We start from the raw sequence: 72089 nt of genomic DNA, 5'->3' as shown, positions 1-72089 counted from the left end.
CGTAAATGGTCAGTAAGGTGTGATGTTCTTAAGTGGCGCTCAGTCTTTCTCCGCCTGTGCAATGTAAACAAGAAATAATTAAATTAAGGGGTGCATTAAGTAAAAATAAGAGCGTAATCCAAAGATATTGTTGCAAACAGCTGTGGCTTGGAGAATAACTTTGTGTTCGTTTACATTTTTATGCAAGAAAATGTTTTTAATCAAACGTCACTCCTAGCGATAGAAAATCAATTCCGAGGAGAAATTAAAGAGTCTAACGTGACTGCGAGCCAGGCCTAAAGGCACGGCAAATATTCAAAAACAATATTAAACTGCGATAAATAAAATATGAAGCTTCGTTGGCAATATAGGGCCCGGGCGTCAGGGGACGCTGGCACTTAATGCGAGTTAATGAAACACAAGAATCGTGTTTAAAAAGGCACCGGCAATCACCGAGCATTTGTCGAAAAAGGTGATGATCGCGACGCTGAGCCCTCTGGCGGAAGTTGCGGGCTGACAAGAGATCAAGTTGAACACTGACGGGGATTATAAGTATATTAGCTGGGGATGTTCATAAAAATGATGTTAAGAAAAGACATTCATGTTTGCCCCCGCCCTCCTCCTTCCTCACTCCCTATTTCCCTGATTGACTGACTGACTGACCTCTATTGTCAGAGCTCCACTGCTGACAGTGATCTCCACACATACATCACTTGGTATGTTCTCGGCTGAATAGCGGCGACGAGCGTGAACTCTGCATGAGGCAGGTGCCCCCGGGTCTGTGTATCACAGATAACCTTTACAAGGAGGTGCAGTTCACGCCTCCCGGCCCCTGCACCTCGCCGCTATCACATCAAAGGATCTGGATGCGGTTAAATTCAGACACTGGAGAGACAGTCGGGGCTTGGCATGCATGATTGATGTCGAGTTTGTAACATTAGGTATCATAAGGTGTAATATAGGAGATAGCTTGAAGTGTAAGATTGTATTCTCGTTTGTTTGGAAGGAAATAGGAAACTGTTTGACATCTTGTGGTGTTTTATGGTTTTCTGCTGGTCCTTTTTCTTTTCTGAATATCTGAATCTTAAAACATAGAGATGCTATTAATTTGTGTTATGCAATATCTGCCTTACTGTGGTTTATCTTCCCTGCCTTAAAAGCAAACCCTCACAAAAACAGAGATTCCCTCACATTCTTTCATGTTTCAATTAAGCCTTGATTGAGTTATGAAATATACTTGCAACCATGACAAATCGACACACATTTTGCTTGTTTGTGACATGACTCTCTTCAGATTTCCACGTCTCCTACATGACATCCTATTAATTTTGTTTGTATCGAGGCAGGTGGTTGTCAGTAAGTCATTTCGTCAATCAATTTTTTTTTCCTCGGACTGACTATTTTTCGAATGAAAAAATAAGTTGCTAATTTTGTCAGTGCTCTTTCTAGACACTGCAGGTTTAATTGCTAATTGTTAACTGGGAATGAATGCATTTGCATATTAATTAGTTAGCCCATTTGCATTTTTAATTTGCTGCCTTCAAAGGGGGTGAGATAAAAGGTCGCACAATTCTGAATAATTTAAATAATTTATGCTCCATTGGTGAAAAGAAGCTGAACAGAAGTGTTCTGCGGATATTAACCCCTGAGAGCTTTTACCGAATAAAGCACTCCAAAAATTGTTTTAACAAATCTAATTAAACGGAAAAAGGTCTGAACACACAACCACCCAGAGCAATAGGAGCTAGAGTGTGTCCTCGGGAACAAAAAAACGCTGGGGAGAGAGTGATGGAGGGTGCACGGTTATGGAGGACGAGACTTCCAGCCCTCCATCCGGATATGAAGGCCTCTCGTAGACTTTCATCATTCAGATTGATCAAATACCCCTACAGGAATGCTGATGGAGTCAGTGCTCGGTAATAGTAATTCTCTCTGAAGTTAAGCTGCTCTTTGCAATGTGTCGCACTCCATAAGCAATCAAAGAGATACATGTACTGTGCTGCATCCTTGAAAGTTAGCAGAGACTAATTTCGACTGCGCGTCCAAGTTGTCTTTCTAATACCACTGGCAGGAGTAAATTCATCAGCTCATCACAACAAATAGACTTGTAGCCATGTGTTTCTCACTCTAACTGTCCTAGCCTCTTCTCTAGTGTCCATTTTAAGGAAGAAAGACTTCCATTTTTGGGTTGCAAGGAGCTGATATTTCCTCTCTCTCTTCTTCAACCAGGTCCCGACTGCATTGTGAGACTGTCTCCCCGCCTTTGTCCTAGTGATCTTAATTACAGGCCCTGGGCCCTGAGCAGAGAAGCCCATTTAAATCAGAACACATCCAGCTTCCATTATGGGCTTGGCATTTGGTCTTTGTGCCCATGCTCTTAAATTACATGCTGCCAATCCTAGTGGGCACGGGCAAGATGAGGAGCGGAGGATGGGTGAGAGATGAGGTGAAAGGGGGGATGAGGGAAAGGAGAGAGGAGGCTGAGAGAAGCAGCAGAGGGGGGGCCATACTGCTGTCGACAGGCCCCCCCCCCCCCAACCCTTTCTCTCTATCTTCTTCTGCCCTCTTTATCAGTAGATAACTTATGTAAAGTAGCAGATGAAACCCATTCCCATTCACGTCGGCCTGATTGTCAGAATAAGCTTGCATTCCTTTGAAAAGTGATTGACCGCCTGAAAGGGTACAAATTAGGGGCCTGTTCGTCTTTTCTTCTCCGGTCGCGAGGTTTATTTGCGGCAGATTCACCCAGGCCCAAAATTAAGTGAACTCAGGCAGGGATGAATGGGAGAGCTCTGATTGAATAATTGATTTCCTTTGTGCGGCCTGTGTTTAAGAGGGATAACTAGACATCCTTTGGAGTGTAATGATTGTAATTACTGCGATGACTGGTCATGTCAAATATGACACAGGAAAGGACTGTTATTAACCTTTATTCTCCACATAGGGAAAAAATAATACTAACCAAATATCCTCTTGTCTCTCCCGTCTGCATTGGGGCTTCACCTCTGGTGGAGGCATGCTGGTGTAGGTTGAATGCATGGATGAACTCATTCCCTGTCTTCTACTCCTTGCCCATGAAAGGTAGATGGGTAATTGACTGTGCAGTTGGAGTCACTGGTGTGTCAATGACTCAGACGACTAGTGAGCCCTGGGGTAACTCTCAAAGTACAACGCATTACAGCGGCAGAATTTAAGTGTAAAAGATAGGAGTTATGGCCGTGTTCATGATATCTGTCAGATTCCCACATGCTTTGACCTCTCAAGCAGTGCGGCCTGAATTGGGGTTTTATGCACTTGATGCATTTGAGGGTTTCAGTGAAACAGACATTCATCATGTAGTGATCAGACACAGTCTGCTGGAGGTACTGGACCTGCTGTCCATGTGAATCTCACCACCACTGATCTACTGAGTCATACCCTACCCAGACAATGGGGTGAGTCTTAAGCCCCATGTTTAAAGGGACGGTTTGGATTGTTTGAAGAGTGGTTGTATGAGATACTCATCCATAGCCAGTGTATTACCTACAGTAGACAGCGGTCTTGGAGAAGCAGGCAAGAGTATGGGCATGGAAGCACTGTATTGCCGTAGAACGGGGCACCAGAAAAGCTTTTTCTTTTAGCCACCTTTTAAAAGAAATCAATATAATTTAAAGTGTAGGATATATATATATATATATATAAAGTATTTTAGCTTTATGGTTTCTTCAAAGTCCCCAGACCCCATTGACAAACACATTTTAACTTTCACATTACTGGCATAATGCTGACTCCATTGGTTTGTTTGTATTGTTGCTGTCCACTATAATTATTACAATATAATTTTGGTCAATCTGAACATACCAAAGTCACACATCAATTTGCATGTTATGCAAGGTTAAACAGCTAATTTGTCATTGGAGTCTGGAAGCATTTGAAAAAGCATAGAGAATGGCTTTTGTTCGCTGTCAGAAATCAAGGTAAAGTGTCGAAATGTGCTTTCTTTAAGTTGGCTAAAACATATTTTGTTGCCTACCCTGTCCAGACCAGCACATTGCTTAGCTTTTGTGCCATAACTTTTGTTTTTAATAACATGAAGCATTTCACTGGTTCACTGGTCAGGATTACGTCATTTAAGTCTCAATGATTTCTCAAGATGAACAGCAAAGAGTCAAGACAATGGTTAAAATGTCAAACAAAAACTGATCCTGGAGATGCCTCATGGGTGCTGAATAATTAAACAATGGCCAACGGAGTGCCCCGGTGGAGGTTTCACTGGGTTATGTAGACATTTTATGATTCACAGCTGAAAAGGCCTACAGACAAATACAACTCATTTGGATGTTAAATCTCAAATACACTACGAGTCCATGGAGTCAGTCGCTAATTCAGCATTGGCGACCACACGTGAAAATGATCCATTCAAGACTTGATACTGGGATTTTCATTTTAGACAAGCAGACTGTCAAAAAATACTTGGACAGTAAACATCAAATACTGGGTGCAGGGTCCATGGGAAAACTGACAGTAGCTGTTGATGGCTGAACATTTATTCGTGTAAGTGCCACATTTTAACAGCGTTTCCAGAGACTAGAACTGGCAAATGTAACCTCTTCTAATCTCCAAATCTTATCAAACACCACACCAAAATGTATTTTATCCTTTTCTTCCTCCATTCCCAGCACCAATCTACATCTTTGTGTCCCATCCAGCACCAGGCAAAACTTACATTCGAGTTCCCAACTTGCCAACACAAACCCCAGGCCTCATTGCCCTTCAGTTGAACCTCCAGAGTCAGCGTTGCCAGCTGTGGAGACAAGTGAACAACTTCATTTGCAACTTCATCTGAAGCCTTTAATTAGGTATCATAAGCAGTTGTACAGGGATAGTGTGACCAGTGAGAAACCAGACAGATGGCACCAGGGAAACAGTAATACATGTTCCACATATCCCAATTTAGGCAGGTCCTATTGATATCTAGCTTGAATTTTTTATTAAATCAAAGATGTAATTTATAGCATAGCATCATTCTTTAGCCATGCTATCAGCAATGACTCTAAGGTTCAGCTTGCAGTCAAATGCTTTATTCCAAAGTAGTTTTTCACAGTGAGTTGAACAGGAGGGCTGAGTTTTCTTGATGTAAACATTTGGCAATTTAATTGTGAAATCTTATAGTAAATTATTTTTGTGTTGCAAAATAATTGTAAAGATTTTTTTACAAAAAGAAGTTTTTATCTCATTCTCTGAGTCAAAGAAATCCACCACTCCACTATCAAGTTACAACCCTTTCTACAGTTTATTCTAGAGGTTTGTATCACAGCATTTTCTTTTTTAAAACATGACACAAATGATGGCTGTTGACAGAATTCTATCTGTAAAAAGAAAATAGATTCTTGTTTCTCAAAAAATGAAACAGGAATTTTTAACTTGCCTTTATCAAATTCTGCCATCTTCATACTTAAAACTTTCAATAAATATCTAATGATGTTTCATTGCGGTATCGTTTAAATGCCAGTTGACAGTATTTTATAAAAGTAATACAAAAAGATTTCCAAAGTCCCTTCTGTAAAAACCTTTATCTCTAATATATCCCAAAAAGAAACAAGAATTATGAAGTTGGCCTAATCAAATCAACAGCTTTCTGTTCTGGAAATGCATGCAAAAGCCCATATTTAGAGATAACAAGAATACCAAGGTAATATCTCGTTTGCATATTCAAACATCTATTTTTTTCAAGATAAAAACTACTGTAATTAACCGAGGATGTTTCATGGTTATATCTATTTGTAAAAAAGTTCTCCTAGTGCATGCACCCAGGCTGACATTTCAATGAACAAACACAACTTAGAATTTTGATTGTAATTTTTTTAGATAACTATTTACATTGAAGACATTAATATTAAAGAGAAGAATACTGAAAGAGAATCAGAATTTTAAATGTAAATATCAGCAGTAATGAACAACAAAGAAGTATATTTTTTCACCCCGAGTCTATAAATGAAGACGCGCATTTAGTCTGGAGGTGGTTGCGACTGTGCCATCCTGCTATTTGTGTTCCTTAATGACTTTCTAATTCCTCATCAGTGGGTAGCTAGCCTCCACAGCAGGCAGACAGGGAGCAGTGGCAGGGTGCCATGCAGGAACAGGTGGTCTTCCATGTTGTGCTTATGGTGTCCGTAGGCCTCACTTACATCCTTTTTAGGTTGCTTTTAAATTGGGAGCATTTCAGTGGGTTCAGTGCGTTGCCAAGAGTTTAACATTTTCTCCTTACACACTTGAACAACTCACTCCAGATGCTTAAAGGGGCCCTATCATACTTTTTGGGGTATTCCCTTTCCTCAAGTGTGGTAAATACGTTTTTGTGCATGTAAATGGTCTGTAAAGGCTAAAATCCCAAATCCTGAGTCCAAAAAGAAGGGGTTGGAGTTATAATTATACTCTTTAATACTGTAGCACAAGGATTGTTTCTGCATTATTTTTGTGCTACAACATCTCTCCACACACTTGGACGTGACTAGTCGCTGTTTATTTACGAACGATACACACATTAGGTGTTAATCTCAGTGACGATGATTTACACCTGTCAATCAAAACTCTATTTGAAGCCTTATAAGGTTCTTACAAAACATTTACATCTTAAATTAGGTCAAAACATCATGTTAGAAGGAGAATATGACAGATGTTTATGTTGTATTCATGTCATCTTTCATCAAATCACAGTTGAATTGTCAGAATCACTAAGGTTTTGCTTCATACTAATTCACTTCTGTTAAGTTACTCTCCAGTGGTGTCGTTTGACCCCATTTTCATTTTTTTTAAGGCTTCACTTTATTACATTGGTCAAGATTGGTGATTAACATCCAGATCGACCATATTGTTTTTACATCACGCTGAACACTTTGCAAGCTCTGCAAATCACTATGTAGTGATCACCTTTCTGCCAGGCAGTAGAATACAAGGTGTACTTATTCTAGGAAACCGAGACTCAAATAGTCGAGGGGACACTGTGATCAGAACCCATAGACGCATTATAAGACAGCAGGCCCCTGGGCACAGACATGTAAGAGGCCCCCCACCCTATCAGCATGAAAAAACAAAGAATCTTTTTGCATCCCTTTGTAGTAATTTTGCATCACTGTGATTGTTTTGCATCCATTTTTAATAATTTGTGCATCTCTTTGTAGTAATGCTGGGGCTCTTTGTTGTAATTTTGCCTCTATTTTTAGTCTTTTTGCACCTCCTTGTGATCATTTTGTTGTTATTTTGCATTATCCTGTATTGCTTTGCATGTTTTTATGATGGGTTTGCATTTGTTTTTAGCTATTTTGTGTGTCTCAGTTATTGTTTTGCATTTAGTTTGAGGTTTAATTTGTACTCAGACCAACTACAATTAATATTTGTTGCAAAGAAACTCATTATTTGCAGTTATTCACATTTACAGTTCCAGTTAATAAAATGCCAAATCAACTCAATTCTTGGTTTACGGGCCAATAAAGGAATAGATATAAACCATAGAAAAGATAAAGAAATAAATGTTGCTCAGGAAGCTTTTCTTCTTGGTCAGGTGCTGTATTGCTGTGATGAAAGAAGAGAAAGATTAGTACCAAACTCTTGTCTTTTTTTGCATGAACATAAATAAGTAAAACTAAAAACAAACAATTGTATATCATATACCACATCTCTTTTATTGGTATTGATAAAAGCAAACAATAACTTGGATAAGGATTCAAAATGATTGGTATCTTTCTAGTTTCATGAAAATTGTGTAAGTAGGTTTCCCATCAATGCATTATTTGTTAAAGCCAGCTTGGAAAATAACCAAAGTTACCATTTCCGGCATTTAAAATAATTAACATCACCTTAATATAGTATAATAGGCAAAGTCAAATGCAGAAAATAAACGTGACTGACAGTTGGAAGCCTTCTCCGAGTGCAGTGTATCAAATTCCTTCAAGGAAAAACTGACATGGACACACATCCAGTAAATCTGTCTTGTCCGTGGTGACACTTCTCCTCCACCACGCTGGTCAGATCACTCAGAGCAACAAAACAGTACACATCTACCGGGCCTCCTCTGATCTCTCCGGGAAGGAGACAACACTTTCAAATCAATACGCTGTCATCTCACGATGTGGCATCTTCCTCCTTTGAAGGCACAGTAGCATTGTTGCAGTTTCTCAGATGTGAAACTCAAGCTTTTATCATCCTGTTTTGGGCAAGGAGGAAAGGAGTGGGAGATGAAGGAAGCAATTTCTTTTTAACTTGGACCCACCAAAGTGGAAAGAAACAGCATGTTGACAGGTGTGTGAAAGGAATGCTGCTGGGTCAACTGGGGAGCTTCAGAGACCAGTTTAGAGGGCTTCATACAGTCTCTGGAAAGAGGAGGAGGAGTGATAGGGCATACTGGCAGAAGAGCAAGTAGCAATACACCGAATCAAAAGTCAGTGTTAAAGGCTAGTTTCTATGGATTCCTACACCAATGCAGGAATCCTTAGAAATATATTGTCAGTATCAACAAATATGGATGCCTTTCAGTGCCCATCAGTGATACTGATTCCCCGAATACCTCTTTACTGTCTCTATGACGCACCAGGCTTTGAAATAACTCCAATGTAAACGACTCAGTTAGGGTTGAGCCACTGATAAAATGTTTCAAACGGGTTGACTTTAAGCCAAACCCCAGACCAGACCGTCATACAGAATTTGACCAGTAAATGTCCCACTTTTTCCCTGCACTGATTACACATTCGGCGTCTTTTTTTAAGACGATTATCTAAAATGGTTGCGCTAAAAGACACAGCCGACCAGCGCCTATTGTTTCTTTCAGAATAACTCTGCCATGTCTCTTCAATGCAAAATGTTAACCTTGTTATGTAACTTAGGTACCTTGTTTTTAACTTGAACTCACAATATTTTCCTTAGCCTTACCAAGTACTTTGTTGCCTTAACCTAACCAATTAATTACTGTCACATAAAAACTTAACTTAAGCTATTTTCAATGCTTGCTTAAAAAAAGACCGTATGCATGATCAAATGAAGACAGCACAATTCCTTTGAACACTGACATTCTAATGTAATGTACCAAGCAGAAAATAATAGCCTCATTGTTTGAAGCTTAGGTGCACTGACCCAGCTGCTGTATTTGAAGAGTTTAGAGTGGGAATGTGATGCCGGCATAAGCTTTTACCATAGATTATTGTTCTTCCTCTCAGATCTTGCCACATAATGAAAGGCTTGCTAACGTGCCACCAAAGAGTCTTAAGACGGAAGCCAGAGAGATTTGCTCCTTGTCCTGAATTACCAGCCAGCTGTAAACTACAAGTCCCATTCCACAGCAGGAGGATCACTCCTCCCATTAGCCTTGGCATAGTGCCGACTGCAAATGTGAGATCCGTGGTCGTCAGGAGGCCCAGTTGGGACAAGACCCTCTGTCACTCACGACGACACATGTCATAAACTCATTGTCTTGCCATCAATCCAGGGACCTAACCACCTCCACAGCAGATGGAGGCCCAGCAGGAAGACAGGGGGCCATGCCCTGAGTCTCTGCCCCACACAGAGTGCAGGCGACAGGAGTTAGAGGGGCCATAACTATAGGGGAGCCCCGGACCCCCGACCGGACCTCCTGTGGATACACCTCTGGATGAAGTCCTAATGTTGTCCATGATTAATTAGTTATAAATGTAAGTACGCCATCACTGCTGTGTAAGAGAATAGGCTGCCTTTTTATTTGGATAACTATTTAAAAGTTTGTCCTAGCTTTCCTGCAATTACTCTGCATCTACCAATAAATACAAAAAGCTCTAAACCAACAGTGAGCCGCATCCTTTCCAAATGTATACATTATAGCAATAAACATGGTCTGCAAAGGATAAAAATGTCTTGCCTTGCCCTTAATGGAGAAATGTAATGATATTCATAAGGAGCCCACCTACTGGGGACACAGGAAAAAAGGTTTCTAAGCAACAACATACACGCTTTTACAAGCTACATCTTGGGAAATTTTGACCGGATTGGGATGCGAACAACAGAAAACCCTTAACTAGGCCATGTTATGAGTCTGCTCCCTATGGGTGAGTATGTAAGTCTGGCACAAATCCACCATAACTAATGATACAAACAACAAAGAATAAATACAATAGAAGGGAGCCAGTGGTATGTAACTGACCTGCATCTTAACCACTCTAAATTAACTCTTTTTATTTTATTGTAGGTTGTGCAATACTTCAAAGGTCAAGAGATGGTCAACCCAACGATCTCATTTCTGTTTCACCACTAGCACTCAAAAACCATTTCACATTATCAGTTGATGAGAAAGCTGATGGCTCAGGTGCATTAAAGAAGTCCTACACTCCATTGAATTAAATTAATTACTGAGTCCTGGCTACTAAATTGCTTTGTGGGATCACCAGATGTCAGATGTTGGTTAAGAGAAAAAGGCCAAAAAAACCCTAACCCTAATAAGGTAATTAAGCGCAGCTTTTTTTTCTGATGTTATTTACATAGAGGATGGAGGACTCTATGCTGTATAACTAAGCATTAGACACTTTAATGTACCATCTCCATCTCTGCGATGAAGCGTGTGTATTTATCGGCGTTAGATTGATTGTACTTAAGAATCCTAAATCTTAAGTATACTTGCTATTAGCCTCTTCATCCAAGAAAAATGCCTAAAAACAATTACCATTCAATAATGAGTTATGTTTGTTTCTCGCTGTCATTAATTAACAGTTAATCAAAGACAGCAGATGACTAAAAAGCGACACTCTGCAAAGAGCTCCCAGAGGTCAACTGACAAAACATTATCCTCTGGGCACAGCACTTCCAGGAAATGATCAAACAACAGAACTAAAAAGAGAAAAATATGTTTTTTTTAAAGGACAGCGCGATAGATCATACTCACAAAACAACCTGAAATTATTAATCAGCACCTCACAACTATTATCTGCTCTACAAATCAACACATTAAGGTGAAAAATGCAATCCTTATTTTCTTTTCCGTGAAGACTCCATGCCATTTATAAAAAGATTACGGAAGGTAGAGATGCCGCCTTAACTCTAATATGCATCAGCTTCTGCTGTCACCAAGTGATGAGTCTTTGAACAGTGTGTCTGTGTACCTACAGTTACGGTTGAGGAAGAGGCCAGCTGAAAGGCTTCATTGCCCTCTTGTGGTGAAAACATGAGACATTCATCCAGCTCCATCGGCCTACACTACAAAATGATTCCATGTACTCTGTATGTGAGGATGTCTGTCATATGGGGCACGTGACAATGTAGGAAGAATGTGCAGCTAGTTAAAAAGTAACAAGTTAAGTGTATATTCTTCTGTAGGGTACCTGATCATTTGATGCCCCACAATCTTTTTTTTGGTGACACATTAAACCTCATTTAACATATTTATTGTACATACATTCATATTATAATGTTTAACATTTGGATTATCTATGTTGCAAATGTATTATCCTTTCATTATTCAAACATTCGACATCTATTGCACGTCAGTCCATCCTGGAAGAGGGACCTGTCCTATGTTGCGCTCCCCAAGTTTGCTTCCATTCTTTCCAAACTATTTGTTGGAAGTTTTTACCTGTATGATGTGAGGGTCTAAAGACAGAGAGTGTCATGTGCTATACACACTGTAAAGTTTGTTTGGTTATAATGTCTCTGGATCAGGAGTCCTCAATGTGGACATGGCAGCAAATAGCAGTCAAAGTATCTAGTAAAATGTTAATTTATCAGAACACCTTTTAAAGATAGTTTTGCATAGTATGATGTAACCATTGGTGGAAAGTAACTAGGTACATTGACTCAAGTACTAGTTCTTAACTTGCACGTTTCCATTGTATAATATTTTATGCTTTTACTTCTCTACATTTTGGAAGCAAATGCTGTACTTCATACTTCTCTACATTAATGTAATGAAATATGATCTACTAATATGGAATACAATACCTGGAAGTATAAAGTCATTAAAGTTAACGCCACCTTTACCAGCTGTGAAATTGAAATGATATGCACATTAATGAATCACTAATTATAGCCAGTAATATAATAAATGTATAATTCCGAAAATGGCCATTCTGCTTAATGAGGATTTCTAGTTTTGGTATTTTAAGTATAGTTAATACATTTGTACTAACTAAAATAGAATGCAGGACTTTTACATGTAGCAAATGTGTTTCCACTGTGGTATTCATTTGTTGGTGAGGTAAAAGATCTTCATCCAGCTCATTCCCTGACAAAGGGAACAAAACCTCAGTTTCAAAGAGCACAACAGTAGGTGGAAATAAAATATTAAAACTGTTTCCTCCTTCAGAGAAAATTATGCAGGGCGCATGAATAAGAAACATTCTCATTGTGGACAAAAATGCCTACATCCGTTCCAGTTTTACTTAAACTGGGCTCCTCATTTCCTCTGCTGTGTGTACTCACCATTCAAGATGCTGCTCCTCTGTAACTGAAGTAGCTTGCAGCAGAATGTGATGCCTTGAACATAAGAGACAGAACAATTGCAACACACGTCACAGCATTGAGCCGTTGTGTACAGGCTGCCATCTTACTACATTAATCATATAGATAAAGGAATTTCTGATTGATGTTTAAAAAAGGCCAAGCTACAGCACAATGAGAAACAACACTGAAACAGATGGAAACTGATCTTATTTTCTCAGTGTACTGCAAACTTTAACAAAACGTTTATAGAATATTTGAAAAGGTTAGGGGCTGCTGTTAATAATCTGCATGTATTAAATGTTAAATATCAACAACACAGCTGCTCACTTCATAGTCAAGATGGTATCTACATCAATAGCTATGTTATGGATACAGCCTGTTCTGTCCTTCCAATTGCTAAATAATTGTGAAATGCATGAATTAAGAGTCCAAATTTGGCCGAATAAATACAGACACATCAAAAAGCATTTATCCAAGCTTCACAATATTACAAATGCAGTAGAATTATAAGAAACTCCTGGAACAATAACTCAGAACACCAATTTTAATTTGCAACCTGATTTCATAGTTACATGTTTTTTTAATGTTTATACTGATGTTCCAGTAATATTTTAAACAAACTGCAGGCAAAAGCATCTGTTTTTCTCCCTAAATGCCAACTTCCAACAACAAACAACAAATTCCAATTCAACACCTAGAGATTGAGAAAATGGTTTACTGTAATAAGAGCATTTTGTTTAAAAACCTCAAATTGTCTGTGTGTTTTTATTGAAAAGAACTAGACCTTAACTACAGTGGATGTCAATGCCAAATGACTTTAAGCAAACCAAAGTTGTTGACACACATTAACTTGTATTTCCATTCAAAACACTACCACAGAAGTGTTTTCAAAGTATGTAAACTGCATGAATTTGTGACATTTTGTAAACCTATGTTGTGAGAATTTAGCGGTTAAAAGCATCCCCTTTTCACTTGAATTCATCAAGACTTTTTTCAGCTTTTTTATTCTTCATACACCATGAGGTATGTGAGAAAATACGAGTACCAATAATTCAATGTTACAAGGGGTGAGTGATTTAATACACCCTTGAACTCACTTTTTTCGGTATTTACCAACCCATGTATGAGGTCATAAAAAGTAGAGGTCTCAACAAATATGAATGCTCTTGAGCATTGCGATATTATGTTTTATGATACTGTATTGAGTCTCTCAAATACTGTATTGATTTTTTAATGAATATTTTGCAAGAACGTTTGGTATAGGCTGCAGTGGCTCGGACTGCATAAAAAATATTGCTATGATATTTGATGTTACAGCGACTGTGATAAATGAAGATCCTACTGTTCATTAAAAAGTAAACTTTTTATGGACGTCTTCTGTGTAACATAGTTGAAAATGTTCATGTTAGATCCTACTAAATGGGACAACTACTCCATCTGCTGTTGTAAATGTGAACCTGCATTAAGTTGAAGTCAGTGTTTGAAATGCTGGAACTTCTTCACAGAAGCATATATAAACAATAATCAAAACTGCTGCCTATAAATGTTCTGTCAACCCACTCGTTGTAGGTACTTAAATATAATGTTGAATGGTTTAATCTAATAAAATGAAGTAACTTCAGCTGTAAAATACTGTAGATGTGAGTAGAAAAGTACAATATTTCGTAGTGTAGTAGAGTATAAAGTTGCACAGAGACAATCACATTTGCATGTGATTGTTTCACTGTCCTGACCAGACTCAACCGGTCAGGTAGTGCAGGTGGTTGATTTAGGACCAACGCAGACTCGCTGTTAGAGGGCTTGATAACCCAAATAAATATCTGCCTTCTTTGGAGGCAAAATTATACAATTACAAAAAGATTCAGACAGATACAAAATATGGAAATAATAAATATCAAAATACAAAAGAATAACAAACAAGGTGGAAATACAAAACTGTCTCACACACAGACACAGACACAGACACAGACACAGACACACACACACACACACACACACACACACACACACACACACACACACACACACACACACACACACACACACACACACACACACACACACAGACACAGAAGCAAACAAAAACAGTGTGAGTATTTTGATAAAAAAAATGGCAACAGCTCCCACAGACCCGAACACAATACAAGGATAAGCTTGACAAGGTTAAAGAATAAAGTTTGTTAAAAGAGTTAGAGAAATTTCTTCTGTTAACATTTATAAAAGGAGACATACTTTCCTATAAGCAGTTAAAGTGATCAATTATATATAGTGTAGCAAACCTTCATCAACTGCTGATTTTTTTATACCGTTTTGTGAATTAAATCCGTATTTGTGGAATTTAGCATTTCTCATTTACAATTTGCTATAACGTGACGTGTCAGGTGCGCTGCCAGAAGGCTGGCAGTGAAAGCAGAGGGTCTCGACGGACCAGACTCAGGCAACAGAAGTTGGCTTTGGGGACGTGGAATGTCACCTCTCTGGGGGGGAAGGAGCCGGAGCTTGTGCGGGAGGTGGAGCGTTACCAGTTGGATCTGGTGGGGCTCACCTCTACGCACAGCGTCGGCTCTGGAACCTTACTTCTGGATAAGGGTTGGACTCTATTCTTCTCCGGAGTTGCCCAAGGTGTGAGGCGCCGAGCGGGTGTGGGGATACTCACAAGCCCCGGTTGAGTGCCGCTTTGTTGGAGTTTACCCCAGTGGCAAGAGGGTGGCGTCCCTACGCCTGCGGGTCATGGGGGGGAAAACTCTGACTGTTGTGTGTGCTTATGCACCAAACAGCAGTTCAGAGTATTCGGCCTTCTTGGAGACCCTGAAAGAAGTCCTGTTTGGGGCTCCTGAAGGGGACTCCTTAGTCTTGCTGGGAGACTTCAACGCACACGTGGGCAATGATGGAGACACTTGGAGGGGCATGATTGGGAGGAACGGCCCCCCTGATCTGAACCGGAGTGGTGGTTTGCTACTGGACTTCTGTGCTAGTCATGGATTGGCCATAACAAACACCATGTTCGAACATAAGGATGCTCATAAGTGTACGTGGTACCAGAGCACCCTAGGTAGAAGGTCCATGATCGATTTTGTTATCGTATCATCGGACCTGAGGCTGCATGTTTTGGACACTCGGGTGAAGAGAGGGGCGGAGTTGTCAACTGATCACCATTTGGTGGTGAGTTGGGTCGAGTGGCAGGGGAAGCCTCTGGACAGACCTGGTAAGCCCAAACGTGTAGTGCGGGTGAACTGGGAACGTCTGGAGGAGTCCCATGTCCAGGAGGCCTTCAACTCACACCTCCGGCGGAGCTTTTCAGGCATCCCTGTGGAGGCTGGGGACATTGTACCAGAGTGGGCGGTGTTCAAAGCCTCTATTGCCGAAGCTGCGGCAGGGAGCTGTGGTCTCAAGGTCTTAGGTGCCTCAAGGGGCGGTAACCGTCCAACTGAAGAAGGAGGCCTTCCGGGATATGTTATCCCTGGGTACTCCTGACGCAGTTGCAAGGTATCGACAGGCCCGAAGGGCAGCAGCCTCAGCCGTGGCCGAGGCAAAGCAGCGGGTGTGGGAGAAGCCATGGAGAAGGACTTTCGGTCGGCACCAAAGTTGTTCTGGAAAACCGTCCGACACCTCAGGAGGGGGAAGCAGGGTACCATCCAAGCTGTGTACAGTAAGGATGGGGCGCTGTTGACCTCAACTGATAGTGTGTTAGGGCGGTGGAAGGAACACTTTGAGGAACTCCTGAATCCGACAACTCCGCACTCTATGTTAGAGGCGGAGCTGGAGTATGAAGGGGGATCAATTCCAATCTCACGGGGGGAAGTCACTGTGGTAGTTAAACAGCTCCACAGTGGCAAAGCCCCGGGGGTGGATGAGATCCGCCCAGAAATGCTAAAGGCTCTGGGTGTTGAGGGACTGTCATGGTTGACACGTCTCATCAACATTGCGTGGAAGTCGGAAACAGTACTGAAGGAGTGGCAGACCGGGGTTGTGGTTCCTCTCATTAAAAAGGGGGATCAGAGGGTGTGTGCCAATTACAGAGGCATCACATTACTCAGCCTCCCCGGGAAAGTTTACTCTAAGGTGCTGGAAAGGAGGGTCCGGCCGATTGTCGAACCTCAGATTGAAGACGAACAATGCGGTTTTCGTCCTGGTCGTGGAACGACGGACCAGCTTTTCACTCTCGCAAGGATCCTGGAGGAGGCCTGGGAGTACGCTCATCCGGTCTACATGTGCTTTGTGGATTTGGTGAAGGCGTATGACCTCTCAAAGCGAGAGCTGTGTCCGGGTCCTCGGCAGCACGTCGGACCGATTTCCGGTGAGGGTTGGCCTCCGCCAGGGCTGCGCTTTGTCACCAATCCTGTTTGTGATATTCATGGACAGGATTTCGAGGCGTAGTCGTGGGGGAGGGGGTTTGCAGTTCGGTGGGCTAAGGATTGCACCACTGCTTTTTGCAGATGATGTGGTCCTAATGGCTTCATCGGTCTGTGACCTTCAGCACTCACTGGATCGGTTCGCGGCCGAGTGTGAAGCGGCTGGGATGAGGATCAGCACCTCCAAATCTGAGGCCATGGTTCTCAGCAGGAAACCGATGGACTGTCCACTCCAGGTAGGGAATGAAGCCTTACCCCAAGTGAAGGAGTTCAAGTATCTCGGGGTCTTGTTCTCGAGTGAGGGAACAATGGAGCGTGAGATGGGCCGGAGAATCGGAGCAGCGGGAGCGGTACTGCAGTTGCTTTACCGCACCGTTGTGATGAAAAGAGAGCTGAGCCAGAAGGCAAAGCTCTCTGTCTACCGGGCCATCTTCGTTCCTACCCTCACCTATGGTCATGAAGGATGGGTCATGACCGAAAGAACGAGATCGCTGATACAAGCGGCCGAAATGGGATTTCTCCGCAGGGTGGCTGGCATCTCCCTTAGGGATAAGGTGAGAAGTTCAGTCATCCGGGAGGGACTCGGAGTAGAACCGCTGCTCCTTCGCGTTGAAGGGAGCCAGTTGAGGTGGTTCGGGCACCTAGTGAGGATGCCACCTGGGCGCCTCCCTAGGGAGGTGTTCCAGACACGTCCAGCTGGGAAGAGAGTGAGGGGTAGACCTAGGACCAGGTGGAGGGATTATATCTCTTCGCTGGCCTGGGAGCGCCTTGGAATCCCCCAGTCAGAGCTGGTTGATGTGGCCAGGGAAAGGAAAGTTTGGGGCTTTCTGCTGGAGCTGTTACCTCCGCGACGACGGAAAAGCGGGAGAAGATGGATGGATGGATGGATATAACGTGACAAGAATGTGCTATGGATGACATGCTTTTTTTTTTTAACACTCACTCATAATATATGTAAAAGCTTTGCATTTTGTGCAATTTTAGTCATAAATCTGTTTGAAATGTTGACTATAGTGATATACACAGCTGCCTACTTTAGGCTTTCACTACGAGACAGTTGCAACTTAAATTGAATGCGTTTGGTGTCTTTTATATTAGTTTAAACATGACACATTTCTCTAACAAGCCATATCACCATTATCATAATGGTGCTGTGTGAGTGTAGTGCATCGGGTTTGCTGCCCCCAAGTGGCTAAAGAAACAAACTGTCATTGCAGGTTTGAGTGAGGCATTAGGCCAGGGGTGGCCAACCCGCGGCTCTCGAGCCCCATGCGGCTCTTTGCCCAGTCTCATGCAGCTCCTCAGTACATATGGTATATTTAATTGTGTGGTTTTTTTGCGCATATGTATCCAGGTTCAAAAAGGGTTAACGACACACAAGTTCCAGGCCAATTGTTACACAGAGTTTTCGACACAGAAGTGCTTTAGCCAATCAGAATGCAGATCCTGCAGTACAGGAGGCGGGTTCTACTGCACTCGCGATGTGACAGTGAAGGGAGAGATCTGCTTCTGAACGGCGAAACATAAAACTCAGATAAAACCGTAATAACTCAATACAAAGTTGTCAAATCAAAACGGTAATACTTTGCAGTTGTAGATGTGTTGTGAGAGGGCCTGTTAACGGAAAGCTGGCCACCAACACAGAAGGACTCCTGAGTTGCTGAATCGCGATAACGAAATAAATAAGAGAGAAAGTGCATCTCTGTCAGCAGAGCTTCTGCCAGTCTTAGGGTTAGGTAAAAGTTGAGATAGTTATAATGAGAGGATAATTAACAAAAATACACTTCATTTATTTTTAAATAACTGTCATGAAGCAGTATTTGACCCAACATTAGTCATGGGTTTGTTTTAAATACACACATTTAAATATTGTAAGCCAGATTTGTAAAGGAGTGTTCAATGCAATGAATGCCAACTTAGTTCAAAAAACCAGCATGCATAGTAATACAAAAATAGTTTTCACATAATTAAATGAGAGTGTGTGTGAGGCAGTGCACACAATCTTAATGGCTGAAAATAACTGGCCTCTGGTCTTAATACTTTCTGTCAATATCACGGTGTGTGACATTTACAAGAAGTCTGGCTGAGCAGAGGTATGTGTGTCTGTCTGTGTGACAGAGTGTGTCTCTATTGGAGTGTGTGTCTTTGAGTGTGTGTGTCTGTGTCAATTATTGTACATTTTTAGATTTTCATTTTCTATGTGTGAGAGATAGAGAGGGGCACAGAGGAATAGAGTGAGGGAGCACACCAGTGGCGTAGCTATACCTATTTTAGGTGAACTTCAGCCCACCTAAAAAAAATCAATCCCACCCAAATGAAGATTTTGAAATTGAAAAGAAAAATGTATATATATATTTTTTATGTCTCACATTAGTGTTGAGAGTTGTGCCCCCTCCCCTTACCAAGACCACATAGTTCTATTGTGTAGCCTCTTAATTTTGCTCTCAAAGTGCACCAGAAGCATGCAATTCACTTTAAAATGTTTTTAAAAATCTGCCCGGGGAAGCATGCCCCGGAGCCCCCTAGAGGATGTGAAGTCCACCCCACTCAAACTTCAAAACTAGCTATGCCCCTGGAGCAGACAGAAAGGGTGAGAGCAAAAGAGAAAGGGCAAGAGAGAAGTGGGCGGACATACATCCATGATGTGTGTATGATGTGGCTCTTTGCAGTAACACAGTCAAATAATTGTCTCTTCGTCTCTGACTGGTTGGCCACCCCAGCATTAGGCCTTAAATGCAGATATTTCTACAGCTCTGATCATATTATTGACTTCTAAGTTAACATTCCTGACTATGATTGAAAAAAGTAAGCTAAGTGTAAACGACATGTGTTTAATAAAATACTGTAATCAGTACATGTGCCTTTTTAAAGGCCAAAGAGAGCATAACAGATTATCATGCACTGAAGAGGTCACTTTATGACAACTCTATAACTACCAAGACACTACAACAAGATTAAAGAAACAACTGTGGTTTGACTTTCAGTTATGTAGATAAGATTCAGTTATATGAGGCTGTAATCCATCACAGAAACAAGATACAAAGCAATACCAAGAACATAGATGTACAGTATGTTCCTATATTCAACAATTAACAAGAGTGTTTAAGCAACTGCTTGGAATTTGGACTTATATAGTCCAAACCTTTTGTTTACTTGAGATAATAAGGCTGCCATGAGATGATATAGCCTATACACATTTAATCCAAAAGAGGCATCCAGAGTATTTTACAATTTTCTTTTTACTTTACACAGCAGTTCAGCTAAACACTCATTTAGACAAAGAACACAATGATGTGGCTTCATTTTAAACCAGCAGTTAGCTTAACCAAGCTTTGCCAACTCTTAAGTGGGGCCACACAAACAACCCCTTTTTGACAGAGCAACAGCCCCATTGACGTTTCCCCAAATATATATATTTGTTTTTAAAACCATCACATTTCACCAACCAAAAAAGAAATAAATACGTGCCTACTACAGAACATTGTTATACTGATTAGATGTTTGATGCCACCATTGATTATAAGAGCAAGAAGATACTTATTTAGTCATATTTCTTTGGTGATGTTGACAAAAAGAGATAAAGATAATACATGCATTCATTTTTTCAATCACAGATATTACTATTATAGATTAGGGTTGACCATTGAACCAGTGATCAGACCCAGTAAATCTTGTACAGGCACAAGCTGCAGATATATTTATAGTTTGATTAATCTGATTTAGTTTTGACGAACTAGGGATATGATTTCGACATGTTAGTTTCCCCTTAACCATTGAACCATGTCAATCAATTAATAGACATTTCTATGATGGCTGAATCAGGAGTTAAACTGACACTAGTAAATGCTGTGAAAAGCTCCATTCAAACTCCAAAACGATTTGCAGCACACAAAACACTGCTAGAGGCAATGTGGAGGATTGCTTTGCAGATTTAACCTTGGCCTCGGGTAATTATATCTTATATAGCTAATCTCGGTTGCTTTTACATCTGGTTTTAATAAAACAACATCTTCCATATCAGAGCACCTTCCAACCACTTGTTACTGTAACGAAAAGCGACATTTTCCTTCAGCGGTCATTTCTACAGAGAAACCTGAACGCATCATCCCCAGCAATGAATTGAGGTTAGAGGAGGAAGATGAAAACAAAAATGGACAAGGAACGCACATAAGGTAGACTTGTATTTATAAAAAAAACATTGTTTCATGGTAAATAATTAGTTCAGCTTAAATGTATTAACAATGTAACGAGGGAAAATCGTGTATCCTATAAAAATACTGTCGTTTCGACCTACGACTGTTTGTTGGGTAGCTAAGTTAGCCTCCGTAGCTTAGGAACCTATGCTAGCGTTATTAGCTGTTTGTAACATTACCAGTGTGACATTGAACAGTATGACTCAGGTAGTGGGAATTAAAAGCTTGCATTTGTTGGTTTTATTAATATTCAAAGAGAACATCTTGATAACCGACTGTGTCGCTTGCAGCGGTTAGTTCACTCCCCCTTACTCTGTGTTCTCGGTCAGCTGTTGTTGTTATGGCTGTTGGTAAAACCAAACAGCAGCCATCATGTTATCCCACAGGACAGAGGTGCAGTTATGTTGTCATGCATGATGAGAATGTGCAACAATTTATCTGCGCCATAGCTACCTTGTACACATAATTCTTGCTAACCTTGGCTTGTAACAGTGCGAAATATAATAGTTTGTCCGTGGTTGTATTCTCTTCAGCAACCTCAGGATGTCGCTGTTTTGCATTTGGTCATCATTTTGAATTTTCATATTAACTGTGTCTAATGACATCTTGACTGGCAAGACTGAAGATACTTTTTTGGCCAATTCAAATGTAAAATGTGTAAACAAATCTTCTACTTCGTTCTGTTTTACAAGTAAGTCATCATTTAAATCAGATCTATTCCCATTTATATCTAATGTTAAGAGATAGATAAGCAATACTATTTGGGGACACTTTTTTCTTTTAAAAATAAATAACAAATAAAGGATGTATAACTTTAGAATGCAATTTAATAATATTTTGTATATGATCAATGAAGCTGCAATGAAGAGTAGATTATCACCCAATCGATAGACAGAAAAATTATAATTGGCAACTATTTTGGTTGATCATTGATTTATGGTACATGTTCAAATCATTTTGAATGCAAAAATGAACAGGTTCTCTTGGTTTTACATATTAAAACGTTATAAATAACTCTGGGTTTCCCACTGACAAGGCATGAAATGTAATCAAATCACCATAGACTGTAAGAAACTGCAATGGGCATTTAAAAAAATTGTCTGGCATTTTATAGACTAAATCATTCTCAATCTCTGAAAAAAATAATTGTTGAATGCAGCCCTAATGATCAGCCGTTTGGCATTCTCGTAATGCCATCGAGTAACAAGCATGCTGACAGGCTGTCACAAAACTGTAAATAAATGATGACCTATCTGTATAATATACAGTAAGCCTGCATCGTGTGAGACTGAAGCGCTGTTTGAGGGTTGTTCGATCCACATGTCACTCCTATTTTAGTTGGTTCCACCAGTTCTGTGGGACATTTTATTTCTCAGAGTTAATTTAATTTTGCTTGTCTGATCTCACTACAGGTTGTTTTTGTCAGACCACTGACTGGCAATTCACGAAAACCACGACAGGAGACAAGAGAGAGTCAGGAACCATGGAGGCTCGCTTTGGCAATATTGTGTTCAGCTCCAAGTTTGACTCAGGGAACCTGGCACGTGTGGAGAAGGTGGAGAAGGGCAGCTCAAGCCCTCCTTCCGATATAGCGCCCAGTGGGAACGCCCTCTCAGGATCCAACCTCACCCCTGACTATGAGTTCAATATATGGACACAGCCAGACTGCGCCGGCACTGAACATGAGAATGGAAACAGGTAAAGAGAAGGCTTCACTTATGTAATTATTTTATGTTATTCACATGAGAGTTCAGCATTAGCAACACAATTTTCTTAAACTTGAAAAATAAGTTAACTTAATAACAAATACAAAAATTACTCTACAATTTGGTTTAGATTTGGCAGAGAGCTTTAGGTGATGGGCCAAAGCTCAACACTGTTGAAGAAAGGGGTGTGTGGGATTTTGATGAAACAATACAAAATGAGAGCATCATTTTTAAACTGAATGCAATTCCATTATCTTGTTTTCATAACCATTCGAAGCCAAAAACCAAACCATGATTGAAAATTAAATTAAAAAATGGCCCAGCCCTATTAGCAATTAATTTTTGTTGTTTCAGATCATGGTTTTACTTCAGTATACGGGGTGCTGCACCAGGGAAGATACTGAAGATCAATGTGATGAACATGAACAACCAAAGGAAGCTCTACAGCCAGGGCATGGCGCCTCTCGTACGCACTTTACCTGGCAAGAACCGGTGGGAAAGAATCCGGGACAGACCCACATGTGAGGTATGTACACATCCTAGCTGTCAGGGAGAGGAAGTGGGCATCAGGAGCCAGTGAGCCTAATCATATAAAATGTCTCTTTTTGTTTTTTTTCTGTGGCTCTGCAGATTGTAGATAACCAGTTCATTCTCTCGTTCACTCACCGGCTGTTGGAGGCTCGCGGGGCGACCACCTACTTCTCCTTCTGCTTCCCGTTCTCCTACAGTGAGAGCCAGGAGATGCTGCAGCAGTTTGACAAGAGCTACACCAATGCTGCTCAACTCAGTCCGAGCAGGTAAAACGCACACACACACAAAGCCCCTAATTCACACATACTGTGGGAGGTAGTACTGTGCTGTTGACTTAACCGTTGACTTGAGAAAGACATATTTCCAGAGAATGCAGTTTTGAAAAGGATAAACCAAAGCATTTCTATTTCACAGCTTTGTATTCAGAGTTAAGTTCTCCTGATAAGCAAACAAAACTATAGTACTAGTTTGAGCCCTGAACTAGTAGCGGTAACCAACGTCATAGTTAAAACAGAAAAGCTGAAGGACAGCGACTAAATCAAATTATTATTAGTGACGTTTTAATAGTCACCATCATTAAACCTATTCAATGTACTCATATATTCAAATAAATATACATAAGGTATTAAAAAAAATCAGTCTGCGCTCATTTATCCGGCTTTAAAAATGCTTAAATGCAACTAAGCTCCACCAAACCCATAATACATATTTAAAAACGTTTTATTTGAACACTTACCTTAATGTAAATGTTTGTCCTGCTCCTCTGAATTGTACATTTTCTTACTGTCTCTCCCACCAATCTCCATCCACCCTCAGTGCCCCGGACAGTGTGTATTATCATAGGGAGTTGCTGTGCCACTCTCTGGATGGCAACAGGGTGGACCTGCTCACTGTGACCAACTGCAGCGGGATGCAAGAGGATAGAGAACCCCGCCTGCCTAAACTGTTCCCAGACACAAACACTCCACGACCACACTGCTTCCCCGGCAAAAGGGTATCACTCAATTCAACAGTAACACAGAATCTGTGTTCTCTTATGTTGTGTTGAAGCAGTGATGCTGACCCTTATTGTTTCACAGGTGTTTTTTCTTAGCAGCAGAGTCCACCCCGGGGAAACTCCGTCATCCTTTGTGTTCAACGGCTTCCTCAACTTTATCCTTAGAAGAGATGACCCCCGTGCTCACGCTCTTAGAAACATGTTTGTGTTCAAGCTCATTCCCATGCTCAACCCAGACGGGGTCATCCGTGGGCACTACAGGTAAGAACAGCCGTGTTCTCAACTGCACTGTGCTCAAACACCACATTGTCAACATGTATTTTTATTCATTTATTTATCAGGTTGAAAGGGAAAGTGCAACTTATTGGACATGAGTAATACATACATCTATATATGTTAACAGTTTTACCAAATGTCATCAGTTTTATTTACATTTAGACTTTATGTTACAGATTTTATCTATTTTTTATTTCTGTATTTTATTTATTTTTCCAGTCTTGTCTTGTGTTTACTTTGTCTCTCATTGGTGTTACAGCCATGAAACTGAAATGTATCTATGGGGCTTTATAAAGATTTATCTGAAACTTATCTTTGGTAAAAATGTGTGTTAAAACTTGTCTGACTTAGTGATTGGTACAGTTTAAACTAATTTTCACTTCCATCCTTCATTGACAGGGACCCTCTGAAATGTATCTTATACGTTTCCATACATGTAAAACACTTATAAAAACCCAGTAACAGTTATAATGAGGTTCTTTTAGGAGAGGTTCTGGTCCTACTAAATTATGGAAACAAGTTTTCTAGTTGTGTATATGACATCTAAGTTCCCAGGTGACTGCAGAAAGCCAAGTGTAATCCAGTAATTTACAGTAAGTGCATGTAAACACACACACTGCTGGTCTGGCAGAAGTTAGAGGAGCCTGGTCGCATGTCAGATGTTCAGCAGAGGTATCAGTTAACAGTGTCACAACTTTGTCAGTGTGTGAGGGTCTGCTGCTTCCTCTTTAAGTTATCAGAAATATTTTATTATGTTCCTCTGTAGCACCTGACTGTTAGGCCAATAGTGCAATTCTTTTCGAAAATTAGCACAATGTGACACTGATTTCCAAGCTCATTGGAGAAATGCATGGCAGGGCTTCTTCTGTCCACCACCCACAATATATTTTACCAACGTTATTTTTTTTTAGTAATGGTAACTCTTTTTTGCAGGACTGATTCCAGGGGTGTGAACTTGAACCGACAGTACCTGAACCCCAGCCCTGAGCTGCACCCTTCCATCTATGGAGCCAAAACACTTTTGCTATTCCACCACACACACAACCGCCTGGACAACACACAGTCCAGCACTCACTGTAACAGTCCCACAAAAACCCAGGCCCCGCCCCTTAGAGATCCACCCGCCAATCAGCACCAGTCTTCTCCCTTCACCGCCCTTGAAGTCAGCCTGAACCAACGAAATGCGGCGAAAGACGCAAATCCTGCGTCCCCAGAAGTTCCCATGGTGATGGAGGAAAACGGCTGGGTTACAACCGAGATGGGGAAAGGGGACCTAAACACGTCATCATGCTCTCCGGAGACTTTACTTCCTGTTACTGTTGAGGTAACAGAACCACAGGTGGAGGAACAGGAGTCAATTCCAGCCCAGGAGGCGGGTGTGGCTTATTATGTGGACCTACATGGCCATGCCTCTAAACGGGGATGCTTCATGTACGGAAATAACCTCCCTGAGGAGAGCCAGCAGGTAAAAGTGATTTGATTTTTTTTTTTTTTATCTTGACTTGAAATATTCTTATACAGCAGCTAGAGCAGATGTGAGTTACCAATACTTTTTGTTATACACATCTAAGCTCTTGTTCACTCTGCTTCCTCCCTCTGCAGGTAGAGAACATGCTGTATCCAAGGCTGATCGCCATCAACTCGGCCAACTTCGATTTCCAGGGCTGTAACTTTTCTGAGAAAAACATGTACGCGCGAGATAAGAGAGACGGCCAGTCCAAGGAAGGCAGTGGGAGGGTGGCCATTCACAAAGCCATAGGGCTGCTTCACAGGTCAGATTTGATTCACAAAGCATCAAGTGTAGATGTCAGGGTATTTGCTCCCATAGCACATAACAACTTTCATAATCCATTTTAAAAACATTTGTTTTGGAGAGTAAAAATAAGCCTTTGTGGAATCAAAGACATGAGATTACCCACCTTTTGATATTTCATGTTGTTTTTACTGATGTTTAACTTTGTCAAAATGAAAAAGATATAACTAGTAGTGCCGGGTGGTTTAAACTACAAACACTCAATTAACCCTATGTTAACTAACTGTCAACTGAAATGTCATTCCAATAAATAATAATGATGTGATGTTAGTTCATAACGTTTAAATAACATTTGCCTGCTGTAAATGTATATGTTTTATAAATGTTTCTGTTATTGGATCCCCACCAGCTACACTTTGGAGTGCAACTACAACACAGGAAAGTCCATGAACACCATCCCACCTGCTTGCCATGACAACGGACGGGCAACCCCACCTCCACCTCCATCATTCCCTCCGAAATACACTCCAGAAATATTTGAGCAGGTAAGAGTGTCTTCTGTCCAGGTATTAACTTCTCGTTCAGTAAGGAATGTGATTGCAAGGGTACATAAATGAAACATGACGCATCCTACTGATTGATGTTGTGACTCAGGTGGGCCGTGCCGTGGCTATCTCAGCCCTGGATATGGTGGAGTGTAACCCCTGGCCTCGCCTGGTGCTGTCCGAGCACAGCTGCCTGACGAACCTCCGAGCATGGATCCTGAAGCATGTCCGCAACACTAAAGGCCTGAACACACACATCCACGCTCATCCTGCGCCGAGAATTCACCACAACGGCAGCAAGGCGTCCCCGCCAAAGAGCTTCAACAAGTGAGTTTCCCTGTAGAGGATGATATACAGTGAGCCGGCTATTATAGCGAATCCAGCCTAAAGTGTTTTTTATCGCCATATTGACCGATACGCTGCATATTATTATGCTTATTAGATAGCATCTTATTCAAATGTCAATCAATATTTGATATAAAAGAGATTGTATTGCTTTTACTGCATAGCAATGGCTGGAACTGGCCACTATTGCAACATAACTTATAATGACGGCAGAACTGATCAAGGTTTTTATCCTTGTAGCTGTCAGACTGTTCACATTGTCTTTTCCATTAACCAGTCTTTAAACACTCCCAGTCCATAAAGGGACCATGAGCCCATACGGTATTCCATTTAGTGTCTTCTTCTTCTTTTCTGATTTCTCTGTCCTCCAGCTCTCAATAGCTCTTTCCTTCTCTTGCGTTGTTTTGTTGTTCACCTTCTGTTTTTCTTTTCTTTCCTTGGGACATTTTAGCCATCATAAACCAAAAGTTTCACGTTCTCAATTAGAAAGTATTTTATGAAGTTTTCTGATTTCTGAGGAAATCTTGATATAAGAGCCTATGACTGCACACAATTCCTTAAATTGCCTGTAGCACCCTTCTGCTATCGAAAAGGTCTGGTAAAGGTCCAAATTGACCAATCAGAATCAAGCTGTTTAATAACTTTATAAAGCCCCCCAAAAAAGGCTACACTTCTGTTCCCTTAGCTTCTTTGTAACCTGTTACATTGAGGTCCTGTTTGTCTCGATCTTCCGAACAGCTGTCTGTCTGGCTCAGCGTCGGAGAACGCCCTCAGTCGCATTCGCTGCAACAGCCACAGCAGCAGCAGCCAGACGCCCTCCCCGAAGATGCACAACTCCCCAAGCTTTACGTTCGGCTGCCCCCCGCCCCGTAACCACACGCAGCACAACAGCACGCACACCAGTGGACGCGGAGGCAACAAGACACTCGGGCCGGTCAGGGGTGAGTCGATCTCTCAACCATCGCCTGTGTTGCTGGCTGCTTTCTATCCCCCCTCCCTGGGTGTACCTCCGCTCTTCTGGTTCTTTCTGTGAACATCACATATTCTGTTGTCTGGTTTCTCTCTTCTCTTGCTACCATCCTCGCTTTCTGCTGTGTAACTGTTACTTCGTTATTGTGATGGTTGTTTATATTATTTACGGAAACCCTGAGATGTACTTAAGAATTAACATTCTGGTGATTTTTTTCTCTATCTGATCTGAATGTTTTCCTCTCCTTTGTCTCAACAGCACATTTTGCCAAGATAAACTCTATTAGTTCATTCTTTATTTATTTTTCATCTGTGCAACAGGCAAAAGGTTTGCCATGATAATCTATTCAGGTAACATACTGTAAATTGTATCACACTGTTTTTGTCTGCATTAAAAAAATAAAAACTGAATTTGAAGAAACCAAGAATGCTTTTAGCCCTGTTTAGAACATAGGGGAAGTGGTGCACTTCAGCCTCTTATGGCCACAATGACTGCATCAACAACAAACACTTAGCAACAAAAAAAAAGCAATCAATGATCCTGGTATAATGTATCCCTTACTTTTTTAAAGGAGAAAAAACATTTTGAGAGAACTTATAAACATTATCCTGGCAAAACCTTTGTGTTTTAAATGTATGAACAAAGAGAAAACATTCAGATCAGACTTAGAAAATCTCAATAATATTTGGGATTTTATAGACATTGAGTAATATCCTGGTGTTCCTATGGTCTGAAACATCAATATCACCTCGCATGACCTCCATATGCCCTTATCACCTGTGCCTGCATTTCCCACCTTTAAACATTTTTTATACCCTGGTGAAAACCCATGAGCCCTGTTTCCGAAAAGCACCAAGAGCAAATAGGTTATTATTTATTTTTAAATGTGCATCATCCTGACATGTTTAAAAATGTTTGCACCCCATGGTACAGATTCTGACTTAAATCCGGCTAATGGGCTCATGTGAACGACTCCTTGAGAGTGTGTACCCGATCCCTGCATGTCTCTGAGCATGTGTGTGTGTCTCCCTCTCCGTAGACCCTAAGCCTCAGGAGAAGAGACGCCCCCCCCACCACCGCTCCATCCTACGATCTCCCAGCAATAGCCACGCACCCTCCCGCCCCCCCGCCTCACCCCCTTCCTCCTCCTCGTCCTCATCTTCCTCGGTGTGTGCGGCGGGCTCCTGTCCCCTCCCGGCCTCCGTCACTATGACAGGTCTGTACTCCCTCCAGCCCCCCAGCCTCTCCACCTTGCTCCCCTCCCTGCAGGCTCTGCCCCACCCCGGGCTGCTCTCCAAACTGAGCCCCCTGCTCCTTCAGGGCCTCCCAGCGCCCCCTAACTCTCCAGCGGGGTCCACACAGGACTCTATCTGACCTGACCTCTGAGAGCTTTGGCATAGGTTTGTGTTGCTGAGTGAGTGTGAGCTCTTAAAAAAGCTTGGAGTACCAGACAAGGTGTTAGGAGCTATATTCAGAGACTGTATTTACAGGTCTGCCTGACACTCCAAGTACTGTGGGTCACAACAAGCGCAAATTACTGCTTGACCTTGGGTGTGTGTGTGTGTGTGTGTGTGTGTGTGTGTGTGTGTGTGTGCACATCTGAAACTGGTGCTAACAATTCAAAAATGTTCCTTAAATACATGTATCATTGTTTTCATTCTGAACCTCTCTGTTGAATCAGAAAGCTCTGAGAGGTGAGTGTGAGACATTAGAAAAATAATACTCTACCATGTTTTAGGTTCGTATATTTTTATTAAAGAAGGACCATGCATAAAAATGCATTCATCTTAAAAAGAGAAGAGAGGATTTATGCCATATTTCTCTAATTTCCATCTGCTGTCCCCAGGCAGGTACACACAAAAAACAAAAACAAAAAAACAGGCAGAGAAAAAAAAGTGTTGCCAGGTCATTCTTAATCTTTAAGTGCACCACTCCTCAATGGTTTAAATTAATATATTCTCCAGATTCATTTAATTTGAAAGAATTTATACATTTAGGGAAGTTTCAAAGATTATCCAAACAAAACACTTTTTTTCACCTTAAATCAGAGGAGAGAAAACATTCATATCACCTGCCTCTCAGGGCTTCAATAGTGTAAGAACATGTTTCTACCTTATTAGCATCTTTAGGATGGATATAACACTTGAGTGCCCGCATTTCTAGAATCTCAGTTGTGAAAAAAAAGTTGCATTATTTTATACAAACCATAAATCAAGCAAGAGCGTTTCTTGGCCTCATAATCTCCATTTTCTCCCAGGACTTGGGGAACATACAGTAGTATCTGTGGCACACATTAATAATAGAAATATAATATATTATTATATACGTTGCAAAAAATACCATGTTACTGTGCTGATATTTGGGGAATAGCCAGGGCTTTTCATAACATTTCTTATTTTTAAACGGTTTCTGTTTTAATGGTAGCTGTTTAAAAAGAGCTTTTGAATGAGATACTTTTGCCATATTGCACATACATTTTTGATTATTTATTGTTTCTATTTAATTCTTGAGGACTTGAGGAACAAAGTGTGGCGAAAACATCCCTACTTCTTTCTTCAGTGTATTTGTATTTTGCTTTGTAATGTTCATGTAAAGCAATCTGAACACATATCTGGAGTCAGTTCAGAGAAGGACTGATGGATTTTAAGACTAAATGTCAATTTTGTGACTGAAAACCACCTTTATGTTGAAAAGACTGTGGTTTTGTTTTTTGTTCATTATTCATTTCCTTGGTAGTGCTGAAACCTGTATCATTCCACTGTCAGTCCATATTAGATTTCACATTCTGATGTTCACGGCGTAGCGTACTGCCAGAAGCCTAATGTTGCCCGTCGCTGATAATCTTTATATATATACATTTAAAAAAGTAGCTTTAAGGAGCTGTTTGACAGCAAGCTATATCATATACAAATGTTTGTTTGGAGCTTTTGGATGACGCTATGTTTAGAATTTTCTAATACGATTCACTTTTATTACATGTTTCGTCAGAGTGGTGAAGAAAACATTGCTCATTATTTATTCCAGCACATTTGTATGTTTCCTAAAGTAAGTTGAACCTGGCAGGTATTTAGTTGGCTGTCAATGGTCAACGTTTAACGTATTTTGTGGTTAGCAGATGTTAGAAAATATCTTGTTGTTTTGTGAGCTTCATAGATTCTTTGTAGAATTATAGTATTTGTCTGTAATTCAGCTTTGTGTGCTTTCATCCGAGTGGTTTGTGTTTTAGGACAGGCCCTTTGAGTGGCTTTATGAGCAGCAGGTAAATCAGATCATATATAGATTGGATCCAATAGATACTAATTTGGATTATCTGGTCCTGTCTCGCTATACTTCTGTTCCAGTGTTGTGTGACCTTGTAGTTATAGTGTGCCTTGCTCTGGTGTCTGTTGTAGGCAGTAGGTTTTAGTTGATCTGCTTATATTTATTTTTATTTTATGGATTATATTGTGATTGGTCTGCTTTGTCTGAGTTTTGGGGAAAGTTGTTGCAATGAAAAAAAGGGATAATTTACCTTTTATCTTGTGGGTTTTTTAAGTATACAGGCAGAATATATATTCTGTAACTGCAGTATTATTTGGACATTAAAGGAACAGTTCAGTTAACCTGTAGTGCTTTTTTGAAGATCTAAACTGTTTTGGTGCGAGTTAATGATTTTTGGAGATATCCATATTATATTCCTGGAAAATACATTTTGTCTTTTGTTTTTTTAAATGTATTTTTTCGGCCATTTGAGCATCACAATCCAAGTTCCATCTTGTTTTGTTATTTCAAAGGGGCTGACATTTCTACGACTGATATCTCCACAACTCACTCGAGAACAATCTACACTGTTGAATAGCACTTCAGTTCATTTTTGATTTTGGGTTGAACAGTTTAATATTGGGGCATTTTTAGGACTTTTTTTTTTTACCTTTTCCCAAAAGAAAACAATAAGTTAATAATGCAGAAACTTAAACTGATGCCAGGGATGTCAAGTATATATGTTTAAAAAAATAAAGGTAACAAAGGCCTGGAAGAGAATTGTTCGACTGAAACAACACTTTCTGCACATGTAATACTCTTTTGGACTCTGGGGGTCCCAAAGAGTACGGAATACTCCCTATAAGCTTCCCTCCTAAAGCTTTTAAATCTTTATTAATAACACAAAGCTGTAGGTGGAAACACTGAATGCATATTCTTATTCTCACCAGGTCTTTCTGCTCTATACTCCTCATGAGAAGTGTGCCGTTTCCTTCAAAGTGGTGCTAACCTTTTATACCAGACTAAGGCTGGTAGTAAGTGTTTGTCTGTGTAACAGAATACCACCTTCTTGAATGTGCTGCTGTCTTTTACCGCCTCTCTGTTTAACCTCTGGAATAAAAAATATCCCTTTGTGAAGCAACTCCTGTGTGTGGCTCCTCTAATGTCTGTCGACTATGTTTGTGTCTGTGTGGGTTATCGTTGTCCATAAACGCTCAAAACTGCTAAGAAGTCAAACCTCTTTCCTATTAGATTTTAAGCTCTTTTAGTCACACTATTTATGTACTCTATGTAAGTTAATGTTTAGCATGACCACGGTGTTCATCTTTGTGTTACTCATCTGCCAACCACTGCTTTTCCTTTCCCTCATCAGTTTTTATTGTTTATTTGTATGTCCTTCATGTGGTTAACAGGCATCAGCTGCCCAGACTTTCAGAGTGGAGGACCCAGTTCGGCAGGTTGGTCCAGAACACCTTTCCCCATGCGTCCTGGGCGTATGGGGAAAGGATGCCGGGCTCTCACAATCACCCATCACACCCCAGAGGCGCGCACAGAGGTTAGCTGACCTTTCTAGATCGTTCAAATTCTCCTCATATCTTGTGTAACCAGTGAGACTCACCGTGATGTCTCCATCTGTCACAGACGGCTAAAGACCTGGGGCCTGATCACATCCTTTCCTCCATCAAATTCAGCAAGTGAGTCTATTTTGTCTATGTGTCTTAGAGATTTTTAGACGCACAGGAAACGTTATTTATCAAAAGAAGAAGTCCAACTAGGGTTGGTACAGAATGCTTCAGTAATTTCAAAAAGCCAAGTGGGCATTTCTATTTAATTTTAGAGCAAAAGATGCTTGGAAGTTTGGTAGGAAATAAATGATCACAAATAAGTACAACTTTTGAAAATCCTGAAGCACAAATTCAAACACAAGAGGTGAAAATATAATGTTATGCTTTAAAACTAAACCAGTGTTTGCAAGAATACTAAGCCACTCAGTTTCAGTGTTTGGTTGGTGACATTTCATGTCCCCAACAACATCTCTACTCTCATTAAGCCACTTTACATAAAGCTTAATCTAAAAATAACAGGAGTAGAATTTTTACCATCCTAATTTAAAGTTTAAAGTTGTAAAACCCAATGGTAATTCTATAAAGCTTGTTTCAACCACTGAACTTATTCCAGGTTTCTAATATAAAAACAACATAAAAAACCTGCAGGTTTTAGGCCGCACTCCTGCAGCAGTCCATAAACACAAAGCAAAAACAGTACAAAACAATGAAGGAAATTATGATTAAACTGTAACATCTGCATTGTCACCACTAAACATTTATCCCTCCTATGATTAAAATAATATCAACCTTTCTTTATCCCCAGGTGTGAGCTGCAACCTCACCTGAGCCGTATCCCCATCCTGAGGGGGGGGTCGACTGAAACCCCTCCTGCGAAATCCCCTACCAGCATTAACCCCGTCTCATCAGAAGATATGGGGACAGCCACCATGAAGGTCTGGAAGCTGCTTAGACCTGGACTCCATCGGCACCTGTCGCTGTCAGGCATGTATACACAAACACGTTGCTTTGCTCTTAAAGAGGTAGTTTGGATGTTTGAAGTGTGTGGGAGAATATCTTTCTCTGGAAGGAACTTTGGGATTTGGGCCTTTGCAGACCATTTACATGCGCAAAACCACAATATAACACACTACAGGAAAGGGAAAACACCCCAAACAACACTCTTTAATGTGTGACTTTGTTCTGTTAAAGGGTTTGGATTCACTATTCACACAATGCTGAAATGTACATACATACCTCATACTTAAACCACCAATATGGCTCCAGTATTAACAAGTGTCACAGCATTACAGAAGATAACTTAATGGCTTCTCTCGGCACTGCTTTATAACTTTCCACTATACACCAAGTTCACATCCCTTTTATTTCCCTTTACAGGTGTATCTGGAAATGATGGTGACACGCAGCTGGCCTCTAAAGCACTAATGAAAAAAAGCCCAGACGTGAGTCTCGGCTACAAAGGAAACACTATTATAGAAACCGCACACGACAAGGAGGAGATAGTGCAAGAGGTGAACACAGATTAAACTGTCAAATCAAATTAATGTAAGAGTGAAACGGATGCTGAACATGAATTAATCAAATGTCTCTCACTGTTTGATGTTGTCTTCAAAGGTAGAGGACGCTCCAGTGCTGCCCCTGCCTGAGACTGTGAACCTGTGTGAGACAGTGACCCTGTGTGGAGAAGCCTGAGAACTGCACAGAAGAGGAGACACTCCTGTATGTCTGTATTTGCTGAGCCTAACTTACTGTATTGTGACCAAAACCATTTAAAACTAGAAATCAGGAGGGTGCACTGTCATCGTGGGAGGATTATTTAGGACACTTTAATGTGCAATGAAACATATGTAACATTATTTATTCAGATGTGTAACATTATCACACTGTGGAGCTGGCAATAGGCAGCTTTACTGTAGGAGCTGGAGGTGTAGTGCCTTGCTCAGTGAAACCACAACAGTTGCCAAGGTAGGGGAGAGATTCAAACCTTCCTTATCAAAGAATCCATACACTTGAAACATCATTTAACTCTTTAAATCCTATCACATATCTGTTTTATAATTATAGTCCTGTCTTTCTGATGTCCCCTCTCCAAAAAAAATAGTTAAATGCACTCTGACCAACACTGTAATGCACTGGTAAATATTTCTAGTCAGCCACGTACTCTTTTTATTCAGTCTGATGAGCACAGCCGCACCTTTTATAACTATGTATTTCCATTATGACTAGAAACATGAGTGAAGTGTGTATTTTAATGTGGTTATTAGAGAAGTTCTTTGTGTTTTTCATATAAAAGATATTCACCCTTATTGGACATTTTTACAGTTAAAGCCTTGCAGTGACTGCATCTACTCCAGAATACCAGAAAACTGTCACTCTTCTAATTTGTTTTCCACATGTACCTAAAAGCCAGTTACACAAGTGTTTTACACAATATATAATAAGTGTATTAAAAGTACTGTCACATTCCTTTAGGGCTTTTTGCTCCACAGAACCTAAATATACACTGAAAAAATGTAACGTGACTTTAATTAAATTGATTATGAAAACAGGTTCCCCATAATTGTATTAGATTAGTTAAAAGCAATATTATTAAGTTGAACCTATTGTTTTTTTATTTAAACTTAATGTTATTGCTTTCAACTAACCTATTACAATTGTGTTATCTGTTTACATAATACATGTATTTAACTCATTGTTCCAATTTTTTTTAGTGTAGGAATCTTTTCTTTATTAACATATATATATATTCATATTATATAAATATTTTGTGTAAGGCAATTAGTATCAGGAGGTGTCTTTTTAAATGTTTTGAGAATATCTTAACCCATTCACATATTAACTGATTGTTACCAAATTACTTATACTGTGACTGATATAATACTGTGTTGGAACTTCAATCAAACTTGAAGTACTAATCAATGATCTTGACAACACTGATTTATTTCACAATATATTAACTCATTGAGGATGTATCTAATGTGCATGCAGAATAACGTGAGACTGTATCAAACATTTAGGCAAATGGCATTCACACATTTTTATTAGAAAAAAACACTACTGTGCAATCATACAAATAAATTCATCTCCTGGGACTGGATGTATAGAATGTTGTTTCCTTGGTGGTAGCATTGACCCCCATCTCGCCTGTGGGGGGGAAACAAGATTTTAAGCAGGTTCCCGGAAAGTTCAAGTTCGGAAAGAATAGTCTTCTAAGTAGCTGAATGCAAAAAACCAAAGATATCAAAGTGCTGAACCATCTAAAGTCAACATTACTATTACTCACCTCTCCAATCATTCTGGAGGGACTCTACTCCAACTTCTTGGGGTTATTGACAGCAACATAGTGGTACAACACAACCAGCAGGAACAATGACACGCCAAGCATGTTGGCAAATATGGCCAGTTGCACGTCCGTCACCATTCTGCAGGGGGATAAAGAGACATATAGTGAGGTGTTAGAAAGCTCCTTAGTATTACTGTATAGTTAGAGGTTAATAGTAGATATATTTATATTGTTTCCTTCTTACAAACATGTACAATAGGCTTTGAGTAAAAGCTGCTAAGGATCGAATGAGTGTTCATGCTTTTACTTAGTTTACTATACAGGTATTTTTACTTTGCATCACCTGTGTCAATTCCACAAACTTAAATACAAACTATTGCCTTCCAGTCATTCACTTACATACATTCCATCCATTCAAGTTAAATTGTACACTTTAATTTATAGGAATAATTATATACAAGATCAAATGTATGAAAACATACACACCTCTAGCATTTATAGCTATACGCTAACACCTGACATGCACTAGATCCTGTCACTGACCACACAACGCATGAAATCGCTGAATTCTGAAAAGTCATACTTTATAAATGAATCAGAATATCGTCGACATATTCTTGTAACCATTACTTTGTCAGGAATTACATGGTTTTTAAACCAAAACGAAGAAATAAGGCTAAATCCGTGTAACGTTAACCTAGCTAGTAAGCTACTAGTGCAAGTGCAGCGTTGTCTAAACTAATCAATATAGGAACCATATGAAGCTTCGATATAAACTACAATATTAAACATATCGCAATGAGTTTAAACTCATGTTATTACTTACATTATGCCTTAAAATGGAGCTTTTACTCTTGGTTCAAGCGATACTTCAGCTGCTCAGCATCAAACAGGCAAATCAGTCGCTTACTTCCGGTTGAAGGGGAAAGCCACGTCACGTTTAAGAGCATCGAAAATATGAAGCAGTCTCAAGCGGACCTCTGATCATTAAACACAAATTAAACAAAGACAGGACAGGGTCAGGACACATCAACAACTATTATCCCTATTACTTTTTGGGTGACATTATGATTAATTTAAATTATGTCATTGTGAACTGGACAGGATGTGATTGATTTATTTATGTTTTTATGTAAAACATCCAGGCCAGAGGTGGCAGTAATGAGCTCCGGGCAGCTGGATGTTTGCGCTCCGTAGGAGTGGCTCAAATGTTTCGACATCACCTCACCCGGCGTGAACGACATCGGCCAAGCTAGATGGTACTTCGACACGGCAGCTAACGTTGGGGTTTTGCATTTCCAGAGGAAGAGATATCCATTTATCTCGCGTTGGAGCCATACTGTACGTTACCACCATGGCTCTTTACGAATATGTCACTCAGGACCAGCTGGCGGGCTTCGACAAATACAAGGTATGGTGAATATCGTAGTAGCCTGCTAGCAACTAGCTATTGAACAGACAGTGCGTGTGTGTTTAACAGCTAGCTGTCACGATCTGCAGGGTGCTTCCCTGGCAAGGAGTGTGTAAAGGTAACCAGACTAAGTTCAAACCATACCAGATACTGGTCAAAACTCCCATGGAAAATAAAAGCCTGATTAGGTATATCTCTGTTAAGGTTCATTGCACGTTGCTATGGCTATTATGCTGTTTAATTGGTTGTCCTCTCTAAACGGTGAATGGGTAGGTTTCAAGTTTGGATTAAGACAGTAAAAGGCAGCTTGTAGATGGGAAACATTTCTTTAGTGCGTGGTGCTTGAACTCTTACTACAAGGTTGACGTTCTGCCTCCCGAAATACTGTACAGCCATTAAGTCTAGCAAATAAAACCAAACTAAATGCAATTCAAACGTTTCAAAAACATGTGTTAAATGTCTGAATTGTTCGAAACAATATTAACGAACATACGAACTTTTTTAGTTTGAAAGTTCCTGGCCGGAAGTCTAATTGTTTGCCCTGTTTTCCTTGACATTGGAGCAAGTGTGCTAACAGTTAGCTAGTGACTGCTTGTCTTTGGCTCTCAAATAAGGCTATACTTTCTGTTTCCACACATTTCAGACACCCCACGTCTGTTTTCTCTAAGCTATTTGACAGTTGCCTACATTGCAACCACAGAAAAGTAAACCAAATGACAGTTGGCTGTTGTTTTGAATAAGTAATGGGAAAATCCCTCTACTCTTACCAGCACGTAGTACAGTACAGGTCAAATGAATACGTTTTTTATTAATTCCAGCGACCATAGCATGACATTTTTGTTTTCAATCTTTTACAAAAATATCATCCTCTCTGCCCATTAGCAAGATTTTGGTGTTTAGTTATTTCCCATAAATATGAGCATCAATGTGGGAGTACAGGCACAAAGAGCCTGTTGTCCTGTGTCTTGCAATGGAGGACTGTAGAAAACAGGAGTGGCAGAAAATGATCTTTTAACACATTGCAATTTAGTTCTGATAGGGGGTTTTAAATCTTACCATAGCACTGTACATGTATTAGTTTATAATATATACAACATATTTCTGTATGTTTACACACAAGCCATAAAGCAATTCTGATTGAAAGCCTTTTACCATGTCCACTAGAAATCCTCATCCATTGTAATGCTTTGCCACTCTCTTTAGAGTAATACATTTTTTACTTTGGTATTTTTCTTCTCATACTCTTTGTCCAAGTGTAGGTCATTCAGGCTTTCTCTGACCTCCTTTGATTACTGCTGTGAACCGCTTTTCCAATTTGTCTATCATGCAAGGCCCTTTTTTTCCCCCAATAATTGCTTTTTGAAGTGTCTCACTCGTGTTTGGCTACTGTACCCTGAGCATATCTAGCTGAAGGAGGGCAGAAGATGACAAATGTCAGTTAATGAAAGAACCCTCTTTGACACAGACACAAGCTTACAAATAGAAAGCACATGATAGCGAAGGATTGTCTACTGATTGTCCCGCTATGCCTTTCAAGCTCTCATCCATCGTCCCTTCTCTCACTTCCTTTGCCACACTTATAGACTGCCTCCTACCTCGGTTTGAACATGTATCTTGTACTATCTACTTGCACGTACCTGCCTTCATTTCTACAATTTGTTAAAGGTTAGGGTGGATTATGGTCCAACACTGTATGTTCTTTTATGTTCTTGTGTATGTGGTGATGAGTAATCACATTGCTTATCTTGTTGATTTGAGGAAAAACCCACATCATCATGACTCTCTCAATCAACAGGGGACAATCTAAATATAGTGTTTGAGTTATTGTCAGTAGGAGGAAATCTATAATAATTAAAGGGACAGTTCACCCCAAAATCTAAAATACACACTTTAACCTTTTACCTGTAGTGCTATCCATCAATGTAGATTGCTTTGGTAACTCAAGATAATCTACAGACCTTTTTGTGTGCAGTTTCATAAAGGAAGTACTTTCTCATAACTACACCTCCCAACAATTGAGCGTGTTCAAGAGGAAATGTGTGGTTTTTTTTCTTTTGGGCAGTGATACAGGTGTAGTTTGGTTGTTGAAAAAAAAATCCTACATGAATATGCTCAAAATAAGGTTTGTACGACAGTGTAATGGTTTCTAGAAAGAGACGTTGCTGTAGAATTCTTCCATTTTTTTGGGTCACTTTGAGCATCACAAGCAGAGTGCCATATCGTTTTTTTATATTTGAAAGATGGTCGAAATCTCCATGGCCGAGGTCTCCAACACGCTTCAATTTCCCCAACAAAAGCAAATAAGAGGAAAAATATGAATGTTAGATTTTGTTGTGAAATGTTCCTTTTTTTATATTTAGAAAAATCTTGATAATCTATGGGATGATTCTTGTGCAGACCCCGCACAATCTTGTGTACTAATAAGAAAAAGTGCTGTGTAATCTATGGTAGTAGTGGTTAATTTTAAACACCAGAGAGTCTACTGAATAATTAAGCATCTTGTAGCCACCTGAAAGGGCCGATCCCAGCGCCCCTCCAAGTGATCTCAAGGCAGAAGTGAGATCTCTAACTAAAATCAATCACAGAAAAGAGTAGTCAAAGGCAGCATTTATTCCTCAAAAACACCAAAACCTGCCATCTTACATGGCATTTACACTGGAGAGGGTGCGTTCCGCTGTAGTACGCACACAGTTTCGTCATGCCTGGATTGAATATCAGCAACAGGTATCAGGTTTGTTTTGATCTGCATGATGACAGGTCACCAAAATATCCATAAATACCAAAGTTACATGTTAGGTCCAGGGCCTTGCTTTACATGCCATAGTTTGCTTGCAATGAGTTGAATAAAATAGCCTAATAAAAGAAAATAATCTAGAGTATTATGTGTCTGATGGTCCCATCCTGACTGATGTGTTTGTCTTTGCAGTACAGCGCAGTGGACTCGAACCCCCTGTCTGTGTACGTCATGCACCCTTTCTGGAACTTTGTGGTGAAGGTGAGCAAGAACCTGTCTGGCCTTCTGTGTGTTTCTGCGTGTGTTTGTGTGCATGCATAATTAATGAGGTTTCCAACGGTCTGCGGGTATACAGTAACAACACAATCCACCTTCTTTCCTGTGTCAGATCTAAGGCTCTACCAAAAAGTCGTAAGATTCCAAATTTGATTCATAACACTCAAAACTTCAAGCTTTCTCCAGCTGTAAACTGTATACATCATGTAAAGCTTCATCGAAAACCTTGCTCATGGCTTTGAACGTACATTTTAGGCAAGACATTTGGTACAGTCTTAGTTGGCACACATTGGTCTGTCATTGTAATAGTCTGTGTTGCTCAGTGGAGATGCTGTGTTGTTTTGAATGCAGGACAGGGTGGGGCAATATGGCCAAAATCTTTTATCAGTGACTAAACATCATGATGCAGTAATTGTTCTGTACATTTAATTGATAAATGGTTTAAAATAACCATACCCTACTTCATCACATTTGGATTATTTTCTTCCTAAATTAGCATCACTTTAGGCAACAATTGGGTGACTGAAAAACTAAAGTCATGTGGGTTTACCATGGGTTCTCTTGAGCTATATCTCAAGGCACTGACACAGAGTTTACTTATCCATGTCAAGCCTTTAATTTATTATGTTATTTTATGTTCATCTCAGAAATCCCATCTCTGTCTCAGAAGCCTCTTTACTTAACCGTAATGTAACTTTCCATACAGACATTTTAGCGCTGGTTAATTTGGCGACATCCTATTTAGTGGTGGTAAATATGCAACTTAACACTACAGCTTCCAGAATACCAGCGGCAGCAACAACCACCTGCCGTAGTTTTCAAAAAGAAGTCAGACAATAATTGGCATTTTTATGTCATTCTATGATGAGATTTTATAATGCACAAGACATGGGTGTACACACTTAGGGTTAGACCTTCCTTTACTCTCTGCCATATTCAAACTGATTCACTGTCAGAAATGAGCGTTGCCTTTATGTTGGAGAAACAGTTTTGCTGACTAACAGCGGTCAGTGTCGAGCTCGCTGACGACCTGTCATTCAAAAACATGACCACAGACTCCCAGTTCGCCATTCTTATATCAGTTAAACATGACTAAATCCCCATTATGGTTCCATAGATGTATAGGGATGAAAAAGACAACTAATTCAGTGAAAATCCTTACATTTTATGGCATTGACACATAATTACATCATCTCTGCCTGAACATTACATAAATTGTTAAACCGCCATCCCTGTCCTAAAAGCATCTCCGCTTTACAGTTGCATAACTCTCCATAAAGTGTGCCTACAATAATTACTGTCTGGTTTTTAAGTCAGTGTCATTATTCTGATGAGAAGACTCTATTTTAAGAGCCAAGTGACATGTTAATTAACTGTTCCTCACTATCTCTTTGTCTCTGTCCGTTTCTTTTAACAGTTTCTACCAACATGGTTGGCTCCGAACCTCATTACATTTACGGGCTTTATGTTCCTTGTGTTGAATTTCCTTATGTTGGCCTTCTACGACTTTGACTTCACTGCCTCTGGTAGGTCCCCGCTTTCTCCTGTTTCCCCATAGCTGTGTGAGAGAGTGTTGTACAGTTAGTAATGCTGGTGGGATACACCCAATCTGTTTAGTAGGTGACGGAAAAACCCAGATGCATGTGTGTTGGTCCAGCTCGTTTATGAAAGGCAAAGTCCACCACTTTTCTGACACATGAATGGCTATGGTGACCCAGGGTAATCACTCACTCATTACGTTTCTACACAGACACACATACACACACTGTTTCCAGGAGTCTGAACACTGCTCTCTACTTCATGATTTTAAAGCCGTATAGTTACACCTACATTTTATGGTAAAGTGGTACAACGAAAAACTAAAATGCTTCAAAAACCTGCAATAAACTCAAAAGAGTGCAAGTCAAACTCGGGTAGAATTTAACAGTAATATCTTATTATGGTCTTTACATATTTACAAGCACTATGTTCAAATGTTTAATGCTAAATTACCTTTGAAAGTATTTTCAGTGTATTCAGGAGTCTCCTTAAATACGATTTCTAATGTATCAAACCAGATCACTTCAAGTAGGGAGAAGCACCTCTCACTCTTTGAGTGTTTAAAATGGACAATTTCATTAGGTTTTCTTAATGTAAAAATGTAATATTAGTATCATATTCCTCTCCTTTCCGTGTCTTTTAGCCTAGACTTTATCTGTCTTTCCTATTTTTAAATATAGTATCTATCAACTCAACTATCAATTTGTCATTTGGGTTTCCAGTAAAGTACTACTGCCACACCGACAGGCAGTTTGCCACTTTCTCTCTGGCAAGATGCCACCTTCTTCCCTGAAAGTCGACTACAGTTTCTTGGGGCACTCGGTGTCTCACTGATATCATGTCCTTTCTGAACCTAGAGAAGTGAAATATTCAGTGAGAGGTCATTCAAGATCTATAGTAAATGACAGTCCTTTTTAAAAAAATGTTTTTATTAGACCCTCTTCAATCTCGGTCGGCTGACTGGACCCTTGGTGCGTTAGAAGTTTGGTTTAGTTAAATGACATCTTTTTTTTAAATGCACAGTGTGGCTGGTTTTTAATTTGATCCATTGACGTGCCTTTTGACATTAACTTCCCTATTTCTTAATATAAATATTTAAGCAAACGAGAAGCTGAACCAACTATGTATGTACATGTTCATGGTTTGCAATTTGACATGAGATCCTTTCTAACCAGAGGAATTGTAGTAGTGAGGATAGTGAATAAGGGGTTTGTCTAATGTGCGGCTTTCTGTTCCTCTCTGTGGTGTGCTGTATGTTTACATTGTTTGTGTCTCAGCTGCAGGACATGAACACGTGCCTAGTTGGGTCTGGGTTCTTGCAGGGATCTTCAACTTCTTGGCCTATACACTGGGTGAGTCCAAACCCCCCCACCCCCCCACTACTGCCCTGTGTGTTGTTCTTCTGTGACATCTGAGGGGCTCAGGGGCAAATTCCTCCTAAAGGAATGTATTTTGTACAGTGACTCTCCAAAACCACACTTGTTTGCTATGCAGTATCATAAGCCCTCTGCTAGCAGATACTGAAGTTAGGTGTGTGTGTGTGTGTGTGTGTGTGTGTGTGTGTGTGTGTGTGTGTGTGTGTGTGTGTGTGTGTGTGTGTGTGTGTGTGTGTGTGTGTGTGTGTGTGTGTGTGTGTGTGTGTGTGTGTGTGTGTGTGTGTGTGTGTGTGTGTGTGTGTGTGTGTGTGTGTGTGTGTGTGTGTGTGTGTGTGTGTGTGTGTGTGTGTGTGTGTGTGTGTGTGTACAAGGGATATACACTCCTGTAGTTCTGGCATCAGGTGAAAACTGACACCAATGTCAACAGGATGCCACATTATCAATCAGCAGGATTGCCGTTAGAGTAAACTGGTTTGCAAAGATATTTAGAAATGGAAAAAAATAAATAACGTAATAACTTTAAAGATATCCAATTCATTTTCAGTTCTAAACTTATGCCTGTCTTGACTGATCAGCTAGGTCATTTACATGAACAGAAACAAGGCTCTACTGTTTTATTTTAGTGTGTGTGGGTGGGTGTGGGTGTGGGGGTACCAAATGTTCGATTAATGCAGCTTTAAATAAATGTAAAGTTGAGATGGTTTTTCTCCAGGCAAGGAATTTCAAAAGCTATTCGACGTAATTATTGGAATGTTTTTGTCTAAAAATGTCCAGATTAGAGGCCCTGAATAATGGCTCTTATCAGAAAGCATGTGGGACATGGCATTTTTACTATAGCTTCACAATAATTCTAATATAATTGAAAGAGTGGCAAACTGAATTTGATCTATTATACTTATCTATTGCTCTCTACTATAATAATGATTCTTTTTGCGTAGATGGAGTTGATGGTAAACAGGCTCGCCGCACCAACTCCTCCACGCCACTAGGAGAGCTGTTCGACCACGGCCTGGACAGTTGGGCCTGCATATTCTTCGTGGCGACCGTCTACTCCATATTTGGCCGGTTGGAAAGCGGCGTGGGCGTGGCCACTCTGTACTACATCCTGTGGGTGGTGCTGTTCTCATTCATTCTCTCTCACTGGGAGAAATACAACACCGGCATCCTGTTTCTACCATGGGGCTACGACATCAGCCAAGTGGTGAGGACACACACACACACACACACATAAGGAAGTGATCACCAAGCCTTATGATGACTTGACATCTTGCGTCTCGTTTCCTTTCAGACGATCTCCCTCGTTTACCTGGTCACTGCTGTCGTTGGTGTGGAGACATGGTACCAGCCAATCCTGTGGCACTTCCTCTACAGAGACCTTTTCAGCTTCATGATCATTGGTGAGCTGTGATTGGTCATTCAGGATACATTCACTCGATTACTGATCTATGCTCTTTTTCTGGAAGTTAAAGGACAATTTGATTTTAACATTTGTTGCAATCATCCCATTTATCTCATTTAAAGGACGCCTTTATAATTTGAAACTAATCTGACAGTGCTACATCACAGCTTTAGTTGCTAGTTTACTGGCTGTGTCTAGTTACGATAACTGATTCAAAGGTTGACAAAGTGCACTTACTAGAAAAGAGCACTCAGTAAAGATCAGATCTGCTCTCAGGGTGTATCCCTCTTCCGCTCCAAACAAACGAAGAGATGTATCTTGGGAAATTGTCCTTACTGGATCCCGTACAGTCAAACAGGCGTCAGAGATAACAGAAACGGATTTAAAAGATCCTGTTCCATGAATAACACAAGTATAATATTATTTACAACACACAATTTCAAATTAGTATTACATTTTCTTTCAAATGTTCTACAGATGAAGCAATACCATTATTACCATGAATGAATTCTTATGGCAAAATGGTGTATTTGAATCTGATTTGTGATTGATGATAAAGACAACAGGCTAGCCTTTCTCACGCTCAGAAACTCCGCCTACAATAATCATTTCTTCTGATTCCCAGCTTGTTCCTTCACCGTGACCTTACCCATGAGCCTTATCAATGTCCTGAAGTAAGTCCGTTTTCCATTCGCCTTTTAATATGCAGCTGAATGTTTTTTCACACAGCGCTCTCAATTCTCCCCTCTCTGTGGTTTTTGCAGGGCTCACCACAGTAAAACTCTGAAGCACAGCAGCCTGTACGAAGCCTTCCTTCCCTTCCTGTCTCCCGTCCTCCTCTTCGTCTTGTCCACCATTTGGGTGGTGTTCTCTCCATCAGGCATCCTCGAGCTGCAGCCCAGGATCTTCTACCTCATGGTGGGGACAGCCTTCGCTAATGTCACGGTGAGCTGATCCTTCACACACACCCTTCCAGGCATGCAATACATGAATGTGTGTGTTCAGGGTGTGTATTTTTTTAAATTCCTGTCTTTATCTTGCAGTGTAAGCTGATTGTGTGTCAGATGAGTAACACACGTTGCCAGGCCCTGAGCTGGCTGTTGTTGCCCATGACGCCGGTGGTATTGTTAGCGGTGACCGGCGTGGTCGCCAACGAAACCCTGCTGCTGTATCTTTGGACAGCTGCTGTCATATTAGCACACATACACTTCGGTCTTTCAGTGGTAAGAGCATACACACACTGTTGATAAAGTGTCATGTCATGTTAACCTGTAGCTACAGCTAGCAGCTAGTTAGCTTAGCCTAGCATAGAGAGTAGAGGCAGGGCTTTATCAATAAATAAAATGTTTTGTCTTGAATGTTTAATTAATTTTAAAAAGAAGAAAGAAAAGATTTGTGTTTCATTTGAATGTAGCCAGGCTTAAGCTGTTGCATTTTAAGCTTCTGTGCTAAGCTAAAGTAAGCTAAGCTAAAGTGAGCTAAGCTTAGTGGCAGCTGGCTGTAGCCTTCTCATTTAAAGGACAGATATGACCGTGGAATTAATCTTCTTTGCAAAAAAGAAAATCGTTCTAAATTTCCATTTCAAACATGTAAAACCTTTACAATGCAGACACTAACACTTTCAATGCCTTGGGCTTCAAGACCAGGTACTGTCATGGAATTGCCTGTCCCGGTCCTCTGCTGCTAAATGTAGAACATTGTTTTTGAATAAACACATGACTAAAAGAAAACACAATGTTATTTTCCTTTGCTAGGTACAACAGCTAAGCAGCCACTTCGGCATCTTGGCCTTCTCCCTGAAGAAGTCCAACACTGACTGACAGGAGGAGGATCGAATCGGCTTGAAAGCAGCTGAGGTTTAGGCTCCTCCCATCCTCTGCTTGTCGACACTTCACTCTCGTCACCACGGAAACCACATCCCCTCGCCTCCTTCATCTATGAGGATACTGCAAGTGGAATGGACTGTGTTTCCACTGTCCCTGAACACACACACACACACACACACACACACACACACACACACACACACACATACCCAACAAACCAACCAACCAAACTCTGGCCTCTGCGATGGAGGCGGACCCAGGGGCTTTGGCTTCCGTAATTGGTGATTGGCTAACTTGATTGAGCCAATGAGGTGCAATTGTTTCCTACGGAAATGTGCTTCAGTCATGAGGACAGGAGCCATGAAAACACATGCACACAAACACATACATGCACACACATATACTCTGCTTCCATGCAGATAATTTATATCTGGTGGCAGGTATTTCAAAAACAAACACAGCCACACACAAACTAACAGTTGCACTCACATAGTATTATGAATGTATAATATGCCTTGGGGAAACGCCATTTAAGTTTAATTATATTAACAGGAATGCCTCAAGTAGTGTTGTTTTCAAACCTGTAAATTGTGGCTCGTACATCAGAGCTGTGTCTAGAGTTTAAAGGTTGTCACCTTCTTCATCATGGGACAATTTTCAGTTGGAATCCCAGCGATAAATGTTAAAAGCTATAAATATATATATACTGTATGTGTTAAGGGGTTTAGGGCATTTTATTTTCAAACAGAATTGAAACTTAAAAAAAGAGGATAAATCCTGTGAAACATTGTATACATTTCTCTCTAATTAATGCCACGTTCTGCTCTGTGATGGCGGTTCTCATGAGTAAACAGAGTTGGATCGTGACTAACCAGGGAAAGAACTGACCAGGGTGACCGCTGACCTTTAATATCCTTTCCACTTGGACCTCTGACGGAGCATTGGCCTCCCGGCTATCCCTACCGTGTCGTGTCTTCATGCTGATTCGTTATTTTATTTTTAATATGTTTGATAGTATTTTGTTAATCTGTTGCCATGGCAATGGTTTGAGGATCAGTTGCGCATCGCTTGAATGAAGAGTGTGTTCAAAAGCCGTTACCGGAGAGGACTCACTCTGAGGGAACAAGCCGTCGCACCGCTCACACAGATATTATCACATCCTTTTTTACTGTCACATAATGTTGCGCTTTTTCTTTCTCAGTCTGTTAAACACTGTTTTTCTTTGTCTGTGTCATAGGATGTTTCCTTGGTAACATTGCATATTCAGTAGTGGCTGCAGACTGGACTTTGGTTTGTCATCAAACTGTGTTTTCACTGCCAGGCCAAATCCCATTCCACAAGGCTCACCGATCGTTTTGTTTGCTTCCCAACAAAGACCGTTTGTCCGTAGCTTGGAGGAAAAAGGTTTGTGTGTAACCCAACTCCATTTGGTTTAAAGTGTAGTCTTTGAAGGACTTTCCCAGATCTGTTGACATAGCAGAAAAGTCCCCACTGCTTCTTTCAAGAGACTCGCATTGCAAACTTGGCCTGATTGAAGCCTTATGATCAATGTGGAGCAAAAATGAAGTCTGCTTCAACCCCAGGCCAGGCGTGTCACTTGAAGACCTGTTCGAGTGACACTCATGTGGTTTGAATGGCTCATTGATCAGGGGTTACGTGATTGGATGGATTTGTTAATGCAGCTTATGGGATATAGTGTTCCACGAGTGTCTGTTTCACGTATAGACAATTGAGTCTGCTGGCCAACGTCACGCCTCAATTCTCCCTGTCAAAAAAAACTAAAAACACGGGTAACCAGTCGGCTAAACATCTGTGTTTCTGAAGGACAACTGTAAAAGTGAACCACATTAACAACTGTTGGGAAAGCCTTATGAACAGCTTTAGGAGTTCTGTCTTTCTGTCATGCCAGTCTGAATGTGAAGTCACAGTAATAATTATGTTGTATACATGAAAATGTGGGGGTATTTAGGACTAAAAGGTACATAGGAGACATTCAATACTGTAGGAATTAGATAAAAAATATACTTGGAGTTGAATTCTACTCCTTCATTTCTACCACATGTTTTGTATATAATTGAGCAACACTGAACATTTTATTCCAGCCTTGTAGTGTTCCTCTATGATGACTGGGAGAAACCAACTCTACTGCCATAATACCCAGTAAAGTAGCCTATGTTGCTTTGTAGCACTTCTGCTCTGCAGCTGGGGAACAGTCTCTTACAGTCAAAGCACACAAACAATATAGGAATTAGATTTTGCCCCACATCTGTGACTTTGGAGACTGTAGATTGTAGTGATGAGTGAACTGTGACTGAGATTTCACCACCAAACACTATTTTTGGTAGGTACATGCACTGTCTATGTATGTGGAGATCTATGTGTACACGTCTGTTAATGTATGGCTGTAAACTCTGTATGTGTGGATATGTGTAAATACATATATTATTTGCTCATTTTAATTTTGGTTTTGTAAACTACAAATGGTATCCAGTTTCCTCCAAACATGGGGCAGAGGCATCTGCTTCCAACACTGCAAAGCTACAACTCTGTCGTGGTAGTTATTTGTTTTTTAAACGTTTGTTTATCTTCGCTGCTCTCCTGGCTGATTGGGATTGAGTCTCTTCTTTTGGAATGCATTCAGAAGGGAAGGCTCTGCGTGTGAAGACCTTGAGAACAATCAGTACGAACGATGCTAAATGCAACAAGGGATTTTGTGTCATATCACTCGGAATATGTTATTTGTGTCAGAAAAAGAATGCCATTTCAAAAGAACATGTAACATTTCAGACAGAATAGAGCAGCAACAATTGGTCAAGGGACAGAAATAATCACCAACTATTTTGATAATTGCGAAACCTAAAGAAAATGCTGTTTCCAGTCTCAAATATGGATATTTCCTACTGTCTTAATGTCATCTTATTCTGAATATCTTTGGGTTTTTGACTTACGGTACAAAACATTTGATGACATCACATGTACTAAGAGAAACTGGGATATACATTTTTGACTAGTTTCTGACATTTTATAGATCTAATGGATTATTTAAAAAAATAATTGTTGCAGCTCTATAGCTGCACCAACCATAAAACAAGTGAGCTACTCATCCAGTGGTAAAAATTAATTTACCAGTTCATTTACTGAGCACTTTTTTTAGTGTACTCCTCACTTTCTCTCATTATATTGTAAGAAAACGGTCTGAATCGCCCTGGATCAACCAACAGAGCTGTTGAAATTGTGACTAAGTTGTTGTTTAACGCTGCCCTGGCGAACACTATGAGCTTCGGTGTGGCTACTTGTGATGTTGTATTTAACCAGTAAAGAAAGGACGGTCCAGATACAAATAAAAGTGCATTTTCTTTAACCACTTAACTGTGTCGCAGCCAGAAACTTAAACGTTAGTAATGAGGTTGTTTTTTTCACAGTTTAAGTACATTTAAAGTTCCTTTTATATCCTCTAGAGACCAGCAGAGAGCAGTTCTGGGACTTGTATGCCTTGTGCTTTGCAACTGAAATAACATGCTTGCCCAAACTAAAATATCCTCCCATTTTATCACCCAAATAATAACTGGTATCCATTTTCTTTCCTTTATACTAAGACACTAGAAGCTGCGTGATCCCTCCAATTGTAGTACATTTAGCAACCATTCAATCATTTTAAATATATTGTGACTGTGGGGACTTTTTGAGAAAATACATTCAACTCAACATGGAATAGTATGTTAAAAATATAAGCAAAAGAGACTTAATATATGAAAGACAAAAATATGAGAAAACCCAACATAGTATAGCATCAAATATGCAAATAGGACAAAGTATACTATGTTGAAAATATATTTAAATATATTTTAAAAAATGACATAGTATATTATGTTAAAACCACATGCAAAATAAGATAGCATAGTATGTCAAAAATATGTTTTTAAAAATACAGTACAGTGTGTCTAAAACAAATGAAAAACACAACAAAAACAGTGTCTAAAATATGTGAAATAAGACAGTATATTATGTTGAAATTTGAACAATGGAGACTCACATTAATACCAAAACTAGCTGCACTACACAGAGGGTGCAGCAGGTGGAGTTGCATAACAGCACATGATGCAGCAGTTGAGGACAAAGCAGTGAGTGATGACAGTACTTTTTGTGCACACACTAATCTCTATAATGAGTCTCTCAGTTGGTAAAACAACTGTTGCCATGTGTATAGTGTGCTCCACAGTGTGGACAACAAGTGTGCGGAACGTAACACCTCAGAGTCACGAGGATCTGCGATCAGACTTCATTAGTAATTGATTGTCTCGTGGTAGGTTTGTCTGGCAGCTTATGTGTGTTTGTTTTCTTCATCTTTGCTCACACTTACAATTAAAACCTGCAAGGAACATATGCAAGAAGCATGTATGGGGATTTTTGACTCAGGGAATGCAAACTTTTAAACAGAGAAATTAGAAATACTTCAGTAATGTGCCAGAGAACATCAAAAGGATGAACTATAGGCCTGTCAGTTATGTTTGATCGTGGGGGCCCAGCATGTCCGTCATGGATCGGCCCTCTGTTGTGAATGTCTAGGTGCAGAGTTGTGCCTGTCAAAACAGCTGGCAGCCGGTCACACCGGTCGCTTATCCTGACAGGATCCTTTTCATCCAGAAACACAACTCTCATCCAGCAATGATTCATTCAAACAATGTGCTGTCAGCAAGCCCGAGGCCAACTCGGGCATTGAATATGTGATCCAGACATTGTCTAGGAACAGCCCCAATGTTGATATGACTTATCATCATGCTTACAGGAATGAATGTATATGAAACTAATTTGTATCTTAGCTTGTCTCATTGCACTAGTTGTCTAGCATCACTGTATAGACATTCAACCTGTTTTGTCTTCAAACAAAGAGAAGGTAACAGAAAGTCTACAGAAACAGTTGAGGTTATGACTGTGTTAGTCTCGTGTACACTTGCAGACTTGTTGGATGCTTTAAGTGACTCCACAACATAAAGTGCATTATGTTTAGACATGAAGCAAAAACAAACACCAATTGTATGAAGCATAAAGGGTGTCCTATCACTAGGTGCTACCAACAAAATATTTCTATCAGTCAAGGAATAAAAACTGGACATTGCCCCCAGAAACTTCAAAGGACAGTTAGGCCAGCCATGACCATTGAGATTGCCTTCGAGAGTTTTATTTTTCTATATATATAAAAATATGTTTTTAGTTAGTTCAGTTAAGAGAATGTGGCTCAGTGGGTTAGTGTGCTCATCTTCAGATCAAGAGAGCACCGGTTCAATCTTGACACCCACTGCAGTCAGCATGTCTCTTTTTCCTTGGGCAAGACTTCACCCTGAATTGTGCAGTATGTGCAGAGTATTATATAAGTTACTTTGGGTACAGGCAGCATAATTTAATGTTAAGTTGCAAGGAGCTTCTCTCTGTATTCAGTAATTCAAAGCAAACTTTATGCTGTGTCATTCTCGATAACTTTGAAGATCTTTTAAAAGAAGTATCTTCACTAAACCCGACAAAAATCACAACCACAAAAAAAAAAAAGCAGAATTTTCAATGATGTCGACTTGCCGTGAAGGTTAAGCTCCCATGTGTGAAGGTGAAGGGCAGATCCCATGTGTCGACGTTAAAGAGACACAGTGCCCCTCTGGTCAGGGCGTCCTTTAGTGGATTAGCTGGTGTTGATCCTACACTGACAGTTAATCAGACGTGGAATCAATTAAGCAGCATTCGGCTCGGGTTGCTGCTCTGCAGTGCTGGACGTTTTGTGCACCGCTGACCCCCGTGACTCAAACACACACACCGTCATGGCGGGTAGCCGGTGCCACGTTAACCACTGCGCCACCCTGGACTGCTTCCCCTGCGAGCTGACACTCAATTATGGATGACCATCATTAGAAACCAGAGCCGCCGGAACACACGCTAGCCCAGACTGACACACACACAAACACTGTGATGGGCCCGGCGATTATCCCAGAGACACCCAAGACTATTGAAGTGCTAATGGAGTAACACCATCCATATCCTTACATAACCACTGCACCTGTAACCCCGGTGGCCTCCAGGTGACCAGCAGTATGCATGTTCCATATCAGTATCATTATTAGCGGCATTCAAATCAGTGTCAAATTATGATGTTATCTGGAACTTGATGTTGGACGCAGCTGCATTATTCGTCCTTGTGTCTCGGGTATTAATCCTTCATTTGTAATATGAAATAGTGAACTCAAAGCACACATCTCTCATCAGTCATTTACACAGGGATTAAGCTGTAATAACAACGGGGCCATCAGATGACGGTCACACACAAAAAGAAGGTTTCAGTTTTCACACTAATCTATGGCTAGAGTTTTCAGTTCATTTTTCTTGCTGGTGCTCCATCCACATATATATTATCTAAAAAACACTGGAGAGATTGCCATGATATTTTATACAGACAGTGTAGTCGACATGTATTCCTCAGGATTCATTCATTTCAATTTGATAATCCCAAAACCTTTCACCTAAATAAGAAGTTATTTAGTTCAAGTTGTTGGATACCTTGGTTTATGGATGAAAAACCGTTAAATACCTGAAAAAGTAGCAGTACTCTGTGTCCAGTGCTAACTACCAATTGTTAGAATGCTATAATGCTAAACCTAGATGGTAAATATGTTAAATAGTGAATGCATTATTATTAGCATGTCGATCTTGTATATAAAGTCAATTCTACACAAAATCAAGGGACCAATCAGTGTCGTGTGATTCGCCACTATCAGCTATGGTTTTGTTTAGGAGGGCTCACTTAAAAAAAACAATGAGTTTAACATCTTTAGCATTAGCTAGATTAGCAAAGTTGCTGCTGATGTCTGTACTTTTGGTTGATTGGTTGTTTGGGGTAAAGGAACAGTCCAGAGGTCAAATTCCCATAAATGACCACAATTTCTCTCTCAGCAAGTGCACATACTTTTGAAAGAAGAATGCAGATTTACAATCACAGTCTTATGTTCCCAGGTCTCTCTAATAAGTAACTAACTAAATCCCGAAATGGCAAACATCAGAGGAAGCAGCGGACATGTCCAGGCATGTTAGTGTCTTCAACAATGCCAAACCAATTTAAACACACAGATGCATGACTACCCTCTATTGACCACAACTGTCTGTATAGCTTCTTTCTTTTAAACTTTAAGGCAACTACACTCTTATACAATCAAAACTCGAGACAGTGAGCCGAGTTTATGTGGAGGTAGGATGTCAATATTATGAGTTATTGAATCGCCCTTTCAAATACATTTAAGACTTGGAGTTAGTGCAAGAAAAAATGCTTCAGGTTTCAGCCTCAAAAGAAGGTTCTGAAGATTTCAAGATTCTAAACATTATTATGGGGATAAAGTTGACCCAGTATGTATCAAGGTTTCAAGTTTCAAGGTTTCAAGGTTTTATTTGTCATATGCACAGCAGATACAGCGTATATGTTGGCAATGAAAATCTTATGTCGCGTGCTCCTCCAACAACTCAACATACATGGTGCAAAAGATAAATAAAATAGTGAAAAAGAGAGAAGAATATTTACAATATCAACAATACAGATTTGAGGATGTGAAATATATACATATGTGGAATACATTGAGAGTATTAAAACACTTTACACTGTTGAATGAGGAGGTATGGACAGATGCATATATTATGTATAACAGATGTATATGGCAGATATGTATAATATATAGATATGTGTACTATAAACAGATATGTATGGCAGATGTGTATAATATATATATATATATATATATGTATGTGTGTACTATAAACAGATGTGAGTAGACATTCACACAGCTCAGGAGTTCAGTAGTCTGTAGCCTGTGGTATAAAACTGTCTCTGAGTCTGGTGGTCTTGGTCCGGATGCTGCGGTACCGTCTGCCAGACGGTAGCAGACAGAACAGATTGTTGCTGGGGTGATGGGGGTCCTTTAATATCCTACCGGCCTTCTTCCTACACCGCTGGGTGTAGAGGTCCTCCATGGATGGCAACTCCGTCCTGGTGATGTGCTGAGCAGTTTTCACCACCCTCTGTAGAGTCTTACGGTTGAGGGCGGTGCAACTGCCATACCAGGCGGTGATGCAGCCAGTCAGGATACTCTCGATGGTGCACCTGTAGAAGTTGCAGAGTATCCTGGAGTCCATGTTGAACTTCCGCAGCCTGCGGAGGAAGAAGAGCCGCTGTCGAGCCGTCTTGGATATGACCCTGGTGTGATGTGTCCATGTCAGGTCCTCACTGATGTTTACCCCGAGGAACCTGAAGCTGCTGACTCTCTCCACAGGAGTCCCGTCGATGGTGATGGGTGTGTGTGCTTCTCTCTGCCTCTTCCTGTAGTCCACAATCAGCTCCTTTGTTTTGCTGACGTTGAGATGGAGGTTGTTGTCCTGGCACCAAGATGTCAGGGCTCTGACCTCCTCTCTGTACGCTGTCTCGTCGCCGTCTGTGATCAGGCCGATGACGGTCGTGTCGTCAGCAATCATGATTCCCTTGTGAATTGCTTCCTCTATAAAGCCAGAAATGGATGGCCTCAAAATAAAACAAAGAGTTGTTGAACCGTTAAGGACAATTTCTCATGGATAGTTGCATTAGAGAAGCACATTAGGTCTTCCAGGTCTCAACATTTGTGACAGGGACTCTAAATTGTTAGGACTTCCTTTTTGTGGCTTTTTGTTTGTCTGGAATTCAAGTCTCTAGCCTTCAACTGTATGACCTCTCTTTGTTTCTAGCACAACCATATATAATTGTACATATATTTCAACCTGCTTGACTCTTATTTAAAAAAACAGGTTCCAAGAAATGACTCGCAAACTATGGGTTGACTTTGACCAGCTGTTGTCCCATGGATACACGTTTTAAGTCTATTTGATGTTACTGTTACAAGCTCTGGTGGCGGAACAATGTTCTCTAGCATGCATGTACAGTATACGCACAATTTCAGCAGCCATGGATACATCCTAACGTGCAACATGCATTATTAATCACTTTTCCATACCATGTTTGTCCAACTCTCATGTGCATGTTCTTTTTAGAAACAGTAGTGGCAATGTTGTTCAAAAAAATCTCCAAAGTTAGTTTTTTTTTGTGTGATTCCTTTGCATCTGTATTAGTGCCTTTATTTTCTAAAGAGTTTTATGTCACAGGATTACACATAGATTGCCTTAATTGGTTTTTGGATAAGAACAAGAGCCTTTGTATTGGGGTAGTTATCCATTAACCAGCCATTCTTGTTTAGTGTACTGCCACTGAGCAGTGTGAATGCGTGTGTCTGATACAGTATCAGAGCTTACTGGTTCATATCACCGTTAAGTAGCTAGAAAGGTAACTGGAGTGGGGGATGTATCCACCTCAGTGGGTTCAATCTGTCCTCATTGGGCAGACGCAGAACATGGGCCATACCCAACACACACACACACACACACACACACACACACACACACACACACACACACACACACACACACACACACACACACACACACACACACACACACACACACACACACACACACACACACACACACACACACACACACACACACACACACACACACACACACACACACACACACACAGAGTATCAGGTAACATATACTCAATTTTTAGTACTCTCGAAGAGCGTCGGGAAGCAGCAACCAGATTCCTCCACCTCTCTGCAGCACATCAGAATATTAATGATCCAGAGAAAGGAGAATGCAGAGGCAGAAGGCGTGTGAGGGTCAAGATACTTGTCACAGATTTTGGGGAAAAGATTGTTCAAGTTTAAATCAGCTTAGCAGGGGTGTGGCAAATCACATCAAAAACTAAAAGGTGGAACTTCAAACTTGTGTTGTACTGTAGTTGGCCTGAAAAAGTAAAAACAATGTCATTAAAAAGAAATATAATTTAATGAAACATTTAAAAATGTATTTCCAAGTGTAGGGAACTGCCATGATTTGACAAAAGCCATTTTGGTTCTTGTCCACACCGCAAAACACGAGTCATCCAAAAAAAGAGATTTGGTAATACTAATAAAATCCTGATTAGTTCTATCTACTCAGGAACATTAGAAATGTTTTACATTCCTCTGAATCAAAGTATTTGATCCATGATCAGCTCGCCGGCTGTCTCATTTTTAAAAAGCTGCCAATGAATTTCCCTGACCACAAAGACATTAATACATTATAGATGCTATGATTAGTTAGTCAGACAGGACTCGCTGAGAATGTTTGCTTTCTTTCGGCTTATTGGTCTGATTTTCATTAACTTGTTGGAAGGGTAAAGCATTGGCCAAAGAAGAAACCTTTGAATGTTTGAGCAGATTTGAATCAGGGAGAGGACACACACATTGTTTTTCACTCATGGAAACGGTCCTGGTGGAGGTCTGTGCTCTTTGAGTGGCGTCCTGGCAGTTTGTTCTAGTTATGTCATTCGTGAAAGAACATATGAACAAATCACTGCAGTTGAATGTTAGCTTGCACTCACACTCAACACAAACTGTTGATTAATATGCATTGTTTGAGGTAATGGAGCCTTAAATGAACATTTGTAGTCTGGTGATCCTTCAAATATCCAATGTTTGGTCATATAGTGAGGAAGTTGATATCCCAGTTGAGCACATTAGGTAGAGAAAGTAAACAAACCCCTATTTTCAACTTGCAGGAACTTTGAAAAAAACCTGCAATGAAAACATATAAAAGGTTACATTAGAATTGACACTTTTTTTACTTTGACTTTCAATGTCAGTACAAAAATGGGTTTATGAACAGTAATACAAATAGATCCATATGTTTACATTGAACATGAAATAGTTTAGACCAAAAGGCTAGACCAAAGCCTTTTAAACAAAGGTTATATTAATTAAAAGTGAAAGTGGAATATTTTGGCACTGCAGCGTATAAAATACTCATACTGTATGTGGTATGTTTGGTGGGGAGTTCTGTTAGTGAGCAAGGCATGAATGGAACAGTGAAGAATTCAGCTTTATCATATCTTTGTAGCTGCCGTTTACACCAGTGTCTATTCCTGCTACCCTACCTCTACCCATCTTTTCTTTCCTTCATCTTTATGTTGCTACTATTTCGACACAGGCCAGCATTTCTAATCTGTTTTCTAAATGTGTCACTAACCTCAGGACTATCTTCTCTTCTTTCTGGCCACTATCACTGCCTTCCTATCACATGTCTGTCTCAGTAGTCCATGCTGTTCAGCTGGTTCTTCCTATCCGTCTTCCCCTGAAGAGCAGCAGGAAGCAGTGGCAGGTTCAGGTCTGCCACCCGCCGCTGGAGAGAGGATCGTAACTGAACTGAGTTCCTCTTGGCTCCGTTCAGCCCTCCTACTGCCGGCCCTCTGTCCCCTGCGCCTCCTGCTGCTGCTGACAGATCTTTTCTCTTGCCCCTGTCCTGCCTGAGGCTCTTAATAACCAAAGTATGTTGTCTCTGTGAGGGGAAGGCGGGAGGTTTGGACCCGTTCACCAGGAGTCCTGGGGGTCCGGGGCGGGTCAACCCTACCCATGTCATCTTTCTGCCTCGTCCATCTTTCAGCCCAACGTTGCGCAGGCGGGGCAGGTGGGCCGATGTAGACATGGATGTCGTCTCCATGGTACCCAGTTGGTCATTGTCTGTCTTTGTGGTGCGTGCGTCCGCCTCCAGGAGCATCCTGGGAGAGATGCCGTTCTTGTCTGTGGAATAAAATGTCTGCAGCTTCTCCAGACGCTCGCTGATGCTCAGGTGATGGGAGTGGTCGTCCTGGTGGCGATTGTCGTGGAAGCAGTCTGACCCAGGGTCTGCCGCCCCGTCCGATTGAGTTGTCCTGAGCAGGTGTGTGTGTCGAATCGGCCTCGATGTGCTGCCATCTCTGATTGGCTCAGCCAGTAAAGGGACTTGGCAAGGGGCGGATTCACAGAGTTGCGATGCAGAGGTTTTAGGAGGAGAAAGATGGACGAGTTCCCTGTCCCCGAACACAGACACTGGAACAAACAAACAGATACAGCATGTCACACACTGAACCACGATAGGTGTTGCTGCTATTCTATCAAACTGTACCTTCAGGAAACAGCATCTCTCTCGTGTCTAAACTGATAGCGATATCCTCATCGGTGGTCCCGTCCTCTGTGCACAGGGGGGCAGGGGAGGGAAGGCGAAGGGGTATTGAGGGGGGGGAGATAGAGTGAGGAAGCTGGGGTAGGGATGGGGAAGGGGGACGGTTTTCTGTGTCCTCTCGGCGGTCCTTTCTATGCAGGTCCTCTGGCCTCTTCCTGCTCATCTGATACTCTGTCGTCTGTTGGGCTTTCAAAGGCCGGCTGGACTGCTTTGAGCTTTTCTCATGGGTCTGTTCATTCTAAAACAGGAAGTGATTAGTTGTTAAGAGCCCCAAGAGCATTTTGACACAAAGTTGCCTGACTCTAATGCAACATTTCTATTCTTCCATCTACAGCAGAATATTCAGAGTTTATTTGATCTTCAATTGGGTATTTGATTTGAATGCTGATGGTATTTGATTTTGATATTGTATTGTTACATCTAAGTTTATCTGTAATAAAAAAGACGTGACTGATTTAGACCATTGTAATAGGTTGCTCACTACCATGGACATGGGAGCTGTAGTATATTTTCAGTCCTTTATATATCTCCAGTAAATACTGACTTAAATATAAGAATTCCGCAGCTGTAAATAGTCTCAAAATAATGTATCATTTCCTTCTGTTTGAGGTACATTTTTTTTGAAATTCCACAAGTCTAGCTATTTTAAGGATTTTTCTTTGATCAAATGAAATATGAATGCAACAGAAGTTATTGAGTGTAGGACTTATTACATCTCTATTCAAAACAAACATAAAATACATTTTAACTTTTGGCTCGGTATGCTCTAGTTTTTTTTTTTTTAATCTTTTACAATCTATATTTATTTTAGTTTTTTTTTTTACTACAACTTATCCTCAGTTTCAGTGTACTTGTTGACAAGAAAATCCTTATCGTTTAATAGAATAATATCACATCAATATATATCTATAAATGATCCCTGTATAAATATTTCAATGAGATTACCTGAGTCTTTGAGTCAGCGTTATGCCTCTCTCTCCATGTGTTCTTGCTGGGAAGACTCCAGTCATTGTTTTCAAGTTTCTGCCAATCAATCACTTTAAGCTGTTAAAACTTCACAAGATGAGAGTGGTTGTATCTTTCTTATTATGTAATGTAGGTTTGTGCATATATAGTAAATAAATAAAAACCTTGCTGGCCTTTGTTCCCTTCTGGCTCCTGCTGAGCTTGCTGAGCAGCAGGTGGTAGGAGGCCATGATGGCGGAGGGTCTGTTGATGGTGAGTGTGTGTATGATTTCGGAGAGGGAGTAGCCCAGCGTGTCCGTCATGTATCCCAGCACAGAGGAGTTAAGATCCTCTGGACCCAACCTGGGGAAAAACAAGAGAGGGGGATGGAAAAACAGAAACAAACATCAAATGTGAGGAGTGAAGCAGAGAGAGAAATGTGATAATCATTAAGGGTTTGTTGGTTATGAAAAGTACGAGCAGTAACTGAAGGATTTGGTTTGACGATGTTCAACTGTGAGCAGAACAGAGCAGCCCTTCATTCATGTGGATTTAAGAAGATGTGTTATTGCCAAGAGGAGCCATACATGATTGCATTTCCACACTGCGTAAAGTGATAAAAGCATTTTAGTCGTGCTATAACACACAAAGCTGTTACTCTACTGACCACAAAAACGTTCATTTTGTTAGAAAACTCGCAGTGATTTCCCTCTGTTCTTTTTTCCCACATTGTAATGTTTGCTGCAGAACAGTCTCACTTTGCTCTCATGTTACAAAGAGACATACTAAAGCAAATCGGAGAGTAAAGAAGGGATTAACATACTTCTTTTCAAGAAAATAAAAGTCGAACATTACCTATTTCCTAATATTTGGATGGGTTTAGAAAAATAGGATATAGATTTAGAATATAAAAAGGTAAGTTTGTTGTCACAGAGTAGAAGTCTACCTGTTTTTATGAGTGAGTGTGTGTAGTGGTTTCTTCGCGTATCCCTCGTTGATCCATCTCTCCTCCATCGCAGCTCTGATACTTGGTCTCTTCGCTGGGTCTGGCTCGAGGAGAGACAACACAAACGCCACCGCACCTGAAGATGAAGATAAAGCAGTGTATTGTTTGTTTACCAAATTTTCAGGATTTCAACTTGAGCAATTTCAACATTTGGTTTGGTTCCCAGTTCCCTGGAAAATGAGATTCCAATTTAAATTGTTTGATTTACAGTTCCCTGTAGGTTTACAGAGATTTTTAGCCTCCAGCCTTCAACGCTTGCTGTTATGGTTCACTTTTAGATTATGTTTGTAATTTAAAAAGGGATACATGCCGCCCTGTCCAGCATAAACAAGTTGTGGAGAACAGAAACAAAGCTCAAAGTAGGTTTACTTAAATTCAACAGGTTTAATTACAGATTCTAATGAACACAAACTAGCATAAATGATCACGTAATTAAAAAGTTTACCAGTGAGCACTAGGGTGCATCAAATTTGAATGGGAAATTTAAATTTCAAAATATCAATCTAGCTGGCATTGCATGTTGTTTCAATTAACATAAAACTTACTTTTGCAAAGTTGTGAGGAATTCCATTGAGATTTAGGGGTGCCACCTAAGACATGAACTTTTGTGAAATTTCGAAAAATGTGCAATTTTTAGTCTAATTGCCAAAAGGTTGACCTGGAAATGTTGAGTACAGTGAACTTTTATACAGTAACATGTTCTATAGGTTTACCAAAGTAAAAGTTGTTTGTTTGCCCTTTGGGCAACTTAGGCATTTCTCAGAATTCAACTTTCAAGATTCTCCATTCATTTGTCCTATAGACAAAATGAATGGAGGTCAATGGGACATGTTCACGTGGCCTTACACTGAGTTTTGTGCAGCAGTGATGGATGTTGGACACACATATAAAGTGTAATTGACTTTATTGTTAAACACAAGGGGCGATACTGACACACTTAAAAGAACAAACCCTCTCTGGTGGCTAACTCACTGGCAACTACAGGGCCTAATGGTAAGAGCTGACACTAACTAAACTTCAAACTTAATTGCTTAGTCTGTTAGTATCCTCCTCTGGCTCCTCATCACTCTCCGACACCAAGCTGGACATTGCCGTCATCTCCTCCAGCTCCTTTTCACAGCGGGACTGCCTGGCTGCTGCAGCAGCTTGACGCTCCTCTCGCCGCTTCACCTTGAGCTGCAGCTTTTTGTCCAATACACCAAATGTGGCCACTCTGTCGGTCTTCATGCTGGCCAAGAAAGCTAGGTCTTCTGGGTTATCAATCAGCTTTTCAACATTTGGAGGCCACAGAGGAAATGTGGCATCATGTCTGCACTCCATTTCCTCCAATTGTTTCGCTGTAGTCTCACTGGAGCGCTTGGCCTGGGAGATTTTCCGCAGCTTGTTGTTAGCATTGACTAAGTCTACCATCTTGTGGCAGGCACGCTTGTAGCTCACCATTGGGATGTTGGCTTTCTTGTAAAATGGCCGCACCTGCTCCAGGACAACCTTGGCTGCCTCGAACTGCGACAACGCTCCGTTTGCACCAGGTTTCTTGGCAAGCATGCAGCGTAAGATCTTACGACCAGTTGGCAGTTTGGCGCCGGTGATGATGCCATCCTCACTGGTGATGCTGGGGCCCAGACCAAAGACCAGGCTGCGACTGCTAGTCTGGCAGGGACCAGTTGGTGAGGGCAGCATCTTAGGAGAGCTGGATCCTGGGGTGGGTTGTGTTGTGCAGTGCCTGAGAATGAAAATAAATAGTAAATCTTCAAATGAGAGGTAAATCTTGCCATATAACAAATTGTTTCAATTACAAATTATGTCTATATCTAGGAAAAATAGCTAAACTTAGATTTTGGTGGGCTTAATGGACTCTTACCCTAACTTACCGTTACTACCAGAGTAGCTAGCTGTGCTCGCAAATATACTTAAAATGTTAATTTACTGTAACAACTACAATGCTACTCTCAATAAACATGAGACATCAATACTCTGAATATGACATAATTCACTCGAGAATAGCTGCTACTGTTGAAGTTAAGCTTAATAGGTTAGCTAACATAGATAGCTAACTGTGGTTAGCAAACTGTTGCTAGCTAACGTTAGCTAGATGTAATGAGCACAAAATACCTATAAATATGACTTAAGTATACAAAGACACAACTACAGATATGGTAGTAATGTGTAATAATACATACCCAACACAAAAACAGAAAGATCACCTCAGTTTTCTTGAACTGCAGTCTTGTTAACCTCAGATCTCCATGGCGACCATTGAGCACTGTTTACCACTTTATCCAACAAAAAGAGATGTGCGGTGGCACCCCTAAATCATCATGTATTGGAGAGGTATTTTGCATGTGTTGTTTCTACATATGTTGGAACACTTCTAGCACCCAGCCATATCAAAATCCAAGAATTGTGTTTTTTGATGCACCCTAGTGAGTACAGGTTGTGAGCATTTACCATATTTTAAGCTCAAATTCCTGATGGTCAACAACTGCCTGTAATAGCTTGTGCTTACTGGAGTGCTTCCCCATTATATTCAACTCACTTACGCCCATGTGTCCTGCTCATGGGCAGAGTCTTGGTTGGCTTAAGGGCAATTTTGCCTCCAGATTGTTAGAGTTTAGGATCAGACCACCAATCTTGCATTTGGGATTTCATTCACACATATTTAAGTTTGTACTATTCCAGCTTGGCCAGAAGGGATCTACCTGACTGAAAGAGCCAATGTTTCAGATTAATGTCACTCTGTCACCTCACCTCACTGTATCAGAGACAACAGAAAGGTAGGATTTCCCTTGAGTACATTCAATTCAAGCTGTCAGCCTGGGACATGGAGCTGTCCTGTGACAGCCAAGCGACGCTGGTAGTTTGACTCAAGATGGGGATTCCTGATAAACTCCACTGTTTTCAGAGGCGCAGGTTGATTGCCTCATTCACTGATATACTGTTCATAAGCCAAGACGGCTCCCTTCACTTTGCTACAATCAGCTGTCTCCGTTTTTTTCAACTCAGTTTGTTTGAACTGATAGAATCTAAGGAAGGACTTGTTTTTTTTCTTCTAGAACTGGGTTTAATAGTTCCTGAAAACACTTAGTTGGTCTGCATTGATACAAATCTAAAAACAAAACTTTTAAAGAAAACTCATTGAAGAAAATCATTTTAAAAAAAACTAATATGACATCATGAAAAGTAAAAAGAAAAAGGAAACATTTTCAAAAACTAACAAAAATAGTTCTAAATGGGCAATGGGACAATGATAATGTAAAAGGGAAGCAGAGCAATGAAAGAATAAAATACAACAACTTAATTCAGAGGCAGGATGAAGTCTGAAAGTAATGTCGATGTCTGAGATCCCGTCCCATGGCAATGATGCAGCATCTAATCCGATCTTTTCACAGTTTCAGAGCTTTAGAGCCGCCCTGGTTTTCCCCACAGCAACAGGAGCTATGTTTGTTTGCGGTGACATGGCGCCATGACACAGTGTAATGGAGTGACTATGTGTGGCAGGGACAGAGAAACAGAGACACTCAGGCCAAATGGAAGAAGGGAGAAATAACTGAAACAGTTTTTCCTCCGATTCTCCATGTCATGACAGGTCTGTGGTGTCTGGAGAGAAAACTGCATCCCAGTTTAATGTTCGCAAAGAGCCATTTACAAAAGCTCAAGTGCTGACCGTGTAACGGAGTGAGACATGTCCAAATGGAAATCCAATCAGCTTAAATAACATGTCTCATTTAGTCTTCGAAATTAGGATAATATATTTTTGCTAATTTAACCACATTATGACCGTGTCCAAATTTAAAATGACTTCTCTATAGTTTAGTTTTGAATAATGTCATTCTGGAAATTTGAGATTTTAATTATAGTTAGCCAATTTAATTCACTAGCTATGATATCAATACAATGAGTTGAAAAAGATATTGAAAAAATATAAATGAGAAAAATTGTTTGAATGCTCTGTTAAATTATTAAGTCATAAATGCTAATGAAACTCTCAGATGGTCATATATTTGTAAAATCTTTCTTTTAAATGTACCACTTTATTCTCAGAGACTTTAAACTTTTTTTTTAAAAGAGTTTTTTTTCTGAATATAATCACCTCAAATATATATATTTTTGACTAACAATATTAATAATTCTAATAATTAAAATAGAAAACAATAACAATGTCCTTTACCCACTGTTTTACATTTGCAAACAGAAAGACTTGGGGTATATACAGTGTGGTGTTACCTTTGCTGACGTCACTGGGGATGCTGCTGATCTCTCCGTTGACCATCTTCTGGTGCAGCTGCTTGATGTTGAAAGGCTCCACAGTGAAGGGCAGAGTCCCGGTCAGCATGGCAAACATACTCACACCACTGCACACGAGAAAAATGTGAGGAAACAAAGACACGTTTACAAGATGCTTACACTGAAATGCATTCCTCTCAAACATCTACACTTGAAAGCAAGCCATCTTACACACAAGACTTTATCACTTACACGGACCAGACGTCCACTTTGGGTCCATACTTCCTGTGAGCCAGAAGTTCAGGGGCCGCATAGGCAGGACTTCCACACTGCGTGTTGAGGAGCTCCAGAGAAAGGGATTCAGCCTTCAGAGAATTACTCAGGCCAAAGTCTGTGTGAAACATCATCATTTTAACAGATGCACTAGATAGCTAAGACACGACCATGCTTATATGTCCAACACTTTGCATCAGTACATCAGTCCACATACCAACGATCTTTATGTTGTTATGTTCGTCCAGCAGGAAGTTTTCAATCTTTAAATCTCTGCAGAAGCAAAGAGAAAGAGCTGTTTAGGCACAAAGGAAAACTGTGGTTCACTGCAGTATTTTCATGAGCTCCGTCCTTAATCCTACAGGAATTTTTAAGGTTTTCTTTCCCTTAAAGTACTCAAAAATACAGACACTATGTATGTGGTTGTGCAATTTAAGAACCCTGGCAGTGTGTGTTTGGCCTTAGTAAAGATTTCTGCGTATTTATCGACTCTAAGATGAGTTGGGACCAGACCGGACCCATTGAGGGAAAGGAAATCTCAAGCTAAATAAAGTTTGGGTAGAGCTTAGGATGAACAGTTAATTTGGGGGTTTCATTTGTTTTGGACTCCTCAACTCTACTCAACGCTCTTCTTGACTTCCTAGCCCTTCCCTACCACAGTAATATCTCTTCGTTCACCTGGGAAAGTTGCCTCACTCCCCTAAAAGGACCCCAGCCCCGCCGCCAGTCGCACCGCCAGCTCTGAAACTACCGAGCTAAATGAAAATCTGCGGTTAGGAGAGAGAGATCCCCTATAAAACACAGCCTGGGAATCAGCCATGTTCCTTTCATCTGCCCTCATCTAACCAACAGACACTCCGGGTCCCGCAAAAATCCAGAAAACACAGCTCACACAACCCGAATAGAGTTCAAAGACAGACGGAGGAAGAAAGAGGGAAAAGGGCGAAAGCAGACATTGTCATAAAGGAGAAAATGTATGCGGTAAACCTACTGGATGTGGGTGGTAGGAGGTGCATTTAAGTGCAAATTTTCCATTTATTTCCAGTTTAATCATCTCTGTGGTGGAGAATGTGAGCGCAACAGTGTGTGTATGAGCATGTGTGTGTGACAGAGAGAGGTGTGATTGAAGGATCGGGAGCGCCATCGTTAGGGGACTTCATTAGAGAGGAAGTCCATGATGTTGTGATGATGTGTGAATCATGGCGCCGGCGCAGGATGATGAGGTCATTGCCTGGTAATCACATTCCCACCTTCAGAGGAGCCAAAGTCCTAAACCAAAGCACAAGCACTGAGCGGAGTGTGTGTGTGTGTGTGTGTGTGTGTGTGTGTGTGTGTGTGTGTGTGTGTGTGTGTGTGTGTGTGTGTGTGTGTGTGTGTGTGTGTGTGTGTGTGTGTGTGTGTGTGTGTGTGTGTGTGTGTGTGTGTTTGCACTGTGACTATGTTAGCGTGTGGATGTTTGTGCGTGTGTGTGAGCATTGGGTCTCTTGTACCTACACATACTAAAATGTCACTAAAATAATACTTTCAGCTCCCACACTGCACTGTGCCATGTGCTGCCTTCCTAGCAGCGTTTCCTTCTTGTTGGCTGTTAATGCCCTGCAAACGACTGTGTGTGTGTGTGTGTGCGCGCTACCAGCTTCACGTTGAATTAACGCCATTTCAATGATGATGGGAAAATGATGCAGCCTAGATAAGACTCAAATATTTTAAATGTAGGCAAAGTTTCGACTTAAAGTAGGATGATTGCAAGTTACTTTAGGAAAAGTTGAACATTTTCAGTAGTGAACTTATTTGCTTACTGACACATCTAAGAGGAGTAGATTGATACCACTTTTTGGCTTCATTCAAATCCGACCCAGACAGCATCTCCTTACCCACATAGATGTAACATGCATAGGACAAATAGTAACATCTTGCCATCTCAATAGTTACTCGCTTCTGCTCAAACTAAGATAGAGGTTTACTAATGTCGAAACTGGGGTTGAAATCTCGAGGGTTATTTTGTTTTTAGTATCAAAAATAGCCTTGTCTATACTAAAATAACAGTATACATGCTAATCAGGGACAGCTCATAAACATCAGACTTCAAACTGACAACTTACGAAAGAAAAAAGAATGCTTTCAATTGAGCATGGGAGTGTTATAATGACAAGGCCTTCGCTGGAGCTTCCACAAATTGCTGATATATGCAGTAATGTGTATTTCTACAGTGTCGTTTTTCCCCGAAACTTGCCGCCATATACCCTACTCCTAAAACATTGTACTTAGTTTAGCTAGAAGTATATCCGAAAAAATGTCACGTTAATCCGTCACCTGTGTACGACGCCGTGTTTGTGCAGGTGATCCACTGCAGAGAGGATCTGACGGGTGTAGCGCCGCACCTCCCTCTCCTCCAGCCGCTTCCGCTCACAGATCCTGTCCATCAGGTCTCCTCCAGCACACAGCTCCATGGCCATGTAGTAGCTGTTCTCCGTCTCCAGGGTCTTACAAACACATAAGCTATATTTTACAGTGGCATGTGTAATAACATTTATACACGGTCTACAAATAATATACCGGTAATCCATGCTAAATTGGCCTACTTTCAAGCAGGTGTAATGTAGCTTAAGACCCAATCATTACTTTACTAGGACTGTAAACATAACTCTGAATTTGTGAGTTTTCTACCTCCAGCAGGACTACGATGTGAGGATGTCGGACCATCTGATGGATCCGAGGTTCTCTCTTCATGTTCTTCAGCACGTACGAGTCCTGCCGCGCTTTCTTCTTGTCGATCACCTTAATGGCCACCTGAACACACACATGTGAACACATACAAAAGGTTTGTCTTTTTTCTTCAGTCTTTGCTTCTTTTTTAGAATAAACGTTTTTTTCCAAATCTACATGTTCATTTGTCAACAGAACCACAGTCCTCTACATCATATATTTCAGTAGTTGTAGCTTAAGAGCACTTTTTCAAAAGGCCCCAACATTTCCTTCACTCCATTGTCACAGTTTAACCTATAAATGAAATTAACCAATATCACTCCAAACATAATTAAATCTTAAAATATATGTCAACTTTTAACAAGCTATGAATATAAGGAACCGGGGGAGAAAACTAAGCTTATAGTATTTTAAGGTTTGAAAGCAAACGGTGCCCTGGGTAACTGAGAAAAAAAACATTTGTAATCAATAAATTGCATTGTGAGATACCTAGGAAGTCTACTTCGATGTTATTTATTGTTCTCAGTACTGCAAGTTTAAAGGCTTCGGTTATCTAGGCAATGTGTGTTCTCATCCAATATCCATTCAAGATAATTTAACTTACATTTGAAATATAATTTGTAATGATTCTAAGGTCTACTTTGTTTGTTATCTTCACCTCCACAGCTCTTGTATCCGAGAGGGTAACGAGGGTTAAGAGGAACAAATACCCCCAGAGATGAGTTTGGTCATTACTATGGCAACCAGGTCATGTACATATAAGTCGGGTTCAGGGACTCGGAGACCGGTGAAGGAAAGTTACACACACATTTAATCATGCACGGACATAACCTGCCTCCATTTGACAATAAGTGCATGTCCATATATTTCCAGTTTACTGCCACAACATCAAATAGATAAATCATTTAAAACAAAGTAAAAACATTTGCATGGATGTAGTCCCTTTTTATTTTTGGGAACTTGGACATATTCAGGGCATTACTATGTTTATTTTGTCTAAACAAGTTGCATCAGTTTTTGCTGCATCTACTAGCCCTTATGTTTAACAGAAGTCCAGATATATTGAGCAGAAACAGTTCCACTTTGAAACGTCCTTAGCTCTGCTGAGCAAACATTTTGTTCCTGTGTATGTAAAAGTAATTACTATGTGTTGTACACATAACAAGAATAATAATAGGCCACTGCCTTCTACAGACACAAGCGAGTTTAATAATCAGTTACAAGTTTTAACCATTTCATCAAAACATTGTGTGTGATCTGGTTCTCCCTCTGGTCTGACACACGTCTCCTCACTCTAATTCTCTCACTCAGGGAGGAGAAAGCACAGACCTTTTCCCCCGTGCCGATGTGAAGCCCCTCCATCACTTTGGCAAATGACCCCTTGTTGATCATTTTCCCCACCAGGTAGGATCCCACCCGTTTGGAGTGGGGGAAGCTCCGCAGCAGCTCCCTCGGGACCTTCAGGGAGGGCAGCCGCTCCCAGCCCGGCCCCGAGACTTCCCACTGGGACGCTTCGCCCCCTCCTTCTGCCACCATGTCCTCCGGGGTGGGCTTTAACGCTGCAGCTGGCATCCCGTACAGGGCCAGGACCCCATGTGGCCCCCTCTCAAGCAAACACGTTCAAATCCAAAAACAGGATGGCCCACAAAGAATACACATACTAACACACACACTGGTTGATTGAAGAAGAGATAGCACTGCTAAAATAATCCCTCGTCAGAAGCAGGTGCCTGTCCTCGGACGCAGGTTTTCTGTCCTTCCACTCTCTGGTTAGTATATCCTTCAGTCCAACTGTCTGATGAAGACTTGTCTCTTCCTCTTCGGTTATCTTACCTTTTAACGAATGAAGGTGTCTCTTTCTCTTTCAGTCTAACTTTGTTGAATGCAACACTGGATCTCTCTCCCTCTCCCACTGCCTGTTAGTGGATGATTAACTGTTGTGTTCTCAGGTCAGCTCCAGTGATGAGGAAGACATTCTACACCATAATTACCCCCCCCCCCCTTTGCAAACACTAAAGGTACACACAGATACTCACAGTTACACAGTAACTATTCAAACCCTTCACTTACTTGGGCTTCTTATTTAAAATAGACTTTATTATTCAGTTTCGCACTGACACATTTTTCTCCACTGTGAGCACAGATCAGGGACGTTGTATGATGCACTCAGTTGTGAGAAGGACCGGGGAGAGGGATAAGTGTCCAGAACATGAAGACTTTAAAACTTTAAAATGTGGACAAAAGAATATTATTTTCCTGATGATTTTGTTTATTTTTTCCTTTTGCATGTGTATATTCATCTTACGAAAAACATAGTTTTGCTATATGGCCGAGGGTCAGATAAGAACATTGAAACAACTCCTGTATCTGCACACTTAATATGAAGCTACAGCCAGCAGCCGTTAGCTTAGCACAAAGACTGGAAACAGCTAGCCCGGTTATGTCCAAACCTAACAATTTGTGGCTCAAACAAGTTAGGGACAACTTGTAGTTTTTACAAACAGTTATTTGAGGATTAATTAAAACAAAACACAACATGTTAATTTGTGAGCTTCTAGATAAAAGCATATTTCCCAAAATGTTGAACTTTTCTTTCCAATTTGGAATTGCATCCAAGTTAAATGGCTTTGCAAGCAAGCAGAAAAATAGATTTATAAAAAAATATAGGTGGGGGTGAAGTTAAAAGTATTAGGCAAACGAGGGGTGGAAAGGTGTTTTACTATATTGTATATTTTTAAATCCCCAAATGAAGGATGCTTTTTTTCCTTCACATACTACCTTTACCACCAGACCTTCACTGTTGACCTTAGTAAGGTAGTTATCCTTTGTCTGGACAGGAGAGGTCAGAGGTCAAGGTCCACAACAGATAGACAGATAGAAGAGGGTTTCTGAGGACCCCTTGAGAAAGGCAGATATTGGCTGGCTTGAGCAAATGAAATCTGCCTCGAAGTCTGTAATAGTTTATGTGTTTTTACTGGAATGTTAAATGTACATTATTATTTTAAGTTAAAACCAAATTTCAGGTTTTCAATTTCTATTGAGGATATAATGTAATACTAGGGAACAGATGTGTGTGTTATTATCAATGGAAAGCAGCAGTGAGGTTTAGTGCTGGTGAGTGATGGGCAGCATTGATGTGTGTCTGCTTTTCTGCTACTGTGTGTATTAAAGTCTGTGTGCACGCGTCAGGGTCAGATTGCAGTGTGTAGCTGCTCGATTCTTCCTCACTCAGCTGATGAAAGGGGGGATAGAGCCTTATATCCACCATGTAACCCAATATACTTACACTCTCGTACAAACAAAAGCAAGCACACACAACCTTACACAACCTTTAACTGGCCGACTGTAGTATCCAAGTGAAGCTTCTAGAGTTACCTTATTCTGTCTTAAACATGTTGATACTGTATAACTTTTTACACACACAGTTGCAGCAGCCATGACAGTTTTCTTCTCTTTTGTGCGCACCGAGGCGCTGTTAAACTCGCTGTAATAACAATCAAAACACTTTGTCGACCGCTTTTCTCCATTAAGGTGACCAAGCCAACATTTTGAAAACTTTTATGAGATACAATCAGCCACATTGACCAACTCAAATCCAAACTGTCTATGCCATAACGAGAATAAAAGACACATAAATCTGAAACACACCAACAGTTTTCCAGATTATTCTGAAAGAAGCCGCAAAACACAGGAGCAGTAAACCCTTAGTGGGTTCAGGTTAGTCCAATCCAAAAATTGGATGCAAAATCCAAACCTCTTGAAAAAAATCAGTTATTTTCCAACACAGATTTGTATTTAATCTTTTTCCTTCTTCTTTTGTGTGTGCGTGCTTACAGGCCAGGAGCCCTACACTTCATAAACAGGTCTTAGGGCTCCAGAGTGTGTGTGGGAGGAGGTGTTAACACACCCTCCCTAATGCAGGGGAAGGGTGTCAAGCTGTATCTGGCTCTGCATTGGACGGACACAGAGGAGGAAAGAAAGAAAGGAAGAAAGAAAGTGTGAGAGGAAGCGGTGTGCTGTGTCCCATAGCCGACAAAGTGACGAATCAGGGACAGGAAATTGAGAGACGGAGAGAAACCGAGGTTCAAAACAAACGTGGATTAATAAGAGTCTT

At 40.6% G+C, this 72089-nt stretch overlaps 4 protein-coding genes across 7 annotated transcripts; 2 read left to right on the top strand and 2 right to left on the bottom strand.

The window, feature by feature from the left end:
- The first annotated feature begins 20806 nt into the window (after nt 1-20806).
- agbl5 (AGBL carboxypeptidase 5) lies at nt 20807-35969 on the top strand. 3 transcript variants are annotated; one of them, XM_063902788.1, is made up of 17 exons: nt 20807-20935; nt 22369-22654; nt 23017-23188; nt 23293-23459; nt 24010-24187; nt 24273-24451; nt 25400-25931; nt 26069-26238; nt 26629-26764; nt 26874-27091; nt 27848-28050; nt 29119-29295; nt 32732-32874; nt 32961-33013; nt 33690-33868; nt 34262-34395; nt 34499-35969. In XM_063902788.1, exons 2-17 carry the CDS (start codon nt 22440-22442, stop codon nt 34574-34576), a joined length of 2934 nt encoding a protein of 977 aa, XP_063758858.1. In that variant the 5' UTR covers nt 20807-20935; nt 22369-22439; the 3' UTR covers nt 34577-35969. The 3 variants fall into 3 exon arrangements, with proteins under 3 accessions (XP_063758858.1, XP_063758859.1, XP_063758860.1); XM_063902789.1 differs by lacking the exon at nt 29119-29295; XM_063902790.1 differs by lacking the exons at nt 32961-33013; nt 33690-33868; nt 34262-34395; nt 34499-35969 and having other exon boundaries at nt 29119-29479; nt 32732-32868.
- On the bottom strand, nt 35897-37221 carry ost4 (oligosaccharyltransferase complex subunit 4 (non-catalytic)). 2 transcript variants are annotated; one of them, XR_010167546.1, is made up of 3 exons: nt 36994-37221; nt 36168-36306; nt 35897-36028 (listed from the first exon to the last, which is right to left on the bottom strand). XR_010167546.1 is itself a non-coding variant. In XM_063902793.1 (2 exons), the coding sequence occupies exon 1, from the start codon at nt 36303-36305 to the stop codon at nt 36192-36194; it is 114 nt and encodes a 37-aa protein (XP_063758863.1). In that variant the 3' UTR covers nt 35897-36028; nt 36168-36191. The 2 variants fall into 2 exon arrangements, 1 of the variants encoding a protein (XP_063758863.1); XM_063902793.1 differs by lacking the exon at nt 36994-37221 and having other exon boundaries at nt 36168-36305.
- A 132-nt stretch (nt 37222-37353) lies between these two features.
- selenoi (selenoprotein I) lies at nt 37354-50097 on the top strand. Its single transcript, XM_063902791.1, has 10 exons — nt 37354-37578; nt 40505-40573; nt 42006-42114; nt 43405-43479; nt 44442-44704; nt 44792-44900; nt 45528-45576; nt 45667-45847; nt 45946-46125; nt 46657-50097. The coding sequence occupies exons 1-10, from the start codon at nt 37522-37524 to the stop codon at nt 46762-46764; spliced, it is 1200 nt and encodes a 399-aa protein (XP_063758861.1). The 5' UTR covers nt 37354-37521; the 3' UTR covers nt 46765-50097.
- Nucleotides 50098-56440: 6343 nt separating this feature from the next.
- Nucleotides 56441-69793, bottom strand: LOC134877020 (hormonally up-regulated neu tumor-associated kinase homolog). The gene is made up of 11 exons (XM_063902362.1): nt 69305-69793; nt 67937-68059; nt 67583-67752; nt 65487-65542; nt 65249-65387; nt 64997-65124; nt 60713-60848; nt 59952-60129; nt 59767-59844; nt 58765-59059; nt 56441-58688 (listed from the first exon to the last, which is right to left on the bottom strand). The coding sequence occupies exons 1-11, from the start codon at nt 69545-69547 to the stop codon at nt 57910-57912; spliced, it is 2325 nt and encodes a 774-aa protein (XP_063758432.1). The 5' UTR covers nt 69548-69793; the 3' UTR covers nt 56441-57909.
- Between the last annotated feature and the right edge of the window lie 2296 nt (nt 69794-72089).

Source organism: Eleginops maclovinus, chromosome 15 (assembly GCF_036324505.1).
Source record: "Eleginops maclovinus isolate JMC-PN-2008 ecotype Puerto Natales chromosome 15, JC_Emac_rtc_rv5, whole genome shotgun sequence".
Lineage (NCBI taxonomy): Eukaryota > Metazoa > Chordata > Actinopteri > Perciformes > Eleginopidae > Eleginops > Eleginops maclovinus.
Note: the sequence above shows the minus strand (reverse complement) of the source record. Positions and strands in the feature narration are given on the sequence as shown.

Bases quoted from the DNA above. Each gene is read 5' to 3' on its own strand.
- agbl5 (XM_063902788.1), top strand. From the start codon at position 22,440: ATGGAGGCTCGCTTTGGCAATATTGTGTTCAGCTCCAAGTTTGACTCA. The intron at 23,189-23,292 runs GTATGTACACAT...GTGGCTCTGCAG, and splicing joins GGGACAGACCCACATGTGAG to ATTGTAGATAACCAGTTCAT. The intron at 23,460-24,009 runs GTAAAACGCACA...ATCCACCCTCAG, and splicing joins GCTCAACTCAGTCCGAGCAG to TGCCCCGGACAGTGTGTATT.
- ost4 (XM_063902793.1), bottom strand. From the start codon at position 36,305: ATGGTGACGGACGTGCAACTGGCCATATTTGCCAACATGCTTGGCGTG.
- LOC134877020 (XM_063902362.1), bottom strand. From the start codon at position 69,547: ATGCCAGCTGCAGCGTTAAAGCCCACCCCGGAGGACATGGTGGCAGAA. The intron at 60,130-60,712 runs GTAGACTTCTAC...GTTTTTCCCCAG, and splicing joins ACACTCACTCATAAAAACAG to GTTGGGTCCAGAGGATCTTA. The intron at 59,845-59,951 runs GTTTTTATTTAT...ATTGATTGGCAG, and splicing joins AGGGAACAAAGGCCAGCAAG to AAACTTGAAAACAATGACTG.